Raw genomic sequence first — 72,089 nt, 5'->3', positions numbered from 1 at the left:
TAAGGACACAAAAGGCTAATTTGCCTGCTAACTTACATATTGACCAGCACTCAAAAAACTCTTTGAAATAGAGTCCATCGCAGTGTTCACTCCACATAAAAACGCACCGCGCCTACAGGACATCACTTCCAGCTGATTTCATGGAGGACCGTGAGGACAGATAGGCAACCTCTATCTGTAATTCAATGTCCTCTAGTCTAGCTCAGCTACAAAAAAAAAAAGACTCAGTCAGCATGTTACTGTGTTTGTAACTCGTAGGTTAACAATGTTATCTTAACTTCACCTGTTAAACTAACTCACCTGTACAAGTTCATTGACTGTCCTGCTGTTATTGCAGACAAGTGAACTAATGGACTCACAGCTGTGCGTTGCTGCAGTTCAGGTCATCGGCCCGCCAAGCCAGTTCCGCCTTAAGGGAAACAACGATGTTATAACATAACGATGTTATGTGAGCCACAATGGGAGCTCTTCTACATCCTGGACCAGGATTCAACTCACCTGGTTAAATCATCAGTACCAAACACCTCTGTCACTTTCTGCCAGTAGGCGTCTCTTAATCAAAACATAACAAAAGATAGACTTTTTGATGACATTGTGAGGGTTGATCTGTTAAATTGTTGATAAATAATTGTTAAGCTCCTCTTAATGTTGCAAATGTGAGCATTTGCAGCTTTCTTTGTTATATACACAACAATACATCCGAATATAACTGTAGCTAAGTCATAGCAGTCATCTTGGGCTTAAGGATATTGTACAGACATTTTTTTACTAGTTTGTAGGTCTAACTATTAGTTGAAAAAATAAGATTATTCAAACAAACAAAAGAAATGAAAAGGATGCACTGATCGATTGGCCAGTGCAGGGCGTCATACAGTAGACGCAGTCTTGCGCAAATGTGACGCCACGAGAGCGCCGTAACGGTTTGTACACACGCGTGGCGGTTGCGACACTAGTTGCACTCTTCTCCTGAACAGAGCTAGCACTAATGAGCAAAAGGCCAACAACTTTGCCATTTCTACGGACTAGAAGAAGAAAAAGGTAAACAACGGTAGAACTGGCAGCAACATTTCTGTCAATGCTTCGGTTGGATTCGATGACCTACTTCATCAGACCAAGCCTTTCATTCCCCATAAAAGAACTCATCTTAACCCAGTAGGTTTACAAGCGAGACTTGAGTCCTTGTTTAGGCTTCCCCTTTACGCTTTGTTGCTGAAAAAAATAAAAATAAAAAAAATAAATAATTGTAATTCTGTAATTCTTAATGAAAATACTTTGTTGTTAGTTGTAGCCCTAATATTAATCATTTGGTCACACATTGTGGCATATGAGCCAATGCTTGCATATAAACTTACAGATTTTATATATCTCTGCAAAGAGCAACTGCTTGTACCAGGGTTGGAGCCGAGTTTGTGCCACTAGATCACAGTCATCTTGGCATTGGAGTATTGCATTGGGTGTGGGACGTCACTGGGAATTAGGTATATTTACAGGTGTGTTAATTAGTGAGGGAAAGGTGTGGATGGCAGGGAACTTTATTAATCAGCACTGGGTGAAGTGCTATTTTATGTGAATAACTTTTTTTCTACTTTTATAAGAAACGGGAACACCACCCAAAGAGAACTAATGTCTGGACCTAATATCTTTTTCTGTGCATTGAACACCATACCACCCCTACAGAGGCTTATAGGATAGCCTCACCAGACCTCGTATTAAGACTGCAAGGGCATGTGCAGGCTGACTGTCCTGCCTGTTAAAGTTTTGTTGCACCCGTTAGGGCTGGACAATTTAAACCTGAGCCGAGGTCTAACTGGTCCAAATCGCGGCACATATGGCAATGAATCTCTAAGACTTTTAAAACAGAAAACTGTTTCAAAAGGATTTTGTAGTCGAGCTCTGGGCAGGTTTCAATTTGGGTCTGTAGAGAAGGCTTTTACCTGCATGTATTCCCACAATCCCATCTTGTACTTTGTTGTAAATGTGTATACTCTTTAGTGCAGCATTAATTGTGGTGTGTTAAACTTTCTTTAAAAAAAAAAATTATAAAAATAAGGTACTAGGATAGACAGGACACACAGACTAGTGTTTTACAGTTCAATCCTCTGGACCCTGAGCACCAGTGGTTTTCAAATGCAAGCTGTGGGCAATTCCAATCTTTAACAACAAATGGGACAACCTAGGGCTGGGCAATGTATCGATAATATATTGATATTGTAATATGAGACCAGATACTGTCTTAGATTTGGGACATTGTAAAATTGAATCGTGTTAAGTGTTTTCTGGTTTTAAAGGCTGCATTAGAATAAAGTAATTTACTTTTCTGAACTTAGACTGTTCTAGCTGTTCTCGTATTTGCCTTTACCCACTTAGTCATTAAATTGACATATCTGATGATAATTTATCAAACATCTCATTGTATAAATTACATTTTGTTAAAGCACCAATTGTCAATCCAAGAATATCGTCACAACGTCAACATTGAAGTATTTGGTCAAGAATATTGTGATATTTGATTTTCTGCATATCGCCCAGCCCTAGGATATATGGGCAATATATCGATGTATTTATATCACGATACAAGACTAGATATCGTCTTAGATTATGGATATATCGTAATATGGTAAGTGTTGCCCTTACAGGCTGCATTACAGTAAAGTGATGTAATTTTCTGATCTTACCAGACTGTTCTATTATTTACATTTTCCCACTAAGTCATTAAATCATTTCTGGAGAATATTTATCAAACTCTCATTGTGTAAATAACATTTTGTTAAAAGCAGCAATAGTTAACCATACAAACGTCGCAATACTGACAATGAGATATTTGGTCAAGAATATGGAGATATTTGATTTTCTCTATATCGCCCGGCCCTAACTGCAGCTCTCAAGTCTGTCTTCAGTTTAAATGAATGAATCCATAACACAATGTAGTACTACATTTTCAAATCCTAACCCATGGAGCCCAATACGCTGTAGGTTTTTATCAAGTTAATGTCAATAAAAGCACAATTTGTGTGTCATTAATAGTTACAATAGAAGCTGTAATACAGGAATGACATTGCAGGGCCTTTCTCTACAGTTTGTCAAATATTTAATGAATTTCAAACAACTCAGATTGACTCAGGGTGTTCCCCAGGAAATAGGTAAACAGTTTACCACCTCCATAAAAGTCTTAACTCTTCTGACAGACTGCTTTGTCTTGGGCACAGTGTTGACGAGTGTGTTTAATATGCTCAGTGTTTCCCCAAGAATTTCTTTCAATTGTGGCGGGAAAAAGGGGTGGTTTGTTGTTGAACGCCAAACGTTACCTGAAAACTGTGTGTAGTTTTTCTTTTTAGCATCTTATTTCACACTTTCAGTGACTATGACCACTACAGTCAGAAACACTGTGCCAAAATACGAACAATAACATTGCTGTCAATGGGCTTATCTGCTAGTGGTAGCTACTGACTGTTACCATGAAACCATCCAGCAAATAGACAGTACCGTACGGAGGTCACCCGAACCTGGTTACGTTTGACATCAAAACAAAACGTTGAATTAACATTACTAGCTACATTTTTCATGTTGGTTTTGAGCGGTATGCACCCGCACTAACCTGGAAAACGGTTTTCTAACGATAACGTTAATACAGCGTGTCGGAGGAACACAGCGTCTCCGTGGAGGCAGAGGGGCCGCAGCTTTCGCTAAGGTTAGCTTCTCGTTCATCTGGGGTCTGATAAACAGTAAATTCTTCTAATACAGTGTCCACAATGTTATTTACGTAGAGAAAACACATTAACAAAGAGGAAACACTGATGTTATACGATAGGTTTGAATTGAGTGCATTTTCCATTGATGAGATGCAGTCAGACTATAATGTGGCTGTACTTGGGGAATACTCTACCGTGGTCAGCAAAGACCACATACTAAACCTTAGATATATACATTAAGTAATTCATTTAAAAATTACGACAGGCTTGTTACGTGCTCTATACAGTCCTGTGCGTATAGACTTGCAATCATGTTCTTAATGCAAAAGTTTTAAAAATCTCTAGCTTACTATGCTAACAGTATATTGCTGATTTGCAAAACAGTCCCGCATTTCTCTGCTTTAAATGGACTCCATACATGTCTACAGTTTTAACCATTAGCAGAGAATTTTCTTTTGATATCAGTGCATAACACTACATGCTTTGGAGACATTGATACATGCTTGATACTGATGCATTTGTTATGCATCAGTACTGTATTATTGTAACCAATTGTAATTAATTCCTGCACTATTCATGCACCTGTGGATTGTTGTTGGTTATGACCTCAGACTGTGGTCTGAAATATCAGAATAGCTTGTGGTCATGTTGAGATCAATAGTTAGTGGTCTTGTGTGTCTTTTCTGAGTGCATTTTTTGTGTGTGTGACATGTAAGTTATGGTTCTAATAGCGGAGAATGCTTCTGTAATAAAATATATTTTTAAGTAATGTTTTGCACATTGCAAACACATTTAAGTGCTACACAGATAACATCTGCACCACCACCAAAGTGAACATAAAAGAAATGTAATACACACACACACACACACACACACACACGAACACACACGAACACACACACCCTGCTATTTTGCAAATTCTCCCACTTAGAAATCATGGAGGGGTCTGAAATTGTCATCGTAGGTGCATGTCCACTGTGAGACATAATCTCATATGATTTCATAATATGATTTTTTAACTATTTGTACGATACAGCTGCAAATAAGTATTTGAACACCTGAGAAAATCAATATTAATATTTTGGTACGGTAGCCTTTGTTTGCAGTTCCAGAGGTCAAACGTTTCCTGTAGTTTTCCACCAGGTTTGACACACTGCAGAAGGGATTTTGGCCCACTCCTCCACACAGATCTTCTCTAGATCACTCAGATTTCTGGGCTGTCGCTGAGAAACACAGAGTTTAAGCTCCCTCCAAAGATTCTCTATTGAGTTTAGGTCTGGAGACTGGCTAGGCCACACCAGAACCTTGATATGCTTCTTACAGAGCCACTCCTTGGTTATCCTGGCTGTGTGCTTTGGGTCATTGTCATGTTGGAAGACCCAGCATCAACCCATCTTCAATGCTCTAACTGAGGGAAAGAGGTTGATCCCCAAAATCTCACAATACATGGCCCCGGTCATCCTCTCCTTAATAAGGTGCAGTCGCCCTGTCCCATGTGCAGATAACACCCCCAAAGCATGATGCTACCCCCCCCCCCATGCTTCACACTAGGGATGGTGTTCTTGGGATGGTACTTATCATTCTTTTTCCTCCAAACACGGTTAGTGGAATTATGACCAAAAAGTTCTATTTTGGTCTCATCTGACCACATGACTTTCTCCCATGACTCCTCTGGATCATCCAAATGGTCATTGGCAAACTTAAGACGAGCCTTGACATGTGCTGGTTTAAGCAGGGGAACCTTCCGTTCCATGCATGATTTCCAACCATGACGTCTTAGTGTATTACCAACAGTAACCTTGGAAACGGTGGTCCCAGCTCTTTTCAGTTTATTGACCAGCTCCTCCTGTGTATTTCTGGGCTGATTTCTCACCTTTCTTAGGATCATTGAGACCGCACGAGGTGAGATTTTGCATGGAACCCCAGTCCAAGGGAGATTGACAGTCATTTTACAGACTAACAGGTCTTTGAGGGTCAGAATTGTGGCTGATAGACAGGTGTTCAAATACTTATTTGCAGCTGTATCATACAAATAAATAGTTAAAAAAATCATGCATTGTGATTTCTGGATTTTCTTTAGATTATGTCTCACAGTGGACATGCACCTACGATGACAATTTCAGACCCCTCCATGATTTCTAAGTGGGAGAATTTGCAAAATAGCAGGGTGTTCAAATACTTATTTTCCTCACTGTACATACATACAACACTTGTCAAAAACCCCGCATACGACATACACACACTTGCAGACCAGCATCTTGGAAGTTTGTTTAACCATGTGGTGTCCCATTTCATAGGGGTAAGAGGGAAAAACGGGATCCAGCCTAAGCCTCAATTTTGGCCGTTCATGTTACAGCATTTTTACATCTGAAACTTTTGCACTGATGGCAACGGAGTCACTTCCACGTACTAAAACTTACCAAACTGCTGTGCATTTTAGCCCTGGATAACTTACTGACCTTGTCTTTCTTATAGATTCATTACATGTGTTGACCTCACGTAATTCCCAGCATAGATCCATCCCCCCTCAACCTGAGCAGAGACCTTAATAGCCAGAATAACAAACAAACGTGATCATTGATGAGTCTCTTACTTTACTATAATAACACAATTCTTTGTTTTTGACAGCTTAGCTAGTTCATAACACATCTACAAGTGTCAACATTAATTACAATGATAGGATCTGTTCAACTGCTGCACTAGCAATGCACACACAGGTTAACGTGTTATAAAGCAGATCAGAGCAATCTCATGAACAATTTAAAGCCGACATTCACTCGTCCTCCCCTTCAAGACAGGTCAAACACACAGTCACGGTGGATCTCGGACAGCCGCCGCAGTTGTTACTTTGAGTAAACATTAGTCATCACTTCCTCTACAGCAGTCACTAAATCAGGTTATGCTAGTGCCGTTGCTTCACAAAACAAAGCCATGATGGGCTTCTGTTGACCTGAACTAACCTGCTTTGAAAGCACAATTGTCTGACAAGGCGGATAACGGCGGAGCCTAGCTGGCATCAACTGTTTCAGACATACAAGGCCTTGTCTTGCCGTAAAGCTGTACCCCATAGCATAGTACCCGGTTCAGCTAGCTAGCTTGCTAGCTAGCTGAATCGGGTACTTGTTAGCTTGGCAAGTGTGAAAACAAGCTAAGAAACAAACACCATAACGGTTTTTCGTGCACAGTTGACAACCACATTTGCTCACCAGGCCCACAAATCGAGTGCACATCGCAGACAAGTGTGCATTTTAAAACGGCACGACAACTAGCGACACGGCCAGCCAGCTTTCTGCCAAGCACAGCTACCTAGCTATCCAATAGCCAACATTAGCACCGCGCTAATGAAGGAAGCTAACGTCTGCTACAGCAGGGCTGTTGTTTTCCCCAGTAACGTTACACACACTGCACTCGAAAATCCGATGTTTCCCTTGCCACGGCACACCCGCTTACCTCGGACGAATTATCCTTCAGCTCACTGCAGATAAATGGGTGAATGTATGGCAAGGGGATAGACCCAGGATCCCTTTTTATCGTCGTTCATTCGGTGTACACACTCGCGCTGCTGTAACAGAGACCAGACGCCAGGCGTTAAGTACCAGCCGTTCTAGAGCGCGCACAGTTGTTGAAGTTTGTCGCGGGAGCGCGCTCTGCACGAATCGCACAGTGATCGCATGGAGTAGGCTCCAAATATAAAATTAATCATTCCAAAATAAATGTATGCATATATATTATCCTTAGACTTTGTTTCCAACTTAGATATTGTTTTAATCAATTTCCCCCAATATTATATTCAATTAATCATGAATAAACTCACCCTCCCCATTACACACGCACGCAGGCCCCCTCTCTCCCACACACACACACACACACACACACACACACACACACGCGCAATATCCCCCAGACAATTACTCTGGGGAATATTGTGTGTTACTTTCACATCATTTTTCTTTCACTTCTCCAATTCATCCAGAAACTGCACGTGTGAAAAGTTGATAACTGAATGTGAGACAAAAAGTCTTCAAAAACAAATGTGGTTACCTTGAGATGAGTGTCTCTACATATACTGTAACCTACTGTGAGATTCTATACTGGCATGTCACTAATTTGCATAGAAAACGTTTTAAAAATGGGACAATCATGATCATCCCTTAATAACACATGGTATGATAATTTGAACAGCTGTCGGTATTTATTTATTTTTTACAGCAAATTAATATGAGGTGACAGTCTGAAGCTATCATGCTTCCTAACACACTCAGCAGCTGAAATTGCAGCCATGTGATTCAGTCTTGATACTGAGCATACATGTAACTCTGTGAGATTAAGATTAAAAGGTCATGTGGCTTCCTTCATAGTAATCTGGACATAAGGGAGTCCCCTTACCAACACAGGGAGTATCAGGAGGGCGAGAGATTGGAAGAGCCAGAGAGAGAGAAAGAGGAGTGTGGGGAGGGGGTGGGAGGGGCTACACAGGCTGCAATTACTGAGAAAGATTGGTTATGTAAGTGCATTGTCCCAGTAGGCAGCAGTACAGGACAAAGCAGAGTTCATCAACATGACATCTTTTTCTGGATGTAAACAATATGTTTCATATTTCTCCTTGGTATTTGATCTCCTTGTCCAGTAGATGGTTAACATAAAAATCATTTTCCTGGAGTTATAGGTTATGTAACACTTTGTTTTCCTGACAAATAGCATACAGCCCTTTCTATGTAAAAATATGCATTCCCTACACAAAGACTTCACCATCTAATGTCCATCGGTCCACCACTTTGGTCCAGACTGAAGCATCTCAACAGCTATAAGTTGGACTTCCATAACATTCTCAAAAAGACGTCCATGCTCTGGTCAGGATACAGCCTAATGCTTTTGGTAATCCCCTGACATTCCTCTAATGCCACCACGAGGTTGACGTTGTGCAAGTGTTGGATGTCGTGTGGTGCAAACTTTCATGGTGCACTGATGATTAGTTGTTGTGAATTTGGTGATCCCCCTGACCTAGCGCCTATATGAGGTCAATATTTGTGGTATTTGTAATGTTAGACGACTTGCAATTTCATTTGGTACTGACATGTATGTCCCCTGAGAATGACTTTTAATAACTTTTGTAAACCCTTAGCTTTCAATTTGGGTTGAAAGAGCTGCTAGCATGGCTATAGATTAATTATCCACTACACATACCATATTTATACCATGTTTTTTTCCTTCCAACTAAACTACAAACTCTGGAGGGTAGAATAAATAGAAGGCTATACAATTGCTGCTTATAAAGTTGATTTAGCTAACTGGATCTTTTGGATATCCAGTTGTGGATGTTTTGGAGAGCGTTATGGAGTGAGCCCATTTCCTTTTGATGATAAGAAAAACTCAGCGTGGGCTGACAAAGAAGGAATGAAAGAGGAGAAAGAGCAGCCAGGAGAATGTAGGAGAGGGGTGGAGGTGGAGGGGGGAAAGGAGGGGAGAGGAAGTGGGGTGATCCAAACCCAAGAGAATGTTAAGCTGTGCTGGTATGCTGTTAGAATTCAAATTTCTGGTCGGACTTAACAACATACACGTTGTCGTTTTTTTATAACCAAGTGAAAAGAAAAAGACACTGGAATCGAGTTTTAAGGAACTGGAAAATGTGGAAAGGAGAGGTCAATGAAGAGGAGATGGGACGCTGAGGAGAGAGTTTGAGAGAAAGGGAGGAAGGAAGTGAGGAGACAGGGGATGTAGATGGAAGGAAGACGGGAGAAGGGCAGAGACAAACGGTGGAGTAGAACGACAAGTTACACGAAAAGAGAGCATGAGGGAGAGGAAGGAGGTGATTGGGAGCCGGAAGAACTGAACTGAATCAGCAAATTCCAAACGCAACACTGTTTGGCAGGAGATGCTTCTCCTGGAACTAACGCAAATTTTGTAGCTGTGGATTTCCCACGCCCCACACTAAAGACTTGTTTACTGCTGAGGTTCTTTCGGAAAACCCTGACCGGACTGGTTTCAAACCTCTGTGCTTTAAACTCCAGCAACAGTCACTGTTGGCTGACTACGTTTGTCTGACAATGAATGTATATCATACATCAAATCGACTTTGCGAGAAACCGCGTGCCGTGCATGTGTGTCTTTGTGTGTGTGTGTGTGTGTGTGTTTGTAAAATTATTTTATATTGAATTGTTTAGGGGTGCTATATATGCAGTGATGGGAACAATGGCATTATGTACAACTTTTTTCAGTAACAAGTAATCTAATTGACTACTCTTCTGGCCAACTAGATCTCTGAGCCGAGAGGCAAAGACTTCTTTTTTCACTGCTCTTCCTTGGTTAGTGGGCCGTGCACGAGACAAGGGCATAAAGGCTGATGATTGGCTGAGGTTGAGTAAAATGTCATGGTAAGCCAATCAGAGGTAGAGTTGAGCAGGAGTTCAAAAGCACGCATAGTCAACACAAGCCAGTCAGTCAACAAGAGACAGGTATGGCGAGACTAAATGAGGGATTCCAAAACGTCTATGTTGTTATTTGTATCGATCCACTCGACATAATATCTACGTACATGGCGTTTGATTGGAGGCTAGTCTCACTTTGTCCCACAGCAACATTAAAAGAGTTTAGATCTGTGTACAGCTTCTGTTAATAATGTCTTGTATTAAGTGTCCATTTCATTGTAATATTCAGACTCATCATAAATAATTGAACATGCACATGTATTTTAAGTTCCGTTAAAGGATTTAAAAATGTACTTTAATGCAACGCAATACTTACTTTCTGAAGTAACTAGTTAATTTCAGAATATGTAATTGAGTAACTAATTAGTTACTTTTTTGAAGAAGTAACTAGTAACTGTAACTGATTACTTTTTAAAGGTAACTTGCCCAACACTGCATACATGTGCTAAGATATGGAACCTGAAAAAGATTTGGTGGTAAAAAATGCTTGTTTTAGTGTAGTCTAAGTGTCCAATTCTAAACATCCGCAGGGAGACTATTTGTTCCGTTCCTCTTGAAATCTAGAGTCAAACAGTGTCACTGCCAGACTAGTTGTACAGTAGCCATACACACTTTTGCATGCAAAGGCCTCTCATTGCAACAAGAAGCACCCCAATCTGTCCCAAATTAGACTGCCTGGCTGGGACGGAATTCCCACAAAGCAATCTCTAGGCTGGAGCAGACCTGCACCAGTATTTATCCCTTCAGTCAGGGAATAATCTCTGGACACACACACACACACACAAACACACACACACACACACACACACACACACACACACACACACACACACTGCCAGCGTTGGCACATTGTCGCTTTGCCTAAAACCCAAGCCACATGCATTTCAAAATGAGAGCCAGGTTTGCGAGCTGCATGTTTCTTATGTAATGCTGGTATTTGTTTGTAGATGACTGTTCCTTGTGTCTCTGAATAAACAGATACAATGAGGGATAGTATCATAATGTGACTCTGTAACTAAGAGGTTCATAAAAAAATGGAATTATTCTGAAAAACAAACATGTGTAATAAGTTCACCAAAGTCCATGTGTTTGCTTAGCAGGGATCAGGCATGGATGAGATCTCCCTGAAACACACACCACACACATTTGCATGAAGGCAAAGCGAAAGGTGTGTCGTCCCCATGTAAGCATTTACCTCATACGCGTGTGTGTGTGTGTGTGTGTGTGTGTGTGTGTGGGATCCTGACACCTACAAGGCCTCACCCCTTAAATCCCTCCATGTTCAACATCAGGAAGTACAATATTAGGTTTCAGTCTGGCAGGATTGACTACCTGTTGGCATCCATGACAGCCTGTTGGACTAAAAGTGGGAAACGGTTCAAAAAGAGAACACAAAAAAACTCTTGCAATGTGGATGTAGTATCCGAGGTGGAATGCAGGGGAAGGCTAGTTGGTCAAAAGACCCTTCACAACCTAACAGATGGTTTCAGTTACTCCGGCTCATTAGCCCTCGCCTCTGCACAGGTCTGAGTTGGGTGGAGCTCAGAGTTCCCGGATGAACTAAATATGCGTAAAACAAGAAAAGGAAAGCAAAGGGAAAGGTTGTCCTGCCCTAACAGGTGAAACAAACCAAACAGGAGCGTCAGGGACATGTCATCCAGGCACAGTTTATACACGGCACACCCACACAGCTCTTAGAAAAAGGTTAAATCCGGAAAAAAATTGCTTTTTTTAACACACACAAACATCTAGGACAATGAAAAAGGAATTTATTGATGGTAAAAAAAACGGAAGCTGAAATGTACAAGCTTCGGTGTGGTGTGCAGACGGCCACGGGTTAGGATTGAGGTTGAATCCACTACAAAAAAAGTCTTTGTCCGTGTTTAACCCCTTGTGTTGTCTTCCTGTTGACCATGCGACTTTTGGTGTTTCTGGGTCAAAATTTAATTACCGTTTGGAAGACTTTTTTGACATTTTTGTCGCCCCCCCCCAACGTTTTTTTTCTGGCACCTTTTCACGTTTCTGTTTGTGTTTTTGAAGCCTTTCCTGAAAATGTTGTCACTTTTTTCAACATTATTGCATAAAAAAAAAATTAAAATGCCATGAAATTGAATAAAACTTGTGAAGAGCATTGTAGAAAGACATCCACGCTATTTCTTTAGAAAAGTTTGGTTGAAATAAACCAAAATTTCTGATGTAGAAACTTACCTGCTTTACTGTCTGCTCATTACATCTTTTATTTGACCAATCCTTAGACGGATGGACTAAATGTTTTGAAACACCTTCCGTAGGGTTAGAGTAGTTATGGTTTCTCTTTTATTTTTCATTTTGTGTAAGTTGTAAATGTTATTGTATAACACATGTTTGCTTTTTTATCCAAACAACATGATTGTAAATTTACAGTGTAATGTGTATTATTTGCTAGTGTCTGGGCCCCTTTATACGAGCTTTCAGTAACTTACCAAGGGTGTCCTATTTCTCTCATCTGCATCATGCCTAATGATTGCACTTGTCTTTTGTGTATAAATTGTTAATTGTGAATAAAGGGACACCTCCTTTTTAAAGAAGAAGTACGACAAAGAAATCAATGGATGAGTAGATCAAATGAAGAAAGTGGTTTCTCAAACACCTCCCTCTGCTGTCAGATTTGAGAATTTCATAGTCTGGGAATAATCATGCCACATGGATATTGTGGGAGCCACGATGGAAATCAAAGCGGATGCCACAGTGATTCACAAAATCATCCTGCGTTGGTCCTGATAAACTCATTTGGATACTTTCGGGTTTTTTTTTCGCTGCAAGGCTTGATCAGGCCTCACCTGCAACTTTCCAGATCTTGGATGGTGAGGGACAGCTTGAGCAGAGAGTCCTTCAAACAGGGGCGATTCTAGGATCAGACCTTCAGGGGGGCTCAGCCCCTGATGAGAATGTGACACAGACACAGTGCTACGCAAAAGCATCTTCTTTTCTTCTGACCCTCTTAACATGAGTAAAAAATATTGAGGCGCTAACCCTTCCCTTTTCCACTAAATGGACACAGTTGATGAATGTGACAACATGTAACCATACTATGGATAAATACTGTAGATAGATAGATAGATAGATAGATAGATAGATAGATAGATAGATAGATAGATAGATAGATAGATAGATAGATCGATCGATATATTGACTTTATTAATCCAAAATTGGGAAATAACTCTGTAAGAAGCAGCAAGTTACTTGCACATATGCACATACTCACTCATACGCAGTCATATGGGCTGAAATGTGTTGCAACAGAAACTGAATTTATATATGAATTTGAATAGCTAAACTTAAATAATTGTATTGAAAAATCACATAATTTTAAATTGTATTGTTTAGTTTCAATCATTACATTGAAAAAACAAATCTGAATAGTATATTTTGAAAATGAATGTATTCGTTTGGAACTCAACTTTGGAATTCAAGTTCAGTTCACAAAATTCAATTTCAAGTTACTGTGACAGACATCAGGCTACTTGAAGGATGAAAGAAGTATATCTCTCACGCTCCCAAATCACCCACAATCCTATGCGCGGCTTTGCCGGTTTGTTAACAAGACAAACGATGGCGGACGTAAGCAGAGCAAAGCATCGCTGACAGAGCAAAAATTATTTAAATGTAAGTATCTATAGTGTTTACTGTACATTTGTTATCGCCGTTAATGTGTTACATTAATGTAAAGCTAAATGCTTTGATGCTGGTACAAATTGCTATTAATACTATAGATCCAAGATCACAAGCTAACGTTACGCTAACTAAACATATCATTTAACATTAGGCTGTTAAATGGTTTTCTGTCTTATGTTTGTAAAGTTTAATGTCCGGAGACATTTTCATCTCTGTTTATATGCCGTTACTGTATATGCGTAACGTTAGCACAGATTTAGAAATGTGTGTGTTTATCAGTTGTAGATGTGGATGGGAGCTAAAGCTGCACCTTGTTTACTTTACTAGCAACGTTAAATGAAAGCTAAAATGTATGAGTAGATTTTAACGTAAAAAGTAAAACGTAACGTTACGTTATAGCATTCATAACGGTAAACATCTTTTTCTTGTGTTTGCTGTCTTTTAGGGAAAGCAAAAGACAAGAGAACAGGGAGACGAATAGATTATTTTTTACATCAGAGATTGGCATTAAAAAATGCATTCAAGTAACTGCTTTGTCTGTGTCTTTAGGTTTTTAGGTGTGTATATATAATATAAACTGTCTGTTTTTCCATCAAATTATGTCCTGGACACAGGAAGATTCTAACTGAATAATAATATTCAGATGCTACCTGATTTTAATAATAACCCATTAGGTATACAAGCTTTAAAATACATGAATGATATCATATGTGTATCTATATACTTACAGACAAGTATATTCAACATGAAGCGGTGATCAGACTCCGCTGCCGATGATGGTGGAAGATTAGAATTTTATCACAAACATATTTAAGCATACTTCAACATGAAGGAACTTTATGTAACTGTAGTGGTGTAGTTTCTTTGTCATGGTCTTATCTGACAACTGTTGACCATTTGACACACTAACACCTACCGTTACTGTGTTAGTGGGTGTTTCTCAGTGGTGCTGATAAAGCCTTGCTGAACACACTTATCAATAGCAGCTAACAGCTAGCAGCTAACAGCTAGCTCTAGCAGCTAACAAGGCAAGCAAGCTACCCACCGGCAAGAACAAGACAGGGAAGGTGAATTAAAATAACGTCTGACTTAAAAACGCATCTTGATGTTATGTAAGGGCCCTGTTCATGTTGTACAGACATATGAATTGCATTGTGTGTCTGTTAAGAGGAATTAAGGCGCTCTAAAACCTGCCCCGTTAACTGCCGTTTTAGCTCAGTGGAAGCTTGTACACGTAGCTGCAGTTACTCAGTGTTGCCTGCACCGATTCAGGTGTGTTCATTTTCAATGAAAAGTACTCGCATATTTATTGTGATCAAGATTAACATAAAAATTGGCCGAATTCTCCTTTAAAACCTAGCTGACCTACTTGTGCCTAAAAGAAAAGCCTCCTCACTAGCCTGTCCGTGGTATAATCTCTGCAAAAACTAGCCTCATGTACAGGATGTGACCTCCTTCACCTGTATACACCCATATTGCTGCATATTTGGCAAGCAGGAATCTCTCTCTCTCACACACACACACACACACACACACACACAAACACAGAATAATGTTGAGAGTACACTGTGATGCACTTAAATATGCTAATGAGCAAGACAACACCCCCATCTAGTGTGTATACTGGCACAGTGGAAAATGCAGAACATGTTTGCTCTATTCACACAGACATAAAATAACAATCACTGCTCTCAACAGTCCTGTTTGTTATTTTTTGTTCAACACAGTTTGAAAAAAAATATTCCCTTATAATTTATGCAGGACAAACTGTATGTTACAGTGTTTCTACAGCATGCTGCAGAGATTCTACAGCATCTAAGCTGCAGTGTACACTAATATGAGGGGCCCCAGGGTGGACCTTCTTTTTAACAATGTTTTTATCTTATCTTATTTATCTTTGCACATGATCAAATAGAAAAATACCAATATTTAAATAATTGAATAGTTTTACAGTTCATGTAGAATAAGCAAATATTTGTGTTATTGATTGCTACGGACAAGTGTACCACAATTTTTTTACTTGTGGTTCCTAGAGTCTCTAAAAGTAGAATGGGAGCCAGAGGGTTCAGCTATCAGGCCCCTCTACTGTGGAACCAGGTTCTAGTTTGGGTTCGGCTAATGAGGTTTCTGATTGGTATGCACACCTGCATGCATTTGACAACACACATCTCCCTCCATCCAATAGCATTCTAACAATAAAGGCATTTTTTAACAGATTACAAATGTTAGTGTTCTTAGATTTGGTCAAAAACACTTCAGTCAAAGGTTTTCACACATGACATGGTATGTTTTTATACATATTAAGAACAGCATGGAGATAAAAGAGTCAAATAATAATGATCTCTAGTATATGGTACAAGTTGAAGGGGTACAGTGTTACGGTGTGCAGATTAGATCACGTGCTGACACCTGAGCCTATTCACTGAACGAAGATCTTGAGATTGGCCATAACAAGTGGCTCTGGAAGTGTGAGCCCCCGTTACTTCAGTTGTTGGGGTTTCAGACAGACCCGAACACAGAACAACACAGGACGACAGGAAAAGGTAACAAAAAGGTTTAATCCACAAAAACACACAAAAACCAAGGGACAGGAGATGGTGAAGGTGTAAGTGGTAATCCAGTCCGGGGAAGCTGCACAGATAGGTGACGGAACACAGTATCTGTGACGGAACGAAAAAACAAAGTTAGTCAATAGCAAAGTTTAGTAAAGCAACGAATACTAACTGACTGGCCTAGTTACCACTTGGGAGTATGTAACGAACTGGCGCTGAGGAGGTGGTCAGCCCGGGTATTAATACTGTGGTGGTGGTGATGATGATGAGAAGCAGCTGTGCAGGTAGACGGATAATGGAGATGAATTGCAGCTGTGCTGGCAGACCGGTCCCTCCAGGACGCCCTTTTGTGGCGGACAGATAACACAACACAGACACACTGGGGAAAGGGAGGAATGGGATACAAAAGGCAGCAGAACCACAACATCAGTGTGATGGGGTTTGGCTGACGTGTGGTTAATTTTCTAACTATGTTTAAATTGCAGAAAAATTAAATAAAAGTACTGTATTTTAAAGGGAGGCATATTATATACTGTAAATGGACAAAAGATAAAAATGAATAGGAGATGGCAAGACAACCAATATCATTTATTTCAGTGATTTAGAAGGTGACAGTGACACACAGGTCCTTGTGTCTTCCTCGTGCCCAGGACTTTTTTGGCCAAGGGACCTTTTTCCCTTGGCCCGGGGCCCGGCCCATCGGACCAGGTGTTTCCCACTTACGCATGTTTTCTGCGTTCCTTCTGCCTGGTGGTCCATATTGCTTATTTTGCCGAAATGGTCTGGGACGGTAAACCGGGGTGCTGGGGTGTTTTGGTCCAGTGTGTCCCCTTTTGTCGAAGCATGACCTGTGTAACGAGAAAATGTTCCACAAATGTAAATATAAAAGCACAAAGGAACAAAATGTACGAAGACATTAGAGATTCAATTTCATGTAACACACATCAAAGTGTTAAACTGAAACTGTAATTTCCTGATGATAGCAGAGCCACCAGATCTAAGGATGGTGTGACCTGCTGCAAAAAAAAAAGGAAAAAAACTATTCCCAAGTGTGTGTGTGTGTGTCCTTATAAAATGACGTACCTCACGTCATGCTTTGCCTTCTTGCCTCCTCTCCAGGTCTTTTCTCCAGGTCCTTTGTGACCCGAGCATTCTGGGTGTCTGCATAGATTATAAATTGTTTCAATCTCTTTGATATAAGAAGTAATAAAAAATGTAACCACGGTCTGTGTGTTGCCATTGGAGGACTTACCGCCATTCCTTTGCACTCTCTACAGGCTTCACATGGCTTCTCCTGTTTCTTCTTCTATTTTTCTTTTTTGGCATGGCAATCATGACAATGTCAGTGTCTGCCTGAACACGTCTCCGGACCACTCTTCTCCTCTTTTTCTGCGGACCGAGGTAGTCTGGCCTTTTGCATGAAGATATAAAAGTTGTTTGAATCTGAACGACTACAGTAAATCCTCAATACAGGAAAGTTATGCAATGTGTACCTTCTGATACCGGCTGAATCAACGTCTTCCCATTTCCTTTTACAGGGCAGTTTGTCTATGTCCTTTAAATATGTGGTGGGACTGGGACACATTTTGGGTGTAGCCATCTTCTTCTGTGCCTCACGTGGCAAAGTCTGCTTGACTTCTTCTTCAGTGGTCCTGTACTGAAAAGCACTCACATATTTTCTTTGAAAAGCTGTGGTGTAACCAATACTCACCCAGGAAGACTTGTTAATCACCGTTGTGTCCACTGGTTTTCTCTTTGTCTCTGGGCCGAGGCTGTCTGTCCTTTTGCATAAAGACAACAAGTTGTTTGAATCTCCAGAATCTTAACAGCAACAGTAAATCATAAACACAGGGACGTGATATAACCCATACCTTTCCGTATCGTCCGATTCCAGATCATCCCATCTCCTTTTTGGGGTACTGGTCTTGTCCTGGGCTTCATTAATAGATATGCGGCTGTTGGAGGACCTGGACTCTAGCTCAGTCTGTCCACTTAGTGAAAGTCTGGCCATTGCTGTACTGATCTCTTTAATGAGAGGATCCTCGTCACCTTTATCACACTAAAAGAGAATATTTGGACACATGTTTAGAAAGTCTGTCAACTAAACACAAGACATAAAACTAAATAGCACTCAAATGAAATAAGTGGTACTTGGTAAAAACCAATCACTCCTACTAAAAAGCGTCTTCTTTAATTTAATTAAAATCTTGTTCACATTCCTGCCTGTCAAACAACTTCAAACAACTGATTTTTCCCAGACTGTAAATAACTACATTGATACATATAGTCAGGAAGAAATGGCAACTATGTATCATCTTACTGGTGTTAATCTGTTTTCTCTGCTTAGAATAAAAGACCAGTGGGCTCCACATTACATGTGAGTACATAAATTAACTTTAAAATCTTATTATATTTAAATTGGAAAAGAACAGAAAAGCCTCAAATCAGTTTGTAATAGATGAAAATAGATTTAAATCAGCTTACCGTGCCGTGACTTGGCCTCCGCGAGTTGCTTTTTCCAAACATCTTTGAAAAACGTGTTGAATAAAACAGTTCAAAACGGGATGTCTCTCTGTGTCTGTACTCAACGCGTAAGATACTGGAATGACCATCAGACCTGAAATGTTCTCTCCTGTAGACTTTTGTGATGTAGGATTCCAGAACCATTATGGTGTCATAACGGACAACGGAACCTTCGGAACATCATGACAACTTCAGCTTTATGACTCATAAAACACAAATTAGAAGGTGTTTAAACATGTCCTGTGATTCCTTATATTCAGTCTAAAGAGAAAACCACAAACGCAAACTCACATCTATATATAACCTTCATAACACAAGTTATTTGTCTTCATTAAGCGTACCTAAACACGATTGCACCAAACAAACACTAAATCCTAAAAGTGTTTAAACTAGAATTGACCTCATCAGAACTGTCTGGTTACATGAGAATGGGCTTTTCTTCATCACTGTAACATCTCTTTGTATTCTCCTATATGCTGAACACCCATAATTATATTATATCATAATTAGGGCTCCCAGTCAGGCTGAGAAAATCAAAGAACTCGGCCTCTGAGAAGGACTGTTTCATAAACGTTTCTTCTATACGTTAAGATGAAATATATTGCCTTTTTGGGCCCAAGCCTTAATTCCAATCATGACACCAAGAGCTGTGTGAGTCATGCTGTTATCTATTTCATCTACACACGCACATACAGGTTGATGGACGTGAGGGTTTGACTTATTGGAGGACAAAAAGACCTTCAGAGTAGACATATGTGATGGTTGGTGGGGACAGCCATCAGAAACGATGGCAGCAGTAAATGGGACACGTGGGGCGCCTGGTTAGCTTTAGTTAGTTTATTTCTCACTTGATCCCTCTGTTCATCCTCCTCCTTCTATCTCTCTCTCTCTCTCACTTTTTCCTCTGTGATAACTGGCAAAGAATGGAATTAAGCCAGAGGCCAGTAATGCTCGTGCCGGCATTTTAACGCTAAAATATTAAAATAATCCTGAGAATAATATGTTATGACTTTGGATATGTCTCCCATTATCAATACTGACGGCTCCAAATTTGAGAAACAAGATAAAAGGTTTTGACAGACAACTCTCCCAGCTTCAGTTAATAGATGAACCAGAGGGTACAAGAGGAAAACAGAACTGTTTGTCCGTCTTATTATGTCCAGGCACTTTCAAATGTCTAGATCACTGTTACACGGTTTGTACACAGAGAAGTCATAAGGAAATCAAGGCATGGATATTTGATTACTGCACATTAATAAACACAAATAATCCCTTCTGTCATACTTCAAATAAATCTAAACTCTAGATCTGATCCTCTACTTTTTATCCACCGTCCCGGGTTACAAATCACATGGTTCAAATGTTTGTGTGTGTGTGTGTGTAAGAAAAAAGAGAGAGAGAGACAGAAAGAGAGTTCTGTGTCGCCACCACAGTGACTTTCCCTAATCTTACCCCTGGTTTCCTTCCCAGCATGCCTCACTCCAACGCAGCCCCCCTCCCCCAGTTTTTCTGCATACCTCTACTTCTCCAAGTCCCTTTTTCTTCATTTGTCTTTAGTAACGTCTCTCTTATCGTCTCTTCCTTTTGTCTCTTTTCATGTCTTTCATGTGCTCTTTTTATTTTTATTTTTTTATATTTAGTCCCACAGATAATAGGTTGCAGGTCGAGAGCAATGTGGTTATACCATTCAACACAGCAGGTAGGCAGACATACTGACGTGTCATTGCAGTAAATCCCAGGAGTAACTGATGACATGAACTCATGACGACTCCGTTTCATTTAGCTGTTCCACAAAGGCCTCTCAGTGAGCCAGATATTAAGATTAATAGTTACACCTGTGTTTGGTGAGTCAAAATACCTGCTGTATACTATCTGTCAGTTATTTCAGTAAAAGAAAATGAATATTAGATTACGCCAGTAAATCTTATAATATATATCATAAAGCTCAGTACTTTCCTAAAATAGCTGGGCGCTGTTGTTTTTAACAAACATCACTACTGTATGAGTAGCATTTGTAAGGGTTCTTTATTCAAACCATAAAAAAACTATACTGTATATATATATATAAAATTAATTAAAAAGTAACAAAAAGAAAAAAACTTGTAACAAAAAATAAATAATTCAACATAACACTAGACACGTTTAAAAAGGTGAAAGTGGAAGCCTTAGACTTTTACAAGTCATATTTTCAACACACACACACACACACACACACACACACACACACACACACACACACACACACACACACACACACACACACACACACACACACACACACACACACACACACACACACATTATTAGCATTAGCAGATTTAGGTCTGTCCATCTAGTCATTCTGAAACATGTCATTAACTACCGGCAGGGCCTTAAAAAAGCTCAGTATAGTATATTATATACACACACACATATACGTACACACACACACTGTAAGACATCTTGTAAAGTGAACTGAGCGAAAACATTACTGCAGCGGCCATATCTTAACGCACGCTGACCCCTGGTGAATACTCGGCACATAATCACTGATCCAGGTTTATGCGGAGGTCAATCTGATGCGGAGGCAGAACCTACGTAAAATAATGTTAATACTTTATTAATGCTTTGGCAAAAATAAAAGGGCTTCCGCACAATGCAATTCTTGTTTTTTCTAACAGCCATAAGGCCCAAAGTGTATCTTGAATCTTAACTTCTAACTCTGGGAGCCCAAACATCCACACTGCAGCTGAACACCAAGCATGACCACACGTGGCTGTGTGTGCTCTCTGGAAACACAAACACACTCACACTGCCATCAGGGTGGGATCCAACAGGTAACATCTACTTCTACACTTCTCCATGCCATGTCCCTCTCGGCTATCTGCCTCGGTTAGAAAACAGAATCCTAAATAATTCTTAGGATTCTACGACTCTGTCAACATGTACAAGGGGATGCATATTTCCATTTCCATATGTAAATATAAGTTAGATCAGCAGCAGGGGTGGCAGTGTGAAGGGAGTTGGGTGCCAGTTTGTCTCCTTTTGAGCGCGAACCCCCAACTGCTCGGGGCGCTGCAGCCCCCTCACACTGCCATCTCTCCATTAGAGCACGTACATGTACTGAGATATGTGTGTATTACAGGTACATTACAGGTGTGTAGTGTGTAATAACAGAGGGAAAACATTGTAATTTCCCTTGCAGGATTAATGAAGTCTAAATGATCATTATAATTAGGACTAGTCTTATGGATTAGGGTAAGAGACAGGATTCCACACACGGTTCTCCAGTAACCCCGGCAGCAAACTAAAACTCAAAAGTAAAGAAATGCAAAATGTGAATAAACACTAAGCACTGTACAGTCATGCAAAACAAAGTTGTATGGGGACTGCTGCATTTATTACGTTTTTCCACATACATGAAACCATATGTGCACCGTAGCCAAAATGCTTGTATTTACAAAAAAAGCAATCGATACACAAAAGAATTATAATACAACAAAAGTGGAAATCCTTCAGCAACCCTTACAACAACATAGCAACGTACGAACAAAATGATTTTGACCCCTTGTAAAGTTTTTGTGCAGAGAATTTTTTTTGTTTCTTCCAAGGAGATAAAGTGTTTCTATATCACAAAACTCAGATGCACGTCAAATATGCAAGCTGCGGCCCACATTCTCCGGGTGTAGGAGGGTAAAAAAGAAGAAAAAAAAGCTTCCTGACAATTCATCAGTGAAACCTTGTTTTACACACACTACACCCTCGATACCTTCAGTGCATTGATAAATTCAGCTATTAAACACTAATTACAAATGCAACTTAGGTATATCTGTCATCTTTGCAAAATGTTCTTCCGGTGAACAAACGTACTGATTGTAATTTAAAACGTAAATGCCGGTCATTTAACTCTATCAAGACAGGATGAATCCAAACTCTAGTAGTGTAGTGGAAAGACGTATGCATCGCCGAAACATGGAGGCGGATATTTCAAAGCATCTTAAAACAAAATGCAGATGTAGAACTAGTGACTGCATCCTCCTGGAAACGCAGGTAACGGTGTATCCAACAGGAACAACCGATGTGGGAACAGATTCAACCAAACTTCAAATCCTCGTCTCAATCAGATATCCAGCATCAGAGCAGCAAATTCAGTTTCAGCACCCGGGTTCTCCTGTAGCTTCGCAGAGATCCGTTGAAGTACGACAGGCTCGAGAAGCAACGAGCTACCGGAGAATATGATCACAGAGAAGTGATGGAATTCAAAGACACCATCATTTCCTTCTGATTATTGAGCTTATATGTCAAACAATGACATTTTAAAGCACAAAGATTTCGGACTGAAAAAGAATGCTCCTTTAAAAAAAAAGCGTTTGTCAGTTAAAAAACTTTGGATCCAGACAGGCAATCATTTCTGGAGTAAAGACCGAGATTTACATGTAAGATTTTAAAGTGAGAGATTAACAGCACTGCTTTAATAAGGATGACTGACATGTCTGAAGTCATTTGAAAACTACTCAGTTATAACTGCGCATCTAGTTTACCTGCAACTCTACTATGCACATATGGATTTGGAGGATTTCTAATGGTCATTAATAGCAATGATGCTAAAGCTTATGATGCTAAAGCTAGCGATCTCATCATATTTCCTCAAAGTAAACTGCCAAGGAACAAACCCAGAGGTACTCCTGTTGATGACTCCAAACTGCTGAAACTGCTAACTGACACTGAGTTCAATAACGTGGCACTGCGGACCCAGGAATTCACTCTTACAGAACAGAACAAGTGTATTACTAATGATATACATTAAAAATGATATCGATAACAAGCTCAGAGCTTGTGTGTTGAGTGTTAAGAGTGTGATGGTAAACTCGGAGCGGCACCATGTGTCACCAACGGGAAATGTTCACTGTTGTCGCTCCAAACTATGTTCTCCCACATTCAAGGAACATCTGGATTGTTGTCGAGGATCTGCAGTGATGTAGGACCATCTGAACAATACAGACTTTGCTGCTTGACATATATGGCAATTTGTTAACATTTTGGTTCTGTAGACACCGGAGTTGTTCACCTTAAATCGATTTCGGAGCAATAGTGGAGGGAGAGGGAAAAAAAATCATTAAAAAAATACTTCTTGCCAGTAGCAGCTAGTTTGATGATCAGTCTTCGAGTATAAATTATATTCAAATCAAAACCGAGCTTTCCACGCCCTCCAGGCTGGAAGAAATGGTCAAATAAATTATTTGGATGCGTGACATGTCTATTGTTGCATATGCACCGCGTGTCTGCTGACTGTTGTCTAGCCCAGCAGCAGGCCCGACAGCGCGTTCAGGTCTCTCATGTACGGGTTGTCGCTGAGGATGCGGTCGATCCGTTGCTTCTGGTCGGGGAAGATGTCGTACAGCTTTCTCTTCAGCTCTGCCGTTTCCCCCGGCGACCGCTGGGGAGGGGTTGAGGGCGAGGGGGAAGGGGAACGGCGGGGCGGGTGCCAATCGGGTGGACCCGAGTGGGGCCAGTGCACAGTGGAGTGGGGCATCAAGGAGGTAGGGGGCCGGGGCGTGGGCCCGGGGGTCCGGGGAGCTGAATGGAGGGCCTGGACGTAAACAGGCTGCTGCTGCTGGGAGGACGGCCGGAGGTCTGGGGGCCTCAGAGGGGGGGGAGTGGCTGGAGCCATCCTGAGAGGAACAGATAGAGTGGAGACGGTGTGAAACGGTCAGCCAAGTACCGCAACATTTGGACTTTTAATGAAATAGCGTTTTTTAACCCTCATGTTGTCCTTGGGTCAAATTTACCCCTTTTCCTACATCGATGTTCTTTTTAATTCTCCAGAATAACATGATTGATTCCCCACAATGCTCTTTGGCAAGTACAAATCTCTACTTTCACTCATTTTGGGGTGTCTCATTCAATTTTAAAGTGGTTTTGAAATAGTACTGAGTAAAAGCTGACATCAATATACATTCCTTTAATTTTAGTCTAAATAGTTCCTAGTTTCTGCTTTTCTAACTCAAACATCAGGTTTCCTTTCTTATAAATGAGGTTTATTGACCATACATCCGAAAATAACTGTAAAACTAAAGTTAATGAGTTAGTGTAAGTTAATACTAGTTAGGTGACAAACATTGAAAAAAGTGTCAAAAATGTTGAAAAAAGGGACAAAAACGTAAGAAAAAGTTAAAAACATTGATAAAAAGCGTCACCAAAAGTGTTGATTTTCAATTTTCATGGGAAGACAACACAAGGGTTAAATCTAAACTCAAAATGTCTTCATTTAGAATGGCTTTTAATACAGATTATACCATTCTCCGGGTAAATACTCGATTTTGATTGGCTGCAGGGTGTGCATAAAAAGTGTTACCAGACATATCTATGTATAGGACGCCAACTAAAGGATTTGCGGAGACTCTTACTGTTTATTGTTGGAAGTGACTGTCCTACATTCAAAGGAAAAGGAAAAGTGAATCGGCCATTACTAACAGTGTGTGTAATTCTCTTAACACCACAGGATGGCGCAACAAACACGCTGCAACATGTACGTTGCACTACTGTCCTACGCGTGCGCCTGGATATGGCTGAGGGTTTTACCATGGTGGCAATCAGAATCAGGGATTGACCCAGACCCCGGTGTAAGCGGTTTTATTCTTGGTCCTTGATGTAAAGCGCTTCGGATCCCTGCTGGTTGTGTGTATACTGCTATATAAATAGATTTTAATTGAGCACAAGCGCCAACAATAGCTCATAATTTATTAAGTCACCGTATCTGCAGGCAAAACAAACCTGTTGTCTTTACGCAGGAAGAGGTCTAGATGAGGTCCGTTTTTGCCCAGAGGGTCATCAGGAATCATGAAGTGGTCTTCCACAAATGTAAACTGAAGCAACCTAATAGTGAAAAGGAAAGCAATGTCACTATAATGTTACTATAAGTATAATATCCCGACCCCCCAATACAAATGTTGGCTTTAGATAATAAGGAAACAGGATGAGAGACGTTGGGTTTTCTTAATCTGAACTCCTGTCTGTCTATGACCAGATTAAGTTAATTGTCCAATTGTCCCAGCTCTATTACCATTCTCATGAGAGAAAACCAGCAAAAAATTAGAGTTGTAATTAGTCTGCCTCCATGGAACTTTCAACCATCATGTTGGATAATGGAACATACAGCTGTGTTCAAAATAATAGCCGTCGCTCATCTCATAAATCATAATTTTTTGGTAGAAGTGATATTTCTATATGAAAATCATTTTCTAGTAAGTGTTGTAGAGTCATAGAAAACCAACAGACCCAACAGTCATGACATGCATGCTGCTCATTCTGTGGAACTGAATCTGTAATTGAAAGGAGCGTTTTCAAAATAATAGCAGTGTTGTGTTCAATTACTGAGGTGATTGATTCTGTGAAGAAACAGGTGTCAGTTACGGTCCATATTTAAGGAAGGAAGGAAGGAAGCAGACATGGTGGATGCTGGTCATAGTGCATTTCACACTGAAATACACACTTGAGTGACAGTCCACAAGCTCCCATCTGTCACACTGCTATTTGTTGTAAACTTCTCATAACGTTATTTTGTTGTTGCATTCCTTAAAAAATATAGCATTATCTGTCATGCGTTATGTGTCTTGCATTAGTGAAGTCGTTTAGTTTTCCCTGTGTTTTATGTAGTTTAATATTATTTATGGAAATCTTTTTTTCTGAAACCTACATTTTTCCTATGTGGCAGTGTTGCACTACTGATCACAAATGACGTTAAATGTACAAATGTCTTAATTATGTTTAGCTGATGCTGAGTAAAGTAGCAGCAGTTTACAACGTTCCTGTCTGTCCTCTCCTCAGTTGTATCCAGGTTGTCTGGGTCGTTCCAGACATTGCGCTGAGGAACAGCAGACTTTGATTAAAGAGTTGATTTGAGAGAGGAAAACATATACAGAAGTCCAGAAAATTGTAGGCTGCTCAGCCAAAATGATTTCAAATGCCTTGAAATGGAATCCAAAGCAAAAAGCAACGTGGGAAAAAAAGTACCATTGGAATGGATCAAATAATAGGCAAAATGGCAAAGACTGAACCAACGATCAGCTCCAGGAAAATCAAAGACTTAAAGTTACCTGGGAGTATTGTTCCGATCAGAATAAGGCTATGTGAAGCAAAAAGTTCTGTGGACTGATGAGAGCAAAATTGTTCTTTTGGGGTCTAGGGGTTCAGTTTCAATGCATCAAAATACTTGAAGAGGTCATGTTGCTTTATGCTGAAGAGAAAAGGCATTAGAAATGGGTCTTTCAACAAGACAATGACCCAAATCACACCAGTAAGCGAGCAAAGTCTTGGTTCCAGATGAACCAGATTGATGTTATGGCGTAGACCCCAATCCCATAGAAAACGAGTGGGATGACATAAAGATGCGGTTCCTGAGGCCAAACCCAGCAAAGCAGAGGAATTGTGGAATGTATTTCAACCGTCCTGGTCTGGAACACCTGTTCCAGGTGCCAAAAGTTGGTCGACTCCATGCAACACAGATGTGAAGCAGTTCTCAGAAATAATGGTTATGCAACTACATGTCAGTGCAGTGATTCAAAATAAAGCAAACCCTTGAGACATTTTCCAGTTCATACAGTAAATGTTTGAGTTTGTAAAGAAAAATGCAAATACTGCTATTTTTTTGAGCAGCCTAATTTTACTTTTTCTTCACTTTCTGTAAAGGTAGAACACAAACTTGATCAATTTTGGCTGGTTTTGATTTGGAATTGAATGTGCAGTGTTCCCAATGCATTGCTATTATGGAATAATATAAAAGCTATTCTAAGGATTTTGAGCATTAATCACTTTTTTTTTTTTTTTTTTTTTTTTTTTAAACACACTGCTATTGTTCTGAACACAACGGTATAAGTGAGTGACTGACTGAGCTGTGTATACGTCACACACAATCACCTCTCTTGAATGATCCTGCGCCAGGTGTCCGAGGTACTGACAAAGTCCCGCAGGTTGTCGTTGGTTACAATAATCCCACCCGTTTTTTCGGCTAGGTGGAGCAGGAACCTAACACAGAGAGAGAGAGAAAGAGAGAGAGAAAATATATGTATTAGACGCTGTGGACTTTCCCTGCGTTTAAAGATCAGAAGCTGGTTCCCAGCTGGGCCGCTGCAGCTCACAGGGGGGAATCCACTGGCGCAGGAACACCTTGAATGCCGAGTTTATACGTCAATTCATTTTTACTAACCACAAACACAAATAATCTGATCTATCTGTGAGAACCAATGTGGGTCAATTTCAGGTTGCTGAGAGATGTGGCTTTCAAAACTCACTACATCTGGCCTAAACACCAAAACAGAGCAGTAATTGCAGTATTTGTCCTCTTATATAGAACACTTTTTTCTAGAAATCACATCTATTGAAGCTGTCCTCTAGTAAGGCTACATTTACATTTTGGTTTAAAAACCTTATATCTTATGCTGCATTCACACTGTTCTAGCGTATCGGAGCCTCTAAAACGGAGACATTTGGAATCACTTCTGACCCCGTTTTAGTTTGGAATCTGCGGGGTTGTGTTGCAGTCTCAACGGCTGCAGGTGGAGACCTTTGGCCACACCGAGGCCAACGTTTCGCTGTCTGATTGGGTCTCGCTCTATGAGACTAACGTTACCAGGGCAACTACCAGCAACGGGTATACATGCTGCCTCCTATTTGCCCGGCACACACATGCCCAGTATACGAGAACGTTGATAAGATAGGCGCTTTGGGCGTGTTAGTGTAAACAGAGATCGGTTCTCCTACGGGAGCTAAACACACTTGTGTGCACTGAGTTTGCGTGTTAGGGGTGGGAATCTCTGGGCACCTCATGATTTGATTTTGATTCAGAGGCCAACGATTTCATTCTAAACCGACTGTCGATGTATCTCGATGCAACAACTTTTCTTTATACATTTACATGCGTGATTTAAAAAATATAAAGTTTTGACAGTGCAAGTGTGTGTGTGTGCAAGAGTTTGTTAGAGTTTGCCATATACAGTATATGTCACACAAGTTTTATTGAAAAAAACTCTTTCTACCAAGGTTTTTATTTTGTAGTCATTCCATTCTTAGGTCTTAAAGATACTTGAGGAAGTCACCTTCCCTTCCAGTAATCTTCCATGTCAGAGGCTCCGTCATGTCTAAAGGAGAATTGGCTTCTTAGAACATGAAACATGAGGTAGTCAGATGTAATGTGATAATGTAGATGATTTATGTGTTTTTTGTTGAATTATTTTATGTATGTCTTTTCAGATCATGTGTGTGTATCTATACAAAGCTCTTTATTTATCCTTTTGGCCATTTTTGTGTGTTTTTTTTCTGCACCTGTCTAAACTAAGTTGTTATCCATTTTTCGATCCATTTCATTCACTCTGTTTTCTGATCTTTACTTGTCTTGAGAAAGTAACTTTTAGATAAAAATCAACAAGTAGAAAAAAAATTAAAAAAACAAAATGCATCAAAAGAATCAATTATTCATCCCAACCCTATTGCTTATGTCTCAAAACCCAGCTTAAAAAACAAAACGTCAACCAGAAAACTTGTAGGGACCCTTTATCAGCTTACTTTCAAAGACCTACCACACTTCCCTCTTAAAAACGGCTAAGGATTGTAAAGCACAATGATTGCACTATTTTCCATCGTGAGTCATTTTTTGATTTGTTTCTTTATCTGTCCTCCTCTTCTCGACACAAGGGTACGTTGTGGGTGGCGTGGGGTTAATAGAAAGATGTCTTGTTGTAATTGACATTGTAATGTTGCACTGTTCATTATTTTCCCTCCTCTAAAACAATACGTATGTAAATATGGCTTTAATGAGCTTTCTCATCTCTTTTATGAAAATACAGATGACTGGAGCTGGAGATGGGAGCGGTGAGACTGTCTGAAATGTTAAGATATTTGCGTTGGAGGAGAAAAGTTGGTAATGGAACTGAAATGCGCAGAGACAACAGAGTTCCCCCACTGCTCTACAAGTCAATATTTTGTGTCAAAACAACTCTGTCTGCGTGATTTTCACAAGAAATATAGAATTCAAGATTGGTGGACTCTCTCCTCAAAGATATCTGATAAAGTTTAAGACTTTGTGTGTGTGTGTGTGTGTGTGTGTACCTGTCGTCATGTGACGATATCCTCTGGCCACACACCTCTCTGGAGGGAGTGAAGGAGAGCAGTCTCAGGTCTTCTAGCTGGTTTAAAAAATGTTGCTCTGCAATAAAAAATAACACACCTGTTGTTCAGATTGTTTGAAAAATTCATCATTATTATTATTATAATAATAATTTATAACTGGATACTGCAACACTTGGCTCTGTAACTGAACATTTCTATAAAAAGGTCTTTAACCTTTTTATAACCCTGAAAGGTCCACTGTGTGACGTGTTTAGTTGTTCATTATCAAAATCAGTGTTGCCCGTTCCCAAACTTGTCCTTTTTCATGAATATTTACCACCGCCATCAATTCCAAGTACTCCTTTTGGCTTGAAATGTTACACTTCCATTTGCATTAACTGGGATAGACGCTCCATATTCATGCGCCATCTTGAAATACGTTAGCCGGTGAAGGACATACAGGACGTACTCCTCCGCCTTTCGCATATTCCGCTGTAACAAGACAAACTCTCATGTGCTGCTAATCTGCTCATGGGTCTCGTCCCTTCCCGGCCCCAGCAAGTTCAAAGAAGGAAACATGGAGGACAACACGTATTCAAAATCCAAATTTCAGGAACAGGAGTCTTCTTCTTTGCCCAGAAAAAGAAAAAAAGGACATTGAAAAGAGCAAGAGATTGGCTTTTTGAAGCGTGAAGGCTTCCGTAGCTGTAATACGTACAATGAACTGCATGGCACAGGAGTTGATTTCGATATATGATCTCAACACTAGATGGGAGAAATCCCTAAACATTGGAGCTTTAAAGCTGAAAGTCCACATTTTAACCTGCTAATCACTCATTTATTAGAAATACAGTGAGAGAGCAAATAACCAAAATAATGAGAAACATATCCCTGTTCAATTACTTGACTGCGCTGTGTACATGTGCTCACACGAGTACCTGTTGTGAGTCGGTCTCTCTTCTGACGCCACTGGGGGACAAATACGGTGATCTCCCTGTGGCCCCGCCTCCAAAACGTCTCCACAGCCAGCGCTATTCCTCGACAGGAGAAGAACCGATGCAGACCGTGACTGAAAGATGGGGAGGAAAGAAGAGGGACACAGTGAGATCAAGGAGCAGGAGGATAAATCAGTTTGCCATGTCTGAACCACAGAGGTCCATGACCAATGAGCAGCGTCTCCAGTGATAGGGCATGGTAAAAGGTTTATCAGTAAGCAGAAACGAGGCTGTATATTAAAGCTGGGCTAGGCACTAGGGGTGTAACCATACATAGATCTGGACCAATGTGTCGCTTCAATGATCAGCGGTCCAATATAATTTATATGGAGATATTGATACACATTACACTTTAAAAAGGTCCCATGACATGGTGCTCTTAGGATGCTTTTATACCATATCGGATGTATCTTTCCCAAAATTCAGCCCAGGTCTGTAGCTTTTTGTGTGTGTGTGTGTGTGTGTGTGTGTGTGTGTGTGTGTGTGTGTGTGGGGGGGAGGGGGGGGGGTGCAAGGTGGAGGCTGGGGGTGGGGCCTTGACCAAGCCATGATGTCACTCTCTCTCAAGGGTGGGCCAAATTCTCTGGGCGGGTAAAGCAGAGAAAGGGAAGGTAACCCCTTATGAGGTCATAGGGGGCAAGATTCCACATCGCCCCATCTGAGCTTTCATTTTCTCAAGGGCACAGCAGGATACCCAGGGCTCGGTGTACACCTATCACCATTTCTAGCCACTGGGGCAGGCTGGGGGAAATCATATTGATGTTATAAAAAAAACATTTTCATGCCATGGGATCTTTAAGCAGTTATTTTGGAATTGCCACTTTATATTTAGTATTTTTAATAAAAATAAGTGATGAAATGTCTGGAAGAGCTCAGTACTAAAAATGTCAACTCATATTTTAGTTTTTTGTTGATATAAATCTAACTGATAGTGTTGTATGGGCATTTGTGATAAAGTCTCATGTTGATTACAGGTCCTTGAATGAAGTGGAATGCAAACCAGGCAGTTATTTTAGTAGTACTCCATACAAAATAGCACACCCAACCACCCACCCAAACAAACACACACACACACACACACACACAAACACACACAGCCCCACACCCACAATCAGCTGACCCGGATTGTTGGAGGTGACGTGCAAAGTCTATACACGCACGTCAGACAGCTGTAATACAACAAATAGAAAACCACAAAACAACACAAACAACGAACGTGAGAAACTCCCTGAGAGCAGCCAGTCTCACCGAGCAGGAAGCTGGCTGCAAACACCACTCAAAACACTAGAATGATCCGAGTATTCTTGATTTGATGGTCTCACGTGTGTGTTTGTGTGTGTGTCTGTGTGTGTGTGTGTGTGTGTTAAAGGAAATTCTGCCTCGTTACTACGCTTCAAAAACATTGATCATCACCTAATAAATCAATAGAGCAGACATACACTTTTCTATGCTGGGGGAAATCGGTTTGTCAACAAGATTGTTTTCAGGAAAAAAGTTTGACTTTGTGCCAAATTTGAAATTGCAGTTACCGAGCATGAAGAGTTTTGTAACCATTTAGCAGCAGAAAAACATGGCTGTCACAACCCAAGACTGATGAGTGAGACTGACGAGACTTACGATGCCTTATAAATGTTTCTATTCACTTTTTCCCTATTCTATTCTCTTTTTTTTTTTCTTGTCACATGCATTTCTGTCTCTACTGGTAACTTCCCTGTGCACCGGGTTACTATCTTCATCGTCAATCTGGCCACACATGATCGGTGGTGAAGAACAGACGCACAGCTCACCGTCTGTGTGGCTGCTTTTTATACAAATATTTAGCAGGTCTCCAGCAAAGTGACGTAGATCCGGCCCAAAATAAGTAAATAAAAACCCCTGGCCCAAACAGTGATACCGATGGTGACGTGTTACCCCTGAGGACAAAACCCTGATCCATTTCCCATTGTCCTACTGTCCTAGCACATGTAACTTATTACAAACTTGTTGTCTGTATGTCTGTGTTTGTAATGCCATGCGCTCTGCGCTCACACACACACACGCACAAACACACACACACACACACACACACACACACACACACACACACACACACACACACACACACACACACACACACACACACACACACACACACACACACACACACACACACACACACACACACACACACACACACAGACACAGACACACCCCTTGTGGTCAGAGCTACAATGCAAACTCAGGGGAAGTTCCACCGATTGCTGAAAGAGAAAGTGATGGACTTCACCGCCGGAAGAGTTTATGCACGCAGTAAAATTGCTATGGAAACCTTGGTGTAACGTGACAAGTGAAAACATCTCATTCTGATAAGCTAATAGCCTCTTTCAAGCCGGCACTAGGGACGTCATCATCAATTTGAAGCAGTTGTGGCCTTCTGTTGTTAATCAAAATAATCAAAACAAAAAGAAAAGAGAACACTACAACTAACTGGATGAAAAGAACCAGGACAATTTAGATTTTGCACATTTTGCGGTCTTGAGTACTGTGGTTTTAACAGGCTATCAGAAGTAAAGTATAACTCGTTGTCTCACTTTGCATTCTCTCATAAAAACAATAATGATGACATCTTTTTGTTCATCCTGTTCAACAGATGTTGAGTCAGATGTGTGACACAAAACGTGAAAGCAAGTGGTTGCAAAAATGAGAAGGAAAGACTAGTTCACCCGGGATGAAGACTGTGACGACACATCAGAAAGTGAGGAAGAAACAAAACAAATCTCTATGCTTCCTTTGTTGCACAATAACTGGCTAAAAACAGAAACTAGAGACACAAATTTTTACGAGAAAAGGCCTTTCTTCCCCAAAACACCCCCGTAGTGCACCCCCACTAATGAATCGTGCTACAACTGCTTTCGCTCTGCCGGGCTCACACACACACAAAGGTGATGAGTAACACCACTGTGTGTACGTGTGGGTTACGTTTTGGTGCACCTACACAATAAGAGTTGAAGCTGCGACCTACGCACTTAACACAGGTAGTTGAATTTTTGAAGATTGAGAGTGTGACAGAGTAGGTGTATGTATATGTGTGTGTGTGTGTGTGTGTGTGTGTGTGTGTATGAGACATTAACTGAAAATGATGGCGATGTTGATGGGAAGGGTGATGGCTTCATGTGTAAAAGGAAAAAAACATGGTGCATATACCAGAGGTGTGGTAATAGAATTATCATCACTAGTTTTTTCACTTATACCAGTAAGAAAGGCTCCATGTGAGCAGGAAGCGATAGTAATGTGCTCTGACATTTACTGATGCACGTTTAGACCCTTTTACCTGGTATTTTTGTCTTTATAATATTCTCAGGAACTCAAATAACATCTTTTAAAAACTGTAATCATCCCAGACACAACGAGGCCATTGTATTGGTTAAAGCCTGGTGATTAATCCTCCTGTTGTCCTCGGGTCAAATTTGACCCGTTTTAAAAGTTTCTATATCAGAAATTTGGATTTTTGTTAAACCAAATTGTCAAAAGAAATAACGTGGAGGTACCCTGCAACGCTCCACACAAGGAAAACAAATGATCAGTTCACTAGTTTAAATTTATTTGGGTGTTAAATTCAATAGCATAGCATTTGAATAAAGAAAAAAAAGAACGTTGAAAAAAATGTTAAAAAACATGGGGGAAAAGCAGAAAGTGATATATATATATATATGTATAACATGGGAAAAGTGACAAAAGAACATTGAAAAAAGGGATAAAAGCATCAATAAAAAAGAAATGAACAAAGACAAATTTGAATTATTTTTGACCCAGAAAAACAAAAACTTTCATGGTCGAGGGGAAGACAACACAAGGGTTAAGTAAACCCCACTGTACACCAGTCTTAGGGTCTGTCAATGCAACATTTTTAATTAGAATTGCTACAGTGACATTCCTAGTCCAGGGGTCATCATGCCTTGCAAATTGATACCAAACACGGGCGCCTGGGTAGCTCACTTGGTACAGCGCATGCCCATATAAATATAGGCCTGTCGGGATTGTCAATGAATCATTAGACGCATGATACATAATGTGGTAGATACTTTTTCCGGGAGCGATAATTTCCAATTGCCTGCTTGTTTGTTTTCCTCTTCTCTCTCTACCAAAGACACCGGATGATCACTCTCGGTTCCTCAGCGTAACGAGGAGTGAACCCTCTAGCCACTTGTCAGCAGCATGATCTCAGCGTGGGGAGGCGGGACTCCTGGTTGGACTCCGACCTGTGGCCCTTTGCTGCATGTCACTCCCCATCTATCTCTGCTTTAATGACTTCAGCTGTCCTAGACAATAAAAGCCTAAAATACCCCAAAAAATAATAATTTGATAACAAATATTGACACCAAACCAGAGATTTGGCAGTAGACAGGTGTGTTCCTTTTGAAAGAATGTTGAATTCCATAAGCATCCTGGTTCTGATCCTGCTTTTTAAACAAGTTAAAGCCTCCTACACATTATCCTTGGTAAATCCTTGGTATTCTTGTGCTGGCTGTTCTATTGATTCACTATGAGACAGGTGGGAGCTTAGCTCAAAAGTTCAAATTATGTCAACTTTGACCTTGTTGCAGCTGGCCTTTCAAAGCGCACCCAATTCCAGAAGCAATCATGACGTCCAGTATACCTGCGCTGCACCCTATCCCACGGCTTTTAGTCTACAAGTACTAGAAGCTAAACCAATACTCTCTGAGCTGAACTGAGATTTTGTGCACTGCAGGCACTCAAACTAACTCGAACTAACTCAAACTAACTCAAACTAACTCAAACTAACTCAAACTCCAGGACAACAGAGCACTTTGCTCTCTCTGAGCTGTCGAGTCTCTCAAATCATAAAGAAGTTATCTGCATGTTGGCGAGGAAATAAAAACCCTGTATGCTCAGTTCTTAGCTGTAAAATCTGGAGGATTTCTTTGGTTGAAGCCATATTTCTGCATAATGGAATCCAAGGATCTGATTTGTCTGCCACAGGAGAAGTTTATTATTGGTATGCCACGTCTAGGACACACATTTATGCATTTATATAATTTTGGTAATCCTAACGGAGATACACCAAGTAAAGTGATTTAATGTCAGACAGTGAAGAAAAAAGCATGTGTGTCTTTTTTATGTAAACTTCTGGTTTCAATTGTACATATTTGCTTGCGCGCGCGTGCGTGCGTGTGTGTGTGTAGTGCAGACTCACGCCATCGCCACGTTGCTGCCATCTATGATGATGTGTCTGAGCTCCTGACGTCCCGGCTCATTTGGCAGCTTCAGAGTGTAGGGAGTCCTCAGCGACTGATGAAATCGAGCGAAGCCGGTCACCGGGGGCACTGGGGGGTCGTTTGCAGGGGGAGTCCTGGCTCCGACCCCATGAAACCCCGTGTGGCCGATGGTCTGATAGGGAGAGGCCGACGGCCAGGCGATGGGCTGAGCTGACTGAGGGGGAGAACAAAAAAAAAGGAACTTGAGGAAGTGATTCATGACATGAATCAGGACCCATCTCTCCAAGTCTCCACACGTTTAAGACCTCATTCCCAGCTCTGTGATGCAACATGTGTTGGGAAGAGCTTTGTGATACAGTGAGAGAAAACATCTTAATATTTAAAGAAGATAATCATAAAATATACATGGATGAACAAGTAGATGCTTTTTAGTGCTCCACATGTGTGTCTAGCTTAAGTATCAAGGTCGGGCAACCACATAAAACCATATGGAACAGAATAGAACAAAAAAAAATCAACTCTTTATGACAGGTCAGGTTCATTCATGACAAGTCATGAGAAATCCATGGATTAATAGTGGGATTCCTTTGACACATTTTTGTGCCATCCATTAGCTAAGCTCTTTTTTTCCCAAGATTTTCCAGTTTTTTTATTATTATTATTATTATTATCTATTATTATTCATTTATAAGTACAACTTTTTTTAAGCATCTACTTGACGTCCAGAAATGATTTTCTTTTTGATTTTGTTTCATAATTCATCCATAAGTTAAACTTTTTAAGCATCTAGTCAACGACCTGAAATGATTCATCAGTAGGAATGAAGGTTAAAACTGACTCATTGGGAAGTCTCTATCTGACTAATGCTTTGTTAAATTCCCTGACTTTTCCTGTATTCCTCAAAAAAATTCCAGTCAAGCAGGCACATTGGAAACTACCCCTTTAACCCAATATATTACAGATCCCCTCCAGACATATTTTTAAAAATATTAACGGTCACTCTGCTTGGAATAATATTGCGTTTGATGCGTTAAAAAATAAAAATGTTATGTTTCTTTTAATAAATTCTCAAAACTACATCCACTCCCCGCTCATTTGAAAATCCAAACTCAATGAATATGCAAATATTAAATAAAACAATAAGTTTTACAAGAAATCTCCTACTTCAGCACATTAATATGTCTTCTCCACAGTTGATGTCAAACATAGAGAGGTAACAAAAGACAAAACCCATTTCTGAGTGGAGGGTTAAGGTAATACCTACACTGGGGGTCGGAGCTAAGGACGTGGCGGTGGCGGTCAGCCATTGAGGCGTGCTGCGCAGCGCTGTCACGGTCTCAACCTTCACGGATCCTCCCAGGGTCTGAGTCCCACCCCGAGACAAGTAGTCCCGCTGTCCCCCTCCACGCGCAAGGTAGTCTGTTCGGGATCCTGACTGGGTGTCCAGGTGTGGCACTGTCATCATCCGGGATGTCCTACTGTCCGCTGTTTTCATCGTGGGGAGGACATCGTCGTCATCGTCAATGGTAATGACCTCGTAGTTTCCTGCTCCCCCGTGAGCACTAGAGCTCCTCTTGATAGTGATGGCCTAAAATGAGATTTCATAGGATTTCTTTATTTATTGGCCAAATGTTAACATACAGTTAATACCATTTAAATATATTTGCTTAAGCATATGAAAAAAAAACATTCAGTCAACGTCATCAACTGAAAATTGTATTTTTATCATCTTTATGGCATACATGTCTCGTCATAATCATCAAGTCATATCGACGATATCTGCTACCATTGAAGTTCGATACATTTGAAAGCAACTTGATGAGCAAGTAAATGAGGTGACAGTATCTGGTGTGATAACAAGAATAACGCTGAGTCATAAGACAGGAAGCAAATTGTTGGACAGGATTTGAGATGAACAGATAAGAGTTCAGGATAGAACATAAAATGGGGAAAAAGGCCGTTTTAAAGAAAACTTAAATGAGTCATGAGAGTTAAGATACTTAGAGATGTAAATATGATGTGGGGCAATAAATTAAATGTGGATGTCAGTGGTAAGATGAAGTTAAAAGATATTCAAGTACCTTGTGTTATATTAGCTGCAACGTATCGCGCAAAGAAGCAACTTGGGCTGAATCTCATTTCTCTATCTTACCCCTTCCCCCTTCCCCTAGGTTCTGCACGTTCGTGTGATATTTTGATCCAGGGGTAAGGGGTGTATGGCCTACATCTGTATTGCTCTGGGATTTAAAACCTTCAAACTTAAGCCAGGATGATAAAATCGGTGATATGGCCTTTCCCTTATCTCGCCGTCCAAGGGCTGAGAATATATCTGGGTGCTTTATCAAATGAATAACAATGTTGAACTGAGAAGGGGTGTACGTACCTGCTGCGTGCTGGTCTCGCTGCTGCTGCACTGCCTCCGGTGCCCCAGACCGTTGCTACTGCCTCCGTGCTGATTGGGCTTAATGTTCTCCTTGGACCTGGCCGGGTCTACCAGCACCCGGCTCAGCTCGGGCTCCTTCTCTCTGGGCCGAGAGACCGTGGACGAGGAGGACGACGACGAGGGAGTGTCTGGGGGACGCACAGAGTTCAATTGTCTTTCTTTTCCCCCTCCTTTTGGCCCCTCTTCGCCACGCTTGGTTTCCTCAACGATTTTTTCCAGAATGAGGAAGGTATCTTCTGTGTGTCCCGTCTTCTTGACGACACGCTCCACCACTTCCTGCTGGTAACCCATGGTTCTAAAGAAAATGGGTTTCAACATTGTTTAATTTGGCAGAAAGAGAGATGGGGCCAAGTTAAAGGATAGGTTCCTGTAGTTATTTTTTCTTAAAACACTCCTCACATTCCCTCACCATATGTACAAGTTTACTGGTGCGTATGTTCCACACACTGGTTTTGAAGGAATATCTCCTAACACAATTCCAATGTATGGGCGTTTTTACACCTATAGTTCATTTGATATGATCCAAATCAGTTGATGAGTTTGTAAACTCGATTTCCCCCCAAGCGTCCCAAAACGTTCCATTACAAACCACGCACGAACGTTGACTCCCGTTAATTAGTCACATATTTGTCTGGGGCTGGAGAAAGAAAGTAAATGCAGGTAGAAGGTCCTGTGTTGTGGACTGTTGTGTCGTCGTTTCGCGACCAACATCACTGCTCACAGAGACGCCGCTCTGCTCTGCTGGCATCTGTCTCCAACTATAGCGGCGGCTGGTTGGACCACGGAAATGCGAGCGATGGCGAGCTTGACCGCGGTTCTTTTCTCTAAGAGAAACGTTGCAAGCTGCTACAGTTTGCTGCTCTTCCGCATCGCCGAATGCAAAGCACACCTGGCTGTTTGAGGTGGGATCACTTTCTCACCTCAAACAAACCGCTCCAGACTTCAATGAAAAGCGTACAGACACAACCGTATCGAGGTGGTCTCAGTACACTCGCATGGTCCGCTTTTGGTGTGCATCCGAGTCTGATCGCCGCATTCACACCTGGCCAAATGAACAAGTGGAAAAAAACGAACTCTAGCGCGATTCCACCCAGCTATATGAGACAGGTGTGAAAGCCCCCCCTTTCACAGTTTCATGGACCTTATTTTGTGCAAAACCAATGCCAACATGAGGTTTAAAAAGCGTGAGTTTGACCAACCAGGTGAGTATTTACCAAGGTTAGAGTCTTATTAGTATTTCACTATCCCACCACTGTTGCTCAGCAAAGAAACACGAGGAAACGTCACACTACAAAAACAACATAAGACGACTTGATATGAACTCAGTCTCTTGAAGCCTCTTATTAGCTTCAGTTGAACATTACAATGTGTTTTTGCACAGAAAGAGGACTGCTGATTTTTACCCTCCCTGTTCAGTCTTTCCGCGTACAGATGTGGTTTAACCCTTGCATTGTCTTCACTTTTGGGACCCTCTCGTCTCCCTCGGGTCAAACTGACTGTGGCTTACATGGGGTTTTAAAAACAATTCTAAAATAAAAATGTACTTCATAATCTATTAACAAATATTGTCTTTATCTCAATTTCAAACAATTGAGATAACATATGTTTAGGGAATGTAATCAGTCCCTACTAGACCACATTTAAAAATGGAAATGTGATTCATTTTTTGTCTTAGTTATCATTATCATTTATCAAGTTATCATTCATGTTAAAAATCCACTATGGAAAAACATAAGTGGTCATATCCAGAATAATTCTGACTACATTTCTTAATTGAGTTAGGAATACATGTTTATCACAGAAAATAAGGTATATAAAATAAGGCCCTTGATTTTTAGGTAGAACATTTTTTACAATTTTTACAAATTTGAACTGGGGCAATTTCACCAGAATACCATACAAGGGTTAAGCATTGTTTTAGTACTGACTTAAATCGTAAGCAACTAATTCCCCTAATAGCTCTTACGTAGTGATTCATTCCCTTCATTCCCAGAATTTCCCTTCGGGGATTAATAACGTGTTTCTGATTCTGAAAACATTTCCAACTATTAGGACCTTTACCTGAAGAAATTGACCAAGCAGCGGAGGTTGGTTTCGGGGCTTACCGCCTCCCCGTCATCTGAGAGTTCACTGGAGTCAAACATGATTGCACCGACTACTGTGTTTGCTTTTCCCGAGGAGGAGGAGGAGGAGGAGAGGGATGATGAGGCAGAGGGGGTTTTGGATCTACAGCTGCTACCGCCCCCCCGGCCTTCTCTGTCTCTCTGTCGCTCCCTCTCTCTCGCCCTCTCCGGCGACTCGTCCCTCCGCTCCAGAGAGTACTGTCTCTTTGTGTCGCGAGTCTCGCTCTCGGACGAGCGCCGCTTGTGCGAGGGCCGCGTGCCGTTGAGCAGGACGGCCTCCGGACCGAAGCCTATCGCTCCGCCTGTTTTACCACCTCCGCCAATCGATGCTGCTGCGGTCCCTTTCTCCTCAAAGCTGGTGCCCAGGATGCGGTTGGAGAGTTCTGTCACAGGGGTGCTGCTCTGAGAGCGGTCCTGGTCCACCTCGGCCATGCTGAGATGCAGCGTCTGGTTGAGCTGAACCTGGTAGAGGAAACACAACGTCACTTCAGCGTGGTTTAGAAGGTACAGTAAGTAGGTAAGTACTTTAAGTCAAACTAAAGTAAAATACAATAAAAAAAAGACACAAGAATACAAACCAGTAAACTGTTCCCTCAAACATTTGCCCTACATGGTTCTCTTTACCAAAAAGCAGAGTTTGTGTCACACATCTTGCCTTCTCTGACTTGTTAAGCTTTACTGCGGTTTTAAAAGCTCCGCAAAATAAGAAACAACACTTTGAAAGTAACATAAAGAAGCTTTTATAAACGTTTGTCTAAAAATCTTTTTCTGTGATTGAATTTACATTAAACGGGGGTTGAAACTTTAACAATGTAAAAGGGGTGGCCGGGCTGGTTCAGCGGGTTTATGCCTCGATGCAGAGGTCCAGGGTTCGGATCCGACTTGTGACTATTTCCTGCATGTCTTCCCCCTTTCTCTCCTCTTTTTCACTAAGCTGTCCCATCAACTAAAGGCTAAAAAAAGCCAAAAGAATTACAAAAAAACAAACTGAAAGAAGCATGGCTAGGGATCCACCCCAGATACTCAACATTCTTATTGGAGGGTCTTATGTTCATACACCCTGGGATATTTTGTGTGTACATGTTTATTGACCGTGAGATTAGGCTAAAACATAATGAAATGCTAAAACATAAAAACCATGTCAGCTGTCAAAGATACATATCTCAAGCTCCATTTATTGTTCCTTTTAGTTCTTGGAGTTTTTGGCAGACTAGGGAGGGTAACAACCTGTCTTTCTGGGATTACTATAAAAAGGTGTCCCACAGTTAAAGACAACCAGGCAGCATCCTTAGACAGAATAAACATGTGGGCAGGCCTGTAAAAAACAGCATAGGCCTACCTATTTTCTTTATTTTTCAAAGTCTACATTATCTGTGATCACACTGCTTTCCCATTTTGTTTAAGCGGATACCAAAACAACAACAAAACCATAAACATGCCTTCTTATAACTGCAAAAACTGTCGGTCCAGAATGCTATCCCACATGTGACGTCCTACGCTCATTTGCATATTTCTGACGTAATTATGCAAACATCTGCATAAAGCTTAGTGGCTGTGTCAGCAAGGCAGATAGAGAGAAAAAAAAAAAAAAAAGTTCTACAAAGTGAGGGGTAAAGAATTCTCAATGAAGGCTGACTTGCCCACAGCCGGGCCAGCTTAGCTGCGTCTTTCTCCCATTGCGTCCCGCTGTCTGTCTTACGTACACCGGCCCCCGGCCCCTGTCCCTTCTCCCCTTTCTACCTGCCTACGCACACGGGGGGCTGCTCTTCACAAAACAGATCCAGAGAGAGGAGACTGTCTTGGCAGGGGGAGGAAAAACCACGAACGTCGCTAGTTGCTTTTGTGAAAAAAAGTTGCTAAGGGGGTCTGAAAAGTCACTAAATCTAGCAACAAAGTTGCTAAGTTGCCAACACTATTTTCATGGAGACAGCCGCTGTGTGCTTGGGCTGTGTATGTATGTGTAGAGTGACAGAGGGAGGAGAACAGGGAAAGGAAATGCAAATGAGTGTTTTAAATAGCAATAAAACCAACGAAACGCATTGTATGTCGGCCGGTGTTGATTTAGTGGTGCACCGCCACAAATGAGTCTATGTGTAGGAAACACTGGATGAGGTCATGATCCCAACAACACAGTAGAGACATTTTACTGTCTTTCTAACTTTGCCGCAAAGGCACCCTAGGGAATTCAAGTTTCAGCTCAACAAAGTGGTTATTCTGTAGTAATGAATTATATTAAAAAGGACACACACTAACCAGGTACGCTGTGTTTGTGGTAGTGGGGCTATGAGCCAGCGCCAGTAACTCTTCCTTCAGGGCACTGGGCAGCAAAAGAAGCTCCATGGTGTACTTATCATCCCTTTCCTCCACAAAGGACTTGAACGCTCGTTTCACTGCCAGCTCTCGGTCGCTCGGTAGACTTCGCTTTTCCTGGATACATCAAACACACAGATTTTCAATGGGATTAAGAAAAGTGCTGTAAAGCCTTCTCCAACTACAGGACTTACTGGCAAAATACATATTACAGATGTGGAGAAAAGTGAAGGTGGCAGAACAGTCCTCCACTAAAGCTCTCAGGTTCCTCCATTTTTTAGACTTAGGCCGGCTACACACTGGCTGCGTCGCACGAGAGTGGCGTTTTGCTGTTGTGTGTCAGCTGCGTGAATTTTTCTGTCCTACACACAAATACACGGGGCATAGGTATACACACCCCTTTGTTAAATTCCCATAGAGGCAGGCACATTTTTATTTTTAAAAGGTCAGTTATTTCATGGATCCAGGATACTATGCATCCTGATAAAGTTCCCTTGGCCTTTGGAATTAACATAGCCCCCCCCCCCCCCCCCCCCCCCCCCCCCCCCCCCCCCCCCCCCCCCCCCCCCCCCCCCCCCCACATCATCATCATCACATACCCTTCACCATACATAGTGTGATGGAAGTTTCTGTTTAGCGAGGGAGGAATTTGTGTTGAAGAAAAGACCTTGGTGAAACAAAATAAAGACAGGCTAGAGACTGGATTAAAAGTTCAGATATTCGGTGAAAGAGTTTAATTATTTTCTCGAGAGAACAACAAAACAAAAATGACGAGAATAGCAGTTCACAATGCAACAGAGTAACAAGGTGACCCCACAATTCTGGTGTCTGCGTACCAATAGACAACCCCTTATATCCTCGTCTGCCCCAACAGAAAAGCCCTGTCATGTTTGGAAAAACACTTTGATCCTAAACAAAACACTTCATCTTATTCTTCAGACTCCCTGGTGCCAGTTGCTGTCCCTGTACATCTGGTTAACGCGTCAGATGGCTGTCGCCGTCATTCTACCTTAGGAGTGCAGAGACTAATCACCTAAGATTAGTTCCGTTTCTAACCTAGAAACTGGGCAACCTGACCTTTTGCCTATCTCTCAGGCGCCTTGCATCTGTTTGCCATTTGTTTATTCCGGTGATAAACAGAGTTGCACTTCTCAGCTGTCCCTGGAGACTGAGGGCCCTAAAACAGGAGGTGTCCGTAGGAAGCAGACAAGTTGTTTATGGGGCGAGTGTGAAGTAGGGGACACATGTTTAGAGGCATATTGTGGAGGTTTAACTTAACAGAAAGATTTTACTTTTACGAATGAGTAAGAAATGAATAAACACAGATAAACAGTCATTGCCTATGTTTGAAATCACTGTCTATGTAATTTTGCCATCACAATAGGGATAGGCATTGGGAACTTTCCATAAAACAGCTATTAAGCTAACTGAAATAAAACCATGTCAATACTGTATATTTGCACTGATGTCAAAAACCTAGAGACTTTCAAACATCAACATATAATTATTTAATTTGTATTTGTGTCAAAATTACATGTAAACATCTGTCACTCAGGCAGTGTGTAAGCTCTAACCTGTTAACATAGAAACGGACACGCCACGCAGCTGACACGCTCATGTGACGCGTATCCAGTGAGTAGCCGTCCTAAACTTATGTATGGTAGAATAACGTGTGTGATCAGATATCATTTATTACATCTTCCTCCTCCCTTTCCCAACACTGTTGTCGGACAATGTGACGGAATGTGGACAATCATTTTAATATAAAACTGGACATGCGTCACTTTAAATGGTATCTGGCATTGTGTGTATTTATTCTATTTTTTCTACTTGTCAGAACTAGTCCTCGTGCTTTCAACTTGCCCCCAGGGGATAAATAAAGTCATTTGAAATGAATTGAATGAGTAACCCCACCTGGAATAGCGCTACAAATTGCTGAACTCTGCTCTGGGCCATCACTACGGGTTCGGCCCGGCCCAACAACCGCAGGCGGCCCGGCTCAGGCACCACAACTTCAGCACTTGTGTCCCGTATGAGCCTGTCCAGGAAGAGGCCCCGGGCACCAGCAAAGATACAGTGCATGTCCACTGGGTACCTCTCTTCTTTCTGCAGCTCCGGGTCACAGAGTCCTCGGACATATTCCTGCACGACAAGATGAAGAAAAAAACTGTTACAGGACTGTACTTGTCCTAGAGGACGGTGCTTCTGAAGCTTGACAAAAAAATAAAAAAAAAAATGCCTCAAATAAAAACTACAAAAGATCTAAGGTACAAAAATATTAGTGACATGCTACTTAAAGTGTATATGTGACACACACACACACACACACACACACACACACACACACACACACACACACACACACACACACACACACACACACACACACACACACACACACACACACACACACACACACACACACACACACACACACACACACACACGTGCTGAAACTACACACTTTCCAGTGATTCAGGGAATCTCCTGGCTATGGGAAATGTAGGATGAATCAGCTGCAGGTGGGTGCGGTGACTTCCTCATAGCTACTGTGTCACATTTCTCTAGCATTAGTGTAAGAAAAATACTGAGATTGTAAAATGACTCAACAATGACGCAGAGGGACAAAAAGAAAGACATGAGAAAGAGCCAGAACCAGATCACAAATATTTGGATGTGGCTCAAACAACCAGTAGAATTGGTTGGATGGTATGACCCGCCGCATTAACCACATGGACTGAGGTGTTGTAGCTGCTGGTATTACAACTAGAAATCAAACTTTTAGTTTGATTTACATTTTTGGAACCAAACTCTAAGCCAAAATACACTACGAAGCAAAATATGACAGATGACAATATTCAGATATAAGAAGCAAACACTTGGCTGCTAGATATCAAATTGTTCTTCAATTAAACTAAATACAGCCAGCCAAAAACAGCCAGAAGCAGCTTTAAAACGGTGGCAAATTGTTTAAAGCCAAATTAACCATCAGGAATACTTATGTACAATCATGTACTGCTTTTTTCTAGAGGTTAAGTTAAATGAAAACTTGTGAAACTAAATTACAAGAAAGGTTGTTATGGGAATAACGGCAGTGATTTCCCAACCTAGAGGAAGCGCCGACATAGTCTGTTCTGCAGGGAGCCATCTATGACTCCTTCGTCATCATCTTCATGACCTGAGCAGACTGAAAGTAAAATTACCCTTCCCACAACACATTTTTGGTTGACTGACAGAGCTTGGAACAGCTGGTTGTACTAAAGAGAGACTCATGACTCAAGATGCAGAAGTGTGTCAGATGCTCTTGTATGGGAAATCACACAGGAATAAATAAATTCTACAGATGCTAACAGCTAGTTTGCATGTCTAATGTCTAAATGCGTCACAGAACCAGGTGCCTTTTAAATCGTTTGCTTGTGTTCTGAGTGGACGTTTGTGTCAGATGATGTGATTTAGTCATGCGGGGCATTATGTTGTTAAGAGTGCTGCCCCGTTGTAACATAACTTTGAATGTCAGTTTTGATGGTTCTGAAGCAAAGTAGAGGAGGAAGTTCCAAAGAGCATTTGAAGCAACTCGAGATGGTTCTCTGGAAATCAATTACAACTGCAATGCAATTTATTTTATAATGATTTGATTGAACAAATGAAGAAAAAGGCAAAAGCAATATTGCATGAAAGATACATGACAGGTAACTGTTGTAATCATCAGTTCATATGTGTTTTAATGTCAGATACAATGCTAGTGCAAGCTAATTCAGCAACCACAAAGTTCCCATATGAACATCCCAAGGTACCAACTATTTATTTTTTTTTATTTATTTTCAGGTAAGGGTTGTGAAACTAATCCACCTTGATACTAGTACCCTAGTTAACCTTGATAACTAGTGTACATCATAACAATAAGAGAGATTCTACTATAATTGAGTAGTAAAGTCATATAATATGTTGCACATAACCCCAACTTCTGATATTTATCATACCTATAATAGAAAGACACCTAAGCCTAACCCAATATATTGCGATTTGTTGATCCATTATGTTTGCTTTTCAGACTAAATGTAGTGGAATTTTGATTGCACTGTATTGCGATTTAGCCTCCAATTTGTTAATACATTTTTAAGTGTGTTTTGTTTCAAAAATTGTATAAACTAAAAAATTGTTGTAAACTACATGGAGTCTGAGTTGTTTTAACATAAACAAACGCAGCATGTAAATATGCATATGTTTAAATGTACAGTACAATCACATAAACTAACAATAATGTGAAAACGCAATTCAGATGCAAATTGCAATATTTATTTATTTAATATTGGTACTTAATCATTTCATTTCTTCACTGTGGCATATTATTTATTAATTGTTAGCACTTATCTATGTTTACACAATGTGTATTCAAAGCTAATTTATATATGTATACAGTTGCTCTCCGGACTCAGGACTGTGCGCCAGCACCCCCCACCCCTCTCTTTTTTTTTCTCTGCACTACCTACACTTTATATCTTGACTTTGTTTTTTGATATTTTATATTGTTATCTTATATTCTCATATGTTGTGTCAACGCTGTAAAGGGATTGCTTTAATCTCGTTGCACAAGTACCGTGTACTTGTGTATAATGACAATAATGGCATTCTATTCTATAAATTGAAGTGGTATGTATATAGGTGAGATCTACGTGTGTATGGATGCGTTCATGGTCATTTGGTGACTTTTTGTTAACTGTTGGCCGCTGACAACTCTCAGGCCGACAACACAATGACAGAATCAAAAGTCATGACATTGTTCACTATACCACAATGTCAATAGTGTGGTGATATATTGGGAACGTTATGACTGCTGCTGTTTTCATAGAACATCTGATCTAAATTATTATGTCTATGAAAACGCCGTTTGTACTGCGGATGTGGTGGTTAAGAAGGGAGATGTTCATGGTTTAACTATCTCTAGGTCACAACAACTTCAACAAAGTGAACTTTGCGTCACAGACTTTATAGACCAGGAAACTCTAGTAGCTATGGCGTTATAAAAGTAAGGTAATATAGTATTCTACGGAGACGTGTGATACAGTAAAACAGCGGAGCCATTTGCCCGACACACCTGTTCAACAGGCACAAACAGGAAGACAAGGAGCGGTAGAGCCAACGGGGTGGTTAGTTGGTCTAGCCTTTGATAAAAAAAAAAAAAAAAACTCTGTCACTGTTGACTGTATCGATAGGAAATGCAAGTGTCCAGGACCAGAACAGTCCAGGACCTCACCTTTGCCTTTGACACGTCGTCTCTGTTCCCCCTGAGCTGCAGCCATATCTGCCGTGATGTTTTGCTACCGTGCGGCTGTCCCGTGTGGTCCAACAGACCGATAATGGTGAACGTCACTTTAAAAACCTGCTCCACTCGAGGCTTGGCACATTTCAGCTCATCTTCTTTCTCCTCTAACACTGTAAACTCGTCCACGGTAGGGGTGTCTGGCTGCTGCTTCCCGCCTGACGCAGGGAGCCTACTGGTCGGCTGCTCGGGGCACGCGAGCTCGGTGACTCGTCTCATTCCGAGGAGAGGCCGCGTTGTTGACATCCCGCTTCTCAGTCCGACCGTCGCTCCAAACAACGTCGTCTCAATATTCAAACCCTTCGGTGTTGTTAGGAGCCTTTGGCGTCTTCATGGTCTCTTTTGGTGTTTACTCCAGAGCAACGAGGCGACTGTTACAGTGTCAATCGTCATGAACACAGAGGTAGAGCTAGCTTTGATAACTCGGAAGCCCCGAGTGACGTATCCGGAAAGTCCCGTGATGACGTCATCAAAACACGACGCTTAAGCGTGCTTATCTCATAGACAGTTAAAGAAATGGACCAACAGATCCCGTTGCTCTCGTAGACAGTTAAAGAAATGGACCATCAGATCCCGGTGCTCTGGTCCAAAGACTGTAGTCTATGTTCTCGACGGAGACCAGTGAAGGAAAATAGAAGCACTTTTCCGGTGATGGCTGAGCGTTACTGCAGCCTCCAACTGAGCTTGAAGACGTAGATGTAACGTGAGCAACCTGTCTGAAAGTTGTAAGTCTTCTGGTAGCTGTACCAAGAGAAATCTCAATCATTCCCAATGAGCAGAGACGGACGGACGGACGTAAGGAAATAACCTAGGCACAGGCTAATTCTTGATAAAACTAACTAAACTATTTTGCGAATGTTACAAACAGGTTATACAATTTTTAAACAGTTCGGCATCATTAAACAAAAAGATGTTCATTGTAATCTTATTTGAAAAAAAAATAGATAAGTAAATAAATTATACATATATAATACATATATATTTTTTATTAAAGCTTTATGACATATATCACCTTTTTTTTTGAAACATTCCAGGTATGAGTCTCAGCCCTGTCCTGCCCTTGTTCCGATCATAATGCTATATTACTAGCCTTCTGTCTAAATACAGACAGAAATAAATAAAAAATAAAAAACACTGAAGATTCCGACAAAAAACATCCCATCCAAGTTTGGGATACTGAATCCCAAACTTCTACTGGCAATTTGAACACACTTAAAGAGTCCATCTGCTCAACAAATCAACAACTCAGTGCTAGACAAGTCAAGCTCTTTGGTAATAAAAAGCCTTGGATTACAAAAGACCTTAAACACTGTGTAATATGGTAGAAAATAGCTTTTATTTAAGGAGACAAACGTGTCCAAGAGCTCCAAAAAAATTGCTAAAGCATAAGATCAAGTTCGCCAAGCTTAACAAGAACAAAGTAGAGGAGAGTTTCGCCAGGGGAGATGTGAGGGATACCTGGACATGTCTTAACACCATGAGGGACACAACTCCGATTGCTGGCATGGTCCAATGCCCAGATCCTGCTGCCTTAGCAGAGGAACTGAATACTGTCTATGCCAGGTTCAACAATGCAGATCCTGCCGAGGGTTAGATCCCACACAACATGAACCACTGCTCTGAATCTATGGAGGAGAAGAGCAATACATTGAAGTTAAAATGTATACAGGTTGGCATGACGGTCTGAAATGTTTTTCATGGTGTTTTGCTTTACGTTTTGTTGGTAAATGTGAGATGTATGAGTCATACAAGTCTTATCTTTATAGCAGAAACCGGAGGTTCTGGCAGAAACAAGGAAATTAATTTGGTGACGTACTGTATGTGTGACGTCAACCCGTTCTCACTCCCCCTTGGCCATTGGGTTTCAGTCACATACAAAAAAAAAAAAAAAAGTCTGGCACATGGGACAGCTGAGATTGGTCAAAGTTGCCGAAAACTCTGGTTCTGGTCAAATTAGTGGAAAATTGGCAGTGATTGGTCAAAATTGCAAGTCGCACCAAATTCACGGTGACCGTTTGAATTTGCGTGGCGCAATCGGGACAAGGGTGAAATCCTGGAGGGACTGACCATCACACCTTCACCCTGCATGTTGACACAATTTACAAAACAGCCCATGTGTCTCCTCAGGAGGCGTAAAGGATTTGAAGTGAGAAAAGTCATTCTAACCAAAGTATACCAGTCACTGATAGAGTCTGTTATTGATTCCAACATCACATCTTGGTACAGCTTCCCACCAAACAAATGCAAGAGAAAAGCCGTTAAGATCATAGGCATTCCACAAAAACAGCCATCCGATATTCGTATACATTGAGGCTGGCTTACCCCCTTGAAGAATTACTCAGCAGCAGCGGTGTGCACCTACATTTTTTTTTGCTAAGGTTACATAATTACTACTTGAATAATTATATGTGTGACCGACTCACTCCACGTCTTGGTAATTGTCTAGATAACTAAACTTTGCTTAATTGAATATTTTATGTGGTATGCTCCAGGGCTGAGATCGGTTTCCTTTTGATGCCAAGATGCCAAGATTTCTGTTGCGATGAGGCAGGAATAAGGACCCAAAAGCAGAGCACAGGGAGGCAGGCAGGTGCAGGCAAACACAGATTTATTGAAAAAAGTCCAAAGGAAGCAACACGTGTCCAGGAATAATCAAAATACTTAAAAGTCCAAAAGCGAAAGGTCCACACAGGTCCAGGGGGGGGAGGGGGCAACAAAGCAGAAAAGGATCACAGGGACAGGGGAAAAACCACGGGGAAGATCTGGAACAAAAACTCACAGGGAAGCTCAGGAGCAATACACTGGAGGCACGCAGACTGACACGTCGACAAGACAGGAAGATCTGACAAGAGACAAGGGAAGCACAGACATTAAATACACAAAGTAACGAGGTAACGAGAGGCAGGTGACAGGAGGGCAGGGAATCAGGTGGAAAACATCAGGTAATGCAGCCGGTGCCTGCAGCTGTCAGGCTCCTCTCCTGTGGAACCTGCGCCCAGGTTGGGTTCGGGGGACGGAACTGAGTGCATAACTGAGTTGCCATGCCGGCCAGAGAACGACTACTGCCATGACTGACAGATGAAGTCTCGAGGACCCACGAGATCTCGCAACTTCATGTAGAATACAACCACAAAACCAACAACAGTTTCTTTCCATCCAGAGGAATAGAGGGGAAACAACTCTGTGCTGTGTTTTCAAGGTGTGGTGCAGGGAAATATGATCCGCCATGAGCACGGCCTATTTTATTAATTATTAAATTAACCAGATGTTTTATTTTGTTTCTGTGCTTGACGTCCTGTGCCACACTACCTGCCGTGTGCTGACTTGCTGCGGAGCTCTGCCAAAATTAGAAGCTCTGCGTATCCGGATCGCCGGAGCTGGGACGGAGTCGTTCCACAGTCCGTGGAAATACACACGTTGACTTTTATGGAAAAGGAAAATGGGATGAACCCGTAGAGAGACAGGAAACTGGAGTCTCAGGGGTTAATAACAGAATGTATCTTAAACGGTCTGATAAAACCTGGTGCCAAACTCAGCACCTTGGACTGCTCGGCCATCTTGACATGAAAACTAATGTAAATCAGCATTACCTGATGTTGATGCCACTTTTTATATTTGTGTATTTGTGTATTCCAAGTTGTAGACAAAATTACCATAAGACATGTGTTAGTTGCTTAGCAGCAACGACTAAACTTTTAGGCCTATATGTGGCTCTCTTGCTCAATCTGCTAGTGATTTAGCTGCAGTGACAGTTGAGCTTTATAGTTTAAGGAAACATGGTTAAAAAACGAGAAAAACTAAATGATATATCTCATTGCTCAACATGCAAATGGTCCAACACTTGTTTTTTTATCTCATTTTAAAGTCTAAGTAAGCCTCAAACAGACTGCTCAGCCACTTTGAGACACGTAGCTTAAAAACATGATTTAAATAGATTTATATGTAGTATGCCCAGGCGTATTTCTATTACTTTGTTTAGTTTGTTCACACATTATTAAAAAAACAATACGGCTTGATAATTGACTATCTCTGTTAACCACAAGACAGCTTTATTATGTTCAATGGCCAAGCAGCAGCATCATCCCGTAAAATACATGGCTCTCTTGCTCCCTCTGCTGGTATTTTAGCTGTAGTGTCTTTACAGCTTTTATTGACAAAACGCTTGACCACAGGTAGCCCATCCATCCATCTTCGTCCGCTTATCGGGTCGCGGGGACAGCAGCTTCAGCAGGAGACCCCTAAAAGGCCCTTTCCCAAGCCACATTAACCAGCTCCAACTGGGGGATCCCAAAACATTCCCAGGCCAGGTTGGAGATATAGTCTCTACACCTAGCCCTGGGTCTTCCCCCGGGGCCTCCTCCCAGCTTGACGTGCCTCCCTAGGGAGGTGTCCGTGAGGCATCCTTACCAGATGTCCGAACCACCTCAACCTTAACCTCCACTCTGAGCTCCTGTCGGATGACTCAGCTTCTCACCCTCTCTCCAAGGGAGACGCCAGCCCCCCTCCTGAGGAAACCCATTTTGGCTGCTTATACCCTGGATCTCGTTCTTTCGGTCATGACCCAGCCTTCGTGACCAAAGGTGAGGGTAGGAATGAAAACTGACCGGTAGATCGAGGTCTTTCACTTCTGGCACAGCTCTCTTTTCGTTACAACTCTCTCTCTCTTTTCTCGCCACTGTCGCACTGTTGCTTGCTCTGGAGGAAACTACTAGAACTGTTGGGAGTGTGGTCTAGACCTACTCTATATGTAAAGTGTCTTGAGATAACTCTTGTTATGAATTGATACTATAAATAAATTGAATTGAATTGGCACTGATTCATTGAATTGAATTGGCAATCTGAATCCCGCAATCATGGAGCCAAAACCGCGTGTAAAATTACCTTGATGATCATCACAGCGGGTGTAGGCCTACTAGTGGTTTCTGCTGGCCGACCCAGCTACTCCACCTACACTCTCTTCTAGACTACAGAAAGTCTTTTTGGGCCAGAGCTCATCATAAAATGGCCTGGGAGTTGTAATTCCACTGTTTTGGCCAATATGTTCAATATTCTTCAAAGCCCTTCCAACTGTTTTTTTCCAAAGACAGTTACAGAAATGGACCAACAGATTTAGATTAACGTCTGCTACGGAGCCATAACGTGAGGTATAAGGTAATGGAGCTTTTTATACATTGTCGTGTTTCTTAAGAAAAAAATAATATACAAATTAGGTCTTTAAACTCTTCAGATGTAAAGTTATTAGCAACATATTTTGACTCACTTTTTGTCAAATCTTAAATTATTTGTAAGCAACAATTGTTTAATTTTATATTAACATACATTAAAATAATGTTTCTAAAATCGTTTCAGTTGTTCAGGGTGAACGGCTCTCTACCGGCTATAACTGCACTATGCTAGTTTGCCAGATCGGGTTAGCGGATGTATAGTTCCAATGAGACATAATGGGACAATTCCGCTTCAAACCTTTAGGGGGGACCGAATAGTTCTTTAGTTTTGCTTCAACAAAGCTGCAGTCTCTCTGCCTCACTCCGCACCCCCAGAAGAATACTTTGCTGTGACGAGAGCGGACAGCAGCTCAGAAGACTTCAGGCTGCAGCAACTCCAATTCAGTCAGCGTAAGGCCCAGCAAGTGGGTGGGGGGATGTTTGGGCATGCTCAGTGGTATGTTGGCGACGGTCATGATGGGTTCGCTTTCACCTGGAGCCTCTAAGAAAGCTTTCACCCTCATCGGATGATGCTCAGAGACACACCTGGCATAGTCGCCATAGTGCAGACGCAGGACTTCCTTGTGGGCTGAAAACACACACACACACAAGAAAGGATTGAGTATGTTTGTGTCAGGCCAGTATGTGGCATGTGTGAATTGTCAGCAGTGTGACACTTTTTGTTGGACAGAGATAACTTCTGGATGGGAGGTGTCAGAATATCATCAAACCACACAAACAAGGGAAGGGAAGAGAAACAGGCAGACAAACAGATGGCATAAAGAGAGACACCAAGGTAGGGTAACAGTCATACACAGGCCCACCAATGGGAAACAAATGGGATTTGAAATCTGTTTTTAAAAAAGGTTGAGAGGCCTTTCCTGCTTAACAACCACCTGTTTGTTTCCTTTCTGCCTCTCCCTGTGACTCTCACCCAGTTTGAGGACTGGATGGACATCTGTTTTGAAGTCCTGGAAAACTCTAAGGATGTCCTGAAAAACTCAGAGATGGACACTGAGCACAGATATGACCCCCTCTATGTCAGCGGGGTGATCACTGCAATGGTGACCATCTCTTCTACTCGCTGCTAAAACAGTTTAACTTTATTTTTACTTCTCTATGTTGTATTTAGTCTCTGCAGATAAAGGCTACAAATCAACCCTGAGATCCATTGAGGACCAGCCTACTCGGTGCTGGGCACTTTATTTTGAATTCCAATTCAACTGACAATATAATTCACCTTTAATAATTTACTGTACTGTTTAAAATTATTTAGCAGACTCATTGCCTAGCTCAGAGACATCAATGTTAATAACAAGTCAGATCAAGTCAATACTGGTGAAAAACAACTTTATTGAAAGCATAAGCCTGCATGTGTCATATCAGCTTGAACACAGAAATATAAAAATGCTAAAATATTAGGATTAAATTATTCATCTTCCATCATATTTAGACTAAATAGATGCTGTCGTCTGATGTCTTCTGGGCTAGATGCCCACATTTCTGGTGCCAGGCCTAATGCAAAGTCAGAAGTGTTCACATCTGACATAGTGGCTTTCAGGTAATCAAACTTGCACTGTGTCCAGCATTTCTTTATGGATAAAGTCAAAGTCATCCTGGAAGACACAAACCTATCATGTAAAAACTTATTTGCATTTATAGTTCACTGTTATAATACATTTAAACAGGCCGCTCCTCCTCTCCCATCCAGAAAATGTCACATTATCTCACAATACAAGATGGGGGGGTTTCAGTAAGCTCAAATGTTTTTTTAAATAATATTCAGGAATTCCATAGTTGTTTCTTGTGGACAACCACAGTGGCGACTCCCTTCACGTCCTTCAGTCTATCACAGTCAAAGTCCACCAGGAGCTTCCTGACCCCGGTCCGCATGGGTGAGAATGAGAGCTTGACAGACACCTTCTGGCCCGGAGATATGTCCCCCCTTAAAAAGAAAAGAGAAAGAATTGTTGATTTTTATTTTATTTACTTATTGAGGTCCTGTCTTGTTAGTGTTGGACAATTTGGATCTGTTGTCAAGGGGTGGCAGTAGCTCAGTCCGTAGGGAGTTGGGTCGGGAAGTTCACCTCCTGGACACTGCCAGGTGCTCTTGAGCAAGGAACCGTACCCTCAGCAGCTGGCCTAGCACTCACTCTGACATCTCTCCCTTTGTGCATGAATAGGTCCTGAGCATTTGTGTGTGTGTGTATTTCAGGCCTGTGTGTTGTGATTTCTAAAAAAACAACGTTAATTGTAATGTCCCCACTGGGGATCAATAAACAGTACAACTGAAATGATCTACTGTGTTAAAATGTTTTGCCAGGATATGTTTTCTAATTCCTTTTTTTGGTTTTTGCAGATGAAAATATTTGTTTTTTGTTGTTTTGTTAGTTTTTTGTGATTTAATGTAATGTTCTGTAATTTCCCATTTTATTGGGATCAATATCTATCTATCTATCTATCTATCTATTTATCTATCTATCTATCTATCTATCTATTTATCCTAATCTAATCCATATTTCAGCCAGAGGTGGACTGTGCCACTAACCTATCTTCAAAATAGGACTAAAAGCATTCATGGTTTCCTCCTGGTGAGTTGAATTTATCCATGCACTCTAAACAAAATGTGTGTTAGCAAGTTATGTAAGTTATGTTATTACTGTCACGTCTTTTTTAATGTATTTTAATCAGCGCTAATCTATCGATTTAGTCTTTTTTTTCCTCTCCCACCTGTTTTCACAGACAAAAAAAAAAAGGTAAAGAACCTTTTTTCACAACAACAGCTAGTTTTCAAACTCAAAATACTCATTCTGATATATTGTGCTTCTGAGCTTCTAAAACTGACTTCCCACTTTTTGGAGGCCAGGCTGCCTTTTTAATTCCAACTTGATCTGTAATTCATGTGGGATGTTTAGACATAGACACAAGCACCATCTTATATTCTAGGGAGCGTGATATATGCTCGTGTGAGGAAATTGTATATTGGCTCTCAGTTATTTGCACATGTACTTACTTAACGTGGACCTCAGTGGCCGACAGGAGGCCAGCCCCCTCCACAGTGAACACGCCGCCCTTCAGAGCAACTGGCAGAGGATTGGTGAAGGAGATGTAGGCTGTTACTTTTTCCCGTACAAAAGCCTTTCCAGGCGCCTGGAAAAAGAGATGACAGTTTAAACTTTAACATAGGTTAAATAATTACAGTGTAGGACATCACAGTTTCAAATCTGGAAACGTTTAAACATCAAAAGACTTCAAACAGATAGAGATGTGGATTAGTTGGGATGAGGTCCTGGTTCTGTCCAAAGAATTTCCAGTAGGGCTACTACCCAACCACAGGAACTGAACTCAGGAACAAAACGTCCATTTTAGATTTGCATCTGGAGAACTGTAGAGTATGCGAATGAGCCCAGAAACAGAGGGAAAAAAATCTTAACCTTGAACCCGTCAGTCAAAATGCAGGCAAGGTTCCCAAATTTCAAAAATTTCAGAAATCCAAGGAGCTTTTTTTTTTTTTTTTTTTGTGATGCATTGTATTTATGAGAGTTGTTAATGCTTCCTTTTGTTGTGAAGCACTTTGTGATCTTCATCTGAGAAAAGTGCTATGCAAATAAATTTGAAGAATTTGCAATGTGAAGAATTGTAGTGTTATATTTTTAAATGTTTATGTTCTGTAATGTTCCAGGATAACAACCTCCCAGAATGATGCATGGGATGTTTCTGCAGTTAAATCTCATATATGAAACATCAAATTCTTGATGACACTAGCTCAACATAAAACTTATTTAACTTGACAATAGGCTAGACCTACAAACTCAAATAATTAATATTTTAATTGTAATCAGTCTTCAACCTTTCCTTTAGACACACGTTGGAGAATGATTCTAAACCTTGTAAGATCCAACTAGGACCTCTGGGCGAGCTCCGTGTGTACCTACCTGTACGAGGAGTTCAGGCATGCTCAGTGGTATGTTGGCGACGGTCATGATGGGTTCGCTTTCACCTGGAGCCTCTAAGAAAGCTTTCACCCTCATCGGATGATGCTCAGAGACACACCTGGCATAGTCGTCATAGTGCAGACGCAGGACTTCCTTGTGGGCTGAATACACACACACACACACACACAGTATTACAACGGAAAATGGTAAATCATGCTGCTACAAATGAGAGCAGGATGAAGTGTTGAGGTAAGACGTAGCGCTGTTGTTTTACAATATGTCTGCACCAGAGAATCCATTTACCTCAGAACTCGGAAGCCAAAGCTGGGAATGACTTCACACCCATGCATTTCATTTACAAGTTGGATTTTCATTGAAAATCACAGGTCAGGGGGCACGTGTCCAATTTTGGCCCCAGAAAATCCAACTTCTGAGTACAAATGGAACGCAACATAGATTGTGTGTTTATTTCTGCCACTAACCTTTGTGAGCGGGTACTGTCACACTGATTGTTTGTCTCTGGCACTCCCCCAGGTGGAGAGAATTATAAGTTACAGCCAAGACCAGCATGGACAGCTTAGCATGAGCATCCTTGCTTCCTTTATTCTCCACCTGCAGGCAGAGAGGATTCATGAGTGGATGAATGGATTGATCACGGTGATGGTATCTCACTGTATGTCCGTAAATCAAACGGAATACAAGAAGAAAATACAGTAGATACACTGGCAGCCCCAGCTTCCCTGTGTATAATGTAATGGAATAAGTTCAGCATTTCATCCATCCAGTTATACAGCTACAGTCTAAGCCCTCCATACCTCAACAACCACATCAAAGTCTGTCCCAAATACAGGCTTAGCATGCTTGATTGACAGCTTGAGTTGTCCTGGTTCTGCGCTCCCATTGGTGGACTCTGTGACCTTGCGTCCCGCCTTCTCGTACACCTCTCTCTCCTTCTTGGAGCCTGTGAAGAAGACATTGGTCCATGACAACTAGCCCTAGCCATGAGTCTAAACAGATGACTGTGAGCAGCCTTACACAAGTTTAACAGTGGAAGTTAACAGAAAGCTGGAGCTTCAGAGCGTCCATCAGTTACATGCTCAATCAGTTGTATGAGTTCTTTTAAATCACATGAAATAAAATCTTACAGTCACAAGATTTAACAGCAGGAGGCTACATAGTGTTGGTGAATGCTTTGTTCTGGACTGATGTACTGTATGCGGTTTTTTTCATATATCTCACCTTAAAAATTAGTCAGCAGAAAAACAGTTTTTTTCCCTCCCGCAAAACAACACAAAATTACTACGTCAAGTGGTGAGGTCGATTTTGTTGTCCTCTCTCTTCTTATAAAGAGAAAAAAGGATTAGAAAATATTAGGTCCATCCAATCCTGAGATTGCACAGAGAGGAAGGAAAGTTCCAGATCCTTATTGAGGAGCAGAGGGATTTAAAGTTGACTTCAGGATCAGTTGGGTCAGGGGCTCAGTTTGATGCTTTGCTAGTCATACAGGAGCCACATACTAAAAAGATTTCCGCAAACTAATTGATGCTGAACAGAGGCTGACAGGTATGGGCATAAACAAGACACCTACAAATTTGACACAAAGAACATTGAACCAAATCAGATTTTTTTTTTGCATGACAGACGAAAGGCAGTGTAAGACTTAATTGACACAACCTGAGGTCGTATTTATCTTTTACCGAGCAAAAAGGTTTGGATGAAAATTTCTGACTCAGTGTGCAAGGATCTTAAGGGTTTAATTCTCTGGCTGCTGTACATGTCTGCAACAAATGGTCCCATTCTTTTTAATTCTTCTTTGTAAGACTTTAGAACTAACCCTCAGGATATTTGTAGTGTAGAGTAACATCGTCTCTGTGGTCGCCGTAAACACTTTTGGTGCTGATGTTCCTCCCCACACCCGACTGGTCCACCTTGATCTGTCACAATAATACCAATCATCATTATCGTTAAGTCTTTTCCAATTCTTTGGTCTTAAAAATGAGTGCAGATTCTTGTGTTTTGGCGCGGGAAAGTCAACACAGAGAGAAACAACACAATCTTCTGAACATAGCCATACTGAGAAATACAGAGATAGTTGTCTTTGTTGTTGTTGGCTGTCTTAATTTGCTTTTGTAGCTTGGATGTAACGGACGTTCATTAATATCAATAAGTTACGCACTAAAGTGTTAACTTGAGCAAATATAAAAGACAGATCAAAAGAAAATGCAATCACCATCTTCCGTCGGCCATCTCGTTGGACAATCCAGTGGATGATGTCAGCGTTCACCTCGGCGAATACAAACGGAGCGTCATACTTTACTCCCAGATTTCCCTCCTTGATGGCCTTCACTGGACACGGACCACAGCAAAACTCACCTAAGGAGTAAAAGTGTATTTTGTCATGGATTTCTTCAAATCATTTCCTGAATCTTTAGATAGTTGAAGCAGTGACAAGCTGCAGGAGCAAGCCTCTGATTTTTGTAATGGTGGTAATTAAGTTTGATTATCAAGCTTTTAGAATACCCCGACCCCCCTTGAATCTAAAATATTACAATAGTATACCACAGGAAGCTAGCACTGACAGTCTTGAGTTTATAGTGATGAAACACAACAGTCAACAAGTAGGATGAACATTCTTTTAGTTTTCAAGGTGGAGAAAGTGAGAAATGTCTTGTAAAACCCAAAGAGAAAGAGAGAAAGATGTGAATAGCAGAGATTTGGTTTAAAATTGAGAACGTACCATCACTCAGTTCTTGAGGGGTGGGATCCAAAACCTGCCAGCCGTCACATCCTTTGGGCAGATCATCTCTCTTCATCCAGGACTCGACCCAACAGTGGAAGTTCCTGAAATCATAAGGAGAGGAGAGGAGAGGATAGTTCATCATATTAGATGACGTGATGTCGTCTACTATATGCTATAAAATCTTTGTTCCTTCCTACCAGCTACTGTCTCTCTTGTTTCTTCCATCTACGCGCTCCAATTTTTCATTCAACAGGATGTCTATAGAGAGATTTCCATCGACATCATGGGCTGAAGAGAAGTTGGTGATGAGGCGTGTTGGGATTCCCAGACAGCGCAATACTGTGAAGATAACACACATCAGCCTGGGACCAGACATTCCTCTCTTCCTACCTACTTTCTCTTCATTCATTTCCTTACTTTTTTAAAATATGGCTTGCCAAATTGGCTTTAATCTGTTGACACTAAGGGTTTAGATTATTGGGGACACACTTTATGCTAAGCTAAGTTAGCCAGCTGCTGACTGCAGTTACACATTACAGTACGAAGTAGTATCAGTCTTCTCATCTGAATATGAATCCTTCAGAGATGTATTCCTTTTTATACCATAAGATCCCATATGGTAAAAAGTGAGATTGCCATGTTTTTTTTGATAAACTGATCCTTTAAATGAGATTTCAGGACGATTGCAAGAAGACGACGTAGAAACCCTTACAGTCATTCCCTGGCTGCAATGACACGCCAAAGCGCAGATGTAGACTGACCAATCAGAGCAGACTGGGCGTACAGAGGGTGAAAACAGTTTGACAACCCATGTCTGCCTGTCACTCTTTTTTTCATGGCCGACCGTTTGTGACAAGTTAGTCTTTCAATGGAATTTGATGCGTTTGAGGACGTTTTTTTGTATCAATGTTGACATTGTATTTCCAGACAGACGGTATGAGAACATAACGGTATTAAACATATTCTAGTAGAAACCTAAAATACAACTATCAACCTGAAAACGAGAAAAACATGTCCCCTTTAAAAACATGCCTTACGCTGTCACTAGCAATTACTCCGGAAAAGCCATTTTCCCTTCATTTTCAGAACTATGACATTCAATCATGCAGCGAGGAAATCTGTTAAAGCCTCACCTGTGCAGGCGACGGCAGCAAAGACCCAGCATTGGCCATATTTGACCCCCCTTGCGCCGGCCTTACTCCACTGTTTAAGAATCGGCACGCTGCCAATCCATCTGTACGGTGGAACTCCATCGGAGTAGGAGTCGTCCCAGCGACCGGTCAACACACCCTTGTCTCCATTAGAGTTCACCTGAACGGGTGAAGGCAACATGTCAATCTAAACGTTCATGTTTATCTTTCTGACAATATATATATATGTAGGAATCGTTTGTTAATGAAACAGTAAGGTTAGTATGATGACAACTCCTTCCTGAAGAGGGTATCTATTGATCTGTTTCTGGGAAGTAGCTATAACACCTAAGGTGTTTACGTCATTTAATTGAGCTTACACAGACAGAGAAAACTAAATGCGGATTTTTTTTTCCTGCTGTCAAACTGTCAGTGTTGTTTTAGCAGCAAAGAGAGTAGAAGAGATGGTCACCATCGCAGTGATGACCCTGCTGACATAGACAGGGTCGTATCTGTGCTCAACGTCCATCTTTGAGTTTTTCAGGGCGTCCTTGGAGTTATCCAGGACTTCAAAACAGATGTCCATCACATAGTCCTCAAACTGTGAGAGAGAGAGTCACAGGGAGATGGAGAGAAAACGTGAGAGAGGAGCAAAGAAAACAGTTGATTGCTGAGCAGGAAAGGCCTCTCAACCTTTTTAAAAAAACACATTTTTAGATCACATTTCAAATTTGTTTCCCTTTGGTCGGTCTGTGTGAGCGTCTGTTACCCCATCTTGCTGTCTCTCTTTATGCAATCTATCACTTTGCCTGTTTCTCTTCCTCTCTGCCCTACCAGTGAGCTGTGAAGAAACAAGTCCTTGTTTGTGTGGTTTGGTTACATTCTGACACCTCCCATTCAGAAGTTATCACCCTCCAACAAACAGATTTCCTGATCCAGCCGATTCCCCCCGAGTCTCCTCTGTCACACTGCTGTGACAATTCACACATGCCACCCACTGGCCCGACATACACAGACATACTCTATCTTTTCACACAGTGTCTGTATGTCTATGTGTGTGTGTTTGGGCCGGGTTTAGCTACATTTGTGGGGACCAAAAACTGTGAATACAGTATACTTATGGGGACCGGACAGCTTTGTGGGGACAAAATGCTGGTCCCCTTAACGTTAAAGGGCTTTTTGAGGAATAAGACTTGATTTTAGGAGTATGGTTAGAGTTAGGTTATGGTTAGGGTAAGGTTAAGGGATAAGGTTAGGCATTTAGGTTTGATGGTTAAGGTTAGGGTAGTGAATGACTGGTCCCCACAAAGATAGCCAGACACGAGTGTGTGTGTGTGTGTGTGTGTGTGTGTGTGTGTGTGTGTGTGTGTGTGTGTGAGAGAGAGAGAGTTACCTGTCCATAATTCCAGGGCTTACTGTTGATGTGATCCCAGCTCCCCATGTAAATGACTCCATATTCATTCATAACATACTCCTGGAGCAGACTCTCATCAGGGAGGTACACTACATCATCTGGTGCACACAAACACACACGCACAACCATGAGTACACTATCCTCTTGTTAATGAAATAACAAACACTAACATTAATTTATTAACAAGTGCTTTTTAAATTAGTTTTTTTTACACAAAGATGGCCTCAATTAGAAAAACATGACATTTAATCTGGTATGTTGAGGATGTTGGTAGTGAGATGCTCCTGTCGTCTGGTTTTGATCTTTTCCCATGGGTGAACCAAACAGCTGACAGGATGAGCATAGAAACCTCCGCTGAATGTAAATATCAAAACATTTGTTTGTTTTTTGTTTCTTGTGGCTGAATCAAGGCATACATAATAAATGAAGTTAGTCTGACCTCTTGGAGAAAGCACATAGCAGAGAGTGTGTTCACGTTGCTTCATGTTTTACCTTTGCACCACGGGTTGAAGAGCAAGTGGAACTTCATTTTGTGGGTCTTCTCTAAAATGGGTCCATCAGGTGACATCATCAACACAACCAGACTGTACTCGCCAATGATAGCATCCGCTGGACTGTACAGAGTCAGCAGTATTTCCTCTTGCACTCCCTGTTGCATAAACCACCACTTGTCTCCGGCCCCACGCTCCTTCTGAACCTTTATCAGCACCTCGTCTTTCTTGCCTGAAGAAAAATACAAAAGTTTATATTGCTTTAGCATCAATTTATCTTCTTGCAGAGTCCGGATCAGAAAATATTGCTGAAAACAGGATGATGAATCAATGTAGCGCAGAGCCAAGACAGCTGTTGTTGCAGCTAACTGTTATCATCTAAAACTTTACTTTATTCTTATACACATTAACGTTTAAAAGTATAGGCTACATATTGGCAGCATCAAAGTGTTGGTTACAGCTCGAGGTGCAAGATGTGTTTTGCGTGAATGTGAATGTTCAGCATGATGAGTGTATAAGCTAACTTGCTATCACTCAGCTAAACTAGCCTTGTTGCGTATCATATCGGCATACATTTACTAGCTTCATCGTTCTGCTGTAGCTATGAATTGGTAGTAAATCTGGTAAAAGTATGTCATTTAAAGGTCAAGAAATACTTGGAAGAAAATAGTATAGAGTGCAGTCTGCAGGACAAGCTAAACTGTTGGTGTATAAGGATTCACTTGACTGTAGCATTAAAACAAGTTATGTTATGTGTTCACATGCATTACTTACTGAATAAATATGTTTTGAATTTCTTATAGTAGCGTTCTTGCTTGGGTATGCCATGCCTTTGTAAATGGGTAATAGCACATTGGGTAAGCATCTAGCCACAGATCTTTTGTGAGCCTGTGGGCTGTACTCACCAAGGTGCAGGACCAGCTCCAAGTGGTGTTTGGGGGGCAGAGACTCAGAGCACTGCAAAGTTATGGAGAAAGATTGACCCCTGCGAACAATCAGGCGCTCCCTATCAATCTCCCTGGTGCGGTGAGCCAAGTTGTTTTCATGACTTCGCAGATCCACATCATTAATCAAACCTAATAGAGACAAAGTTCAATGGGAAATGCTTTCTTGCCAAAAGTTAGTGAGAACATCAATACAACTTTGTACAGCAAGCAGGGGCATAGCACAACATTCTGGGCCCTGTAGAAAGGCATTCTCTATGGGCCCCTCTCCGCATCCACAGCTATTCAGTCTCGCGTCTTTCTGGGCCCTCCACACATTAGGGTAGGGTGACCAGACGTCCCCGGCTTCCGGGGACAGTCCCCGATTTGGGCGACCTGTCCCCGGCTGGATCTGTCCCCGGAAATGTCCCCGGTTTTCACTGTGACTGACAGACCCGAAATTGCAATGAAAGAAAGAAAATACTGACCAAACGTAGCCGATGGTCGCACACCCAACACCCGCGGGCTGAAGGCAGCCAGAGCCAGCGGTGCTCAGAGGTTTTAGAAGCCGTGTGTTACGATGCTAAAATCACTGATTATTTACATGGAGTCTGGTGGGTAGCGAACGCAATTTCGCGGACTTTTAAGTTTTAAAAAGGATCTTAATCTTTAACAGAAAGGTCGACTTCCTTGGAAATCTCTTCCATAATGTTGTCAGACACTTTGAATATTAATCTGAGCCTGTCAGCAGCAAAACGAGCACTTTTATGAACGTAAATACAAGCTGGACAATTATCCTATTAACTTCCATTGCTGCTTGTTTCTGCCGACTGGAGCGATCTCGTTTAATACTGCGACATGTCAGAGGAAAATATGTCCTCAATAGTTTTCATTGTATCTGATTCTCAAGGAGCTGCTGCAGAAACAAGCAAAAGCTGTCAGTAGTTCAGTACATTACAACATTATGAAATAATGAGACTTTCTATCTTGAAATATTAGGACTTTTTATCTTGAAGTATTAGTATTTTTTTCTTGAAATATTAGGACTTTTTATCTTGAAGTATTAGTATTTTTTTATCTTGAAATATTAGGACTTTTTATCTTGAAGTATTAGTATTTTTTATCTTGAAATATTAGGACTTTCTATCTTGAAACATTCTCCTCTGAGGTGTAGTGGAGTGGAGTAGGAAGTAGCAGCAGGGGTGGGTCTAGGATCAGACCTTGGGGGGGGGGCTCAGCCCCTAATGAGAACAGGTCTAGGTCTAATGTCCCCGTTTTAAGTTTTACAAAAGTAAAAACATAACTTATTTTGGAGTTTAATACGCTTCGGAGCTGAAAATGTCCCCGGATTTTGTCTGAGAAATCTGGTCACCTTACATTAGGGCCCTGGGTACTCAGTCCCCTTTCCACCCCAGTCCGACACCCCGGATAGTATGAAGCTACTTCCAGGAGATGCTTAGCTTAGCTTAGGGTTACAGTACGACTGGAAAGAGGACGAATCCACTAGCCTGGGTCTGTCCAACGTTAGCAAGATTTGGCTACCAACACTTCTAAAATTTAAGGATTAAAACATCATATTTTGTTTGTTGAATCAGTCCAAAACCCTCAAAACTCAAAAGTTGTGGCGGTTTAGGGGTTTATGTTATGTGATGAGTTTTGCCGGGCGCAGTTAGTTTCATGGAGTCTTGTTGTCACCATTTTGCTACCAGACCCCAATGAGACATGACCTCTTACATTAATAAGTGAGGTTTAGAGGTGCTAGCAGGCAGGTTTTGTTACATTTAGACAGAGCTAAGGTAGTTGTTTCCCACTGTTTCTGGTCTTTATGCTCTCTCCTAGCTGTGGTTTCATATTTGCAATTTTAATTAGACTTTAATCATCTTGTCATCTACTTCCCTGCAAGAAAGTGTCAAACTATGTGTGCTTAACTGAGAAAACTAAATTAGTTAGAACCATTACTGTAGCTCTGTATTAACTTTTGTTTTTATTTGTTTTTAATTGTAAAATGTAGGGTCCTTTAGCCAGTCTGATCCTTGTCCTAGCTGACCTGTTGCAGGAATTAGGATGGGTCACATCACACCCAAGTGTTGATTCATGCCTCAGCACATTTTTCACAGCTATCATAATCTCCCATACAGTTTGTAATATTGACTACAGAGAGAAAGGGAGCAAGAGATGTAGACGGATAGATAGATAGATAGATAGATAGATAGATAGATAGATAGATAGATAGAGAGATAGATAAATAGAGAAAATCTCTTACCATTGTGGTTGGCCATTGCAGATACTCTTCCTATTCAGGTCTTTTAAAATGTTGCTCCAACTCTTCTTTCATGCTCTGTCTCCATCACAGTTCAGTATTTATACACACAAGACTGGCCCTCCCACCTCTCTGAGACACACTCACCCCGAAACACTCACATAATCCACCTCAACACTCGCGGTGACCTCTGACATCACTTACCAAAAGTCCTCTGTGGGTGTGCCCTGCTTACACAACCCTGGTGAACTATAATCTACTGATTTGTCTAGATGGATACAATTTTGCCATTTTTTTTTGTGACGCTCACCATGAATTTCAAACAATGTATTTCAATGAGAAATTAATATGTGCTTGCACCATGTGTTCTTTATATCAGTCGGGCTTGCAGCAGATAACCTGAGAAAAATAACAACTACCATGATAACTTGTAGTAGATTAATGTTGATTAAAGCAGTGGTTACAGTCCTAAAAATTCTAAAAACAACAAAGTAATATAGCTTATCTGCTTGTCTATTTTACAAACTGGCGTGAGCCTGGGTTGTGATGCAGGTGTGACTGTGTTTGCAGTGTGTGAGTTGATAGTTTAAACCAAATTGTGTTATCGCTTCTGACACTAGGGTCTTTGTTGCTTATCCTATGCTTGAGAGGGAGAAGTGTGACACTGAATAAACCCTCAACACTGTTCCAGCACAGTGGAGGGGTACCATCCCTTTAGTTCTTCTCTTATCTGACTCTCTCTCTCTCTTAAAAGGTCCAATGGCATGAATCTTTGAGGGTTAACATAATTATATGTTCGCCCAACCTGCCCATGGTCCCTCAATAGCTAGAAATGGTGATAGGTGTGAGATGGGCCGATCTGGAATCTTGCCCCTTATGAGGTCATAAGGGGTAAGGTTTCCTCATTCTTTCTGCTTAGCCCGCCCAGAGAATTTGGCCCTTCCATGAGAGAGAAACATCATCTTTTCAAACGAGCAAGGTGGTAGTTAGGCAAGACCACACCCCTATTCTCCACCTTTCCCCCCCTTCTCACCTTAAAAGCTACAGACTCAGAAATGGCACATACTAAGGAACGCTCATTGTGGGACTGGCTCTAGTGGCCATAATTCTGCACCAAGGCTGAATTTTTCTGAAAAATACTTCATATATGGTATTTGGGAACCACTTAGGTCTTTATAAAAGCATCCAAAGAGCACCATGTCATAGGACCTTTAATAAAGAAATTATAAAATTTGAGCAAGTCTTAGGTTTTGAGCCTTCTCTAATTTCACGACTTAGTTTGACTTCATTATATTCACCCATTCATTTAGTTGTATCACTGAAAAAATCGGAGAGATGGTTGGCGTTTTAAAAGGCTGCAACAATGCCAGTTCTGCTTTGCATTCTGCAAGTAGGGCAATTTCAACATAATGACCTATGACTAGCTTCCAGTTGTTATTCAATAGAATATGATGTAACCATTTACAAGGTAAAACTATTGCAATTTAGCCAGCTCCTATTCATGCTGTTGCCTGTTTGAGTTTCTCTGGCAATACTGGCCTGTCATTTCATGCAGAAACCACTTACCCACTCCCATCACCTCAGCCGCCCACAGTTACCTGCTTCCCAATTCCCTGTCAAGCCAACACCTTGTTTACACAGAGTTTTGTGTTGTGGTCCTAATTCTGTATTGGAAACGCATGGAAAAGTCCCTCTTTCTGGACCGATGTAAATGGCATGCAAAGATGGGAGAAATAATATTTTGGTGTTTTTACCACCCAGTGTTATGGAATACATGCATGGAGCATTTACCTAGACAAAAAACAAGACTGTATATACAGTAAATGTAATAATGAAGTCTTCCACTTTTATTCATCTTTGATTTAGATGGTATGGCCATGTTAACCTTAGGGCCTTTTATCACAATAACATTACTCAAATTCACAATATGTCTATAACTAGTTTTTAAATTTTTACAATTACACAATTTGACTATAAACATACACACTGCATTAAATGAAATAGCCTGTTAGCTAATTCACTATGCTATCTTCCTGTGGCAGGAAGTAGCCTACTCAAGTCAAATTCCGGGCCGAAGAAAGACGGGAAGAGGAGTTTTTGAACACATAGTAGATCACTTAGGTTCCTACAGGGATGCATTTAAGGACTTTTGGTTGACTTGCATACGTACACAGAGCTATGGTGAAACGAGGGGAGCTTGTATCATACTCCCAATCTGACGCGTACATAGACACCTGCGGACGCCACAGTCACATATTAGTTCTGATTAAACTATAAACCACACCTGCAGCTCTATACTATAAACTGTATAAAAAGAAGTACTATGCGTCCATAGTTTCTGCAGCTGTCCGCGAATGCTTCCGATTGAAGTTGTGACAGTCCATCTCCACCCATGCTCTGCCAGATCATTTAGTTTGCATCTACCTAGTTTGGTCGGCCTTTATTCTTCCTGCCTGATTCTTACTGCCAGACCCACAGATTGACTGTTCTCTAACCTGGATACATTTGCCTCTTCTTGTCTCACATTTCCACACCTATCTCCACAGTGCTGCTAAGCACGAAGGTCTGGCTAGTCCACACATTCTAGGACAGGAGAACACTGTCTTCCTCGCTGTTTGACTCTAATAAACATTAACTTTATCTTAATCTGTTGGCCTCCTTATTGCACTTTTGGGTTCAAGCCTGCTGTTTTTCACAGACCGGACAATCAGGAATTCTCCCGGTGCTCCTAATTAGCCAATCTGTGGTGTGACTCGAGAGCTAACTGCATCGTGTTGCATGTATCAGTGCCCGCAGATAGCTGGTGATGGTTGCTGTATTGTCTTGTTCAGGACAGGAAACAGATAGATAATGAGGTCACACACACACACACACACACACACACACACAATGAGAACATTACACTAAATAGCAAAGGTGATAAACTCAAGCAGCTACACATAGACAGACAGTAATGTACAGTGACTCATTAGGTGTTTTATTGGAGGCTACACAAACTCACACACTTTCACTGATGAAGTGACATACCATAGACCAAAGATGGGGACTCTAGTTTGAGACTTAGACTTGAGTCACACTTACAATAATTTGCACACACAGTGACTTCAGACTTGACTTGAGACTCGAGATGGGGGACTCGTGAACAGTCTCTGTTTTTAGGGAAACTGATGAATCTAGGTCTAATGAACGTTATTCCCCTCCCAGCTTAATTTCTAACCTACCTATGTACCATGTAATGTGGCTACTGCCACATGTGAGAGAGGACAACAAACAAACTGTGCCATTCCTCATTAGCTTTGTCTTTAACAACATACATACTGTACATACTGTACATTACAACACACAACATGCCCCAATGGAAAAAAAGCGCTGAATGCAAAATATGTGGACTCTAGCCTAAAGACTTGAGACTTGACTTGGACTTCAGTTCAGAGACTTGGAGCCATATACGTGCCCCATTAATGTAGTGAAGGACTCAGGAAAATCCACATGACCGTATTATAGCCATTCAGTGTAAACTCATTCCAACACGTTGAGATAAATAGGATGGAAGTAAAAAGGCAACACATGAGGCATGCGCCTGCTTGTGAATTGTGATTACACACAAACAGCTGAGAAGTAAGGTGTCCTCTCCACTGGAGTCCACCCTTTTCACAATAAGGACCCCTAAACTGACCCAAATTAGACCACGGACCCCAATCTGACAGGACTTTTGCTTTTAGATGTTTATTACAGAAAGTGTATGAGACCCAATAACACAATAGTCTTACACTCTATGGATGGAATTATAGTGAAAATATATTATTTGCCCTTTTGCTGGTGAACACCTGGAATCCCTTTTGGAACCACTGATCTAATCCAGATGAAGACTGGATGACATTCCACTTTAGGGATTGTTCAGGTACCGCCGGAAATTCCGCCGGATTTCCTTCTTTTTGGCCAGATATCCCACACCTTCCTGTTTTCTTTGTATTGGCATTCTGTCTCCGGTGGATTTCTGAGGACTATGGTTAACTGCTCATCAGACCTCTGCAGGGTAAATCCAGACAGCTAGCTAGACTATCTGTCCAATCTGAGCTTTCTGTTGCACGCCTAAAACAAGTTCCTACCCAAGGCTATTTTGCAGAGGCATTGTCATTGTGCCCAGCGCTTAAGGCCACCTAAGACAATTGTAATTTGTTTGACAAAATGCCAATAAACCAGAGCACGTTTTTCTCCCATCCCAATGAATGAGTACTCCAGCATTTTAGAATTGCATTTAAGATTAAGGTATTTACAGATGCGTGGTACGCACCTTGAACACTAAGCTGGCCGTAATGTTCTTACTTTCCACATAGCTCACTTTTGCATTTGTGCTTTCAATGCTAGTCAAAACCCCTCCTCCTGTTACATAGAGAGCAGAGGGGCAAACATTTTGTTGAGTAAATATGTGCCTTGCTGAGAATGCATCTGCCTGACTGGAAAAGTTTTTATCAGTGTGATGTTGACCTGTGCAATGTTGGGATGGTCATGTTTCGGGAAAAGAAGGTCTTTAACTGACCTCAGCCTCTCGATCACACCAAAGTGTCAAAAGAGTGACTCACTGATGGGAAGGGGAAAAAGTGCAATAGACTTCATTTTAGGGTGGCTTGATTATGTAAAAAAAAAATCAAACAAATATGCAATGTTAGCAACTGGACAAGGATTTTTTCAACATTTTTAATCAATGATAAAGGAACCTTTTGATGTGATGGCAATGATTTTTTTAATGATGATTTATTTACATTTGAAACATGAGTTCATTATTTTGATTGAGTAATCACATTTTGCAGGTCACACAGAGTGATATGTTGAATGTACCACCTGGTGTTGTAAAATAAAATTAGCTGACAGTTAAAAGTACAATGTTTTACAAAAGGGCTGTGTGCACTGACCCAGAACGCAGTGATAAACACACAGACCTAGATATTTGGTTTTATAGGAGTCTTTAATGAACAGATTGTATTTATAAGTTACAATGACGTTAGAGTCAGGGCAGGGGAACTTCAGGGCTGGTCCGAGGCTTTAAGTATGAGTCTGTGTTCTGAATCTGCCTCTGGGGTCCACACTAGAGCGTACCATTACATATTTGTCAGGTTTTTGCTATGCTTTTATTCTGTGTTTCATTGTCAGTATTGTTTCCTATCTTATTTTGTAGTAATCCTCCACTCTCATTTCAGTTTCCTTGTCTTTCTGCCTTTGTCTGTTTTCCGGCCCATTTGATTATCATCTCCGATGAATATGAGAGAATATGCATCCATAGCTCTCCCTAAGTTTGTCTAACTCTTTTTCCTTTCTGCATGATCTTTTGTGCACAGGGGCAGTTCATTTGTTACCACGTGACATGTTTGTGCGCTGTGTTTTGTCTTCAGAAGGTTAGTGCCTAGCAGAGCTCGGCCTGCGAAATAGATAACAGGTCTCAGACTGCTACTGGAGAGGATCTTAACCCAAACAGAGGACATGTCTCTAACCACCCTTGGCCCTGCTTTTCAGAATTAAACTCACTCGGTAGAGCTATGGTTGGACACATTGTACCAAAACAACTTATCAAAAAGGTATCAGTAAACTTATGAACTATCACACTGAAACCAAGCAGACTATGTGTAATGCTTTTGCTCTTTAGCTCAAAATATAATGAATGT

The 72,089-nt window shown here is 41.2% G+C and overlaps 3 protein-coding genes across 5 annotated transcripts in view; all 3 read right to left on the bottom strand.

Annotated features, from left to right (window-relative positions):
• Positions 1–7,308, bottom strand: part of siah1 (siah E3 ubiquitin protein ligase 1) — a 33,472-nt gene extending 26,164 nt beyond the window's left edge. Inside the window, exons 1-2 of one of the 2 annotated variants that reach the window (XM_034878165.1) lie at positions 7,140–7,290; positions 6,149–6,233 (exon numbers count right to left, since the gene is read on the bottom strand). The gene's annotated coding sequence lies outside the window, so the exon portion shown is untranslated. Of the gene's footprint in view, positions 1–6,148; positions 6,234–7,139 lie in introns of both variants that reach the window. The other variant, XM_034878164.1, reaches the window with a different exon arrangement.
• A 16,327-nt stretch (positions 7,309–23,635) lies between these two features.
• Positions 23,636–48,578, bottom strand: n4bp1 (nedd4 binding protein 1). Its single transcript, XM_034878144.1, has 12 exons — positions 48,267–48,578; positions 44,927–45,154; positions 42,956–43,129; positions 40,641–41,164; positions 38,520–38,874; positions 37,401–37,724; positions 36,115–36,350; positions 30,864–30,994; positions 29,926–30,022; positions 27,739–27,846; positions 25,597–25,698; positions 23,636–24,494 (listed from the first exon to the last, which is right to left on the bottom strand). Exons 1-12 carry the CDS (start codon positions 48,576–48,578, stop codon positions 24,119–24,121), a joined length of 2,967 nt encoding a protein of 988 aa, XP_034734035.1. The 3' UTR covers positions 23,636–24,118.
• A 6,732-nt stretch (positions 48,579–55,310) lies between these two features.
• Positions 55,311–66,673, bottom strand: tgm2l (transglutaminase 2, like). 2 transcript variants are annotated; one of them, XM_034878149.1, is made up of 15 exons: positions 66,433–66,673; positions 64,152–64,322; positions 63,248–63,478; positions 62,735–62,853; positions 61,814–61,942; positions 61,345–61,522; positions 60,409–60,550; positions 60,209–60,312; positions 59,696–59,844; positions 59,306–59,399; positions 58,287–58,432; positions 57,954–58,083; positions 57,472–57,632; positions 56,550–56,686; positions 55,311–55,481 (listed from the first exon to the last, which is right to left on the bottom strand). In XM_034878149.1, exons 1-15 carry the CDS (start codon positions 66,446–66,448, stop codon positions 55,319–55,321), a joined length of 2,070 nt encoding a protein of 689 aa, XP_034734040.1. In that variant the 5' UTR covers positions 66,449–66,673; the 3' UTR covers positions 55,311–55,318. The 2 variants fall into 2 exon arrangements, with proteins under 2 accessions (XP_034734040.1, XP_034734039.1); XM_034878148.1 differs by having other exon boundaries at positions 59,306–59,405; positions 59,702–59,844.
• Positions 66,674–72,089: the final 5,416 nt, after the last annotated feature.

Source organism: Etheostoma cragini, chromosome 8, assembly GCF_013103735.1.
Source record: "Etheostoma cragini isolate CJK2018 chromosome 8, CSU_Ecrag_1.0, whole genome shotgun sequence".
NCBI classification, from domain to species: Eukaryota; Metazoa; Chordata; class Actinopteri; order Perciformes; family Percidae; genus Etheostoma; species Etheostoma cragini.
Note: the sequence above shows the minus strand (reverse complement) of the source record. Positions and strands in the feature narration are given on the sequence as shown.

Coding starts and splice junctions, on each gene's coding strand:
- tgm2l (XM_034878149.1), bottom strand. Junction 61,943..62,734: donor AGCCCTGGAATTATGGACAG/GTAACTCTCTCT, acceptor TCTCTCTCACAG/TTTGAGGACTATGTGATGGA. Junction 55,482..56,549: donor GCCACTGAGGTCCACGTTAA/GTAAGTACATGT, acceptor TTTCTTTTTAAG/GGGGGACATATCTCCGGGCC.
- n4bp1 (XM_034878144.1), bottom strand. CDS start 48,578: ATGTCAACAACGCGGCCTCTCCTCGGAATGAGACGAGTCACCGAGCTC. Junction 38,875..40,640: donor TGCTTGGTCAATTTCTTCAG/GTAAAGGTCCTA, acceptor CATTTTCTTTAG/AACCATGGGTTACCAGCAGG. Junction 24,495..25,596: donor TTCCTGCGTAAAGACAACAG/GTTTGTTTTGCC, acceptor TGTTCCTCTCAG/GATGGCTCCAGCCACTCCCC.